The 72,089-nt window shown below is 34.2% G+C and overlaps 4 protein-coding genes and 2 pseudogenes across 4 annotated transcripts; 1 reads left to right on the top strand and 5 right to left on the bottom strand.

Moving 5' to 3' along the window:
* Nucleotides 1–18,793: 18,793 nt before the first annotated feature.
* LOC113725516 (SKP1-like protein 1B) lies at nt 18,794–19,536 on the bottom strand. Its single transcript, XM_027252476.2, has one exon. It carries the CDS (start codon nt 19,351–19,353, stop codon nt 18,874–18,876), a length of 480 nt encoding a protein of 159 aa, XP_027108277.1. The 5' UTR covers nt 19,354–19,536; the 3' UTR covers nt 18,794–18,873.
* A 7,124-nt stretch (nt 19,537–26,660) lies between these two features.
* On the bottom strand, nt 26,661–27,299 carry LOC113733216 (SKP1-like protein 1B). Its single transcript, XM_027262827.2, has one exon. It carries the CDS (start codon nt 27,218–27,220, stop codon nt 26,762–26,764), a length of 459 nt encoding a protein of 152 aa, XP_027118628.1. The 5' UTR covers nt 27,221–27,299; the 3' UTR covers nt 26,661–26,761.
* A 3,059-nt stretch (nt 27,300–30,358) lies between these two features.
* LOC113741191 (SKP1-like protein 1A) lies at nt 30,359–31,100 on the top strand. The gene has a single exon (XM_027204879.2). It carries the CDS (start codon nt 30,419–30,421, stop codon nt 31,010–31,012), a length of 594 nt encoding a protein of 197 aa, XP_027060680.2. The 5' UTR covers nt 30,359–30,418; the 3' UTR covers nt 31,013–31,100.
* Nucleotides 31,101–56,429: 25,329 nt separating this feature from the next.
* Nucleotides 56,430–58,164, bottom strand: LOC113735800 (ribonuclease S-2-like; annotated as a pseudogene).
* Nucleotides 58,165–61,286: 3,122 nt separating this feature from the next.
* LOC113735873 (F-box/kelch-repeat protein At3g06240-like) lies at nt 61,287–62,737 on the bottom strand. The gene has a single exon (XM_027262867.2). It carries the CDS (start codon nt 62,570–62,572, stop codon nt 61,634–61,636), a length of 939 nt encoding a protein of 312 aa, XP_027118668.2. The 5' UTR covers nt 62,573–62,737; the 3' UTR covers nt 61,287–61,633.
* A 6,267-nt stretch (nt 62,738–69,004) lies between these two features.
* Nucleotides 69,005–72,089, bottom strand: part of LOC113735948 (ribonuclease S-2-like) — a 6,338-nt pseudogene continuing 3,253 nt past the window's right edge.

The following is a 72,089-nucleotide window of genomic DNA, read 5'->3' on the forward strand; positions in this document are numbered from 1 at the left end:
ACCATACAAGAATTAATTCCTATAAAACACATAAAAGAAGAATCTTTCCACTTATTGTAATCGTAAACATTTTATAGAATTATTATTCATGTATAGGAATTAAAATTAACTCAAACAATCACAAATTCACATCTTCATGTCATAAAGAATCAATTAAATATTCAACAATATGCAATATTATAACATGAGAGACATGACATTAAAATTGTCAAAAATTTATCAAAAATTATCAAAATCACCAATTTATTAAAATAGACAACAAATATGTTCTAATTAATGAAATTGGCAATAACCAAGTTTATAGCAAATATTAATTAGCAACAATAATTCACATTTAGGTATAAACATGATTAAGCAAAAATTATTTCAAAATCACTAAATTTATCAAAATTACTCTCTATACACAATGTACATGCTAGAATATCATCAAGCAACCATTTTTAGTCATAAATATCAATCAAAATGGCTCAAATAACAATCCAAACTACTTTTTCAATTTTATCCAAATATAGCAAATTTAAAATTTTAACAACTAGTAAAGCATCAAATTGCTACATTTGAACATGTAAACATCCTCAATCAACCTTAATAAGCATATTGGAGGCCAAAAATATCAATAAATATCATCAAAATTTTGAAATTAGAAGATGTCAGAAAACTCAAAAAATTGAAAAATAAAAACTTCTAAAATACAAAGATTTGATCAAGAAACTTACCTCAATCAAGTAGAAGAATGTTTGGTGATGAAGATTATGCAAAAAATCCTATGAAACACCCTCTAATTGACTTCCAATTGAGAAATTTAAGAACTATGAACCCTAACCTTCAATTTCTTTAAAACCAATTTTTTTGGTATGTTTCTTGCATTTCAATCGGTTAAAAAAAACTCTATAAAGGTCAAATGATGTTTGGTTGATGATTTCTTATGACGAAATGGAGTAATATTGATGATTTGTGAAGTGTGCATGTTTTGGTGTGAAAAACGTGGGTTTGAGAAAGGAGGAAGAAGGAGAACAAAGGCTATGTTTTCTATTTTTAAAAGGAGAAGAAAATGCGATGAGAGGGGGTAAAATGTGACCCTGATCGTATTTTAGTAGGTCCGTTTTCTAGTTGTAACTTGCAGAACCGAATACGTAGGTGAAGAAAATGCTGCCCTAGTCGCGTTTTCTAGCCCGCATTTCATTTTTGTTTGCAATTTTTCATCAGGTTTATAATGCGAGACTTGCTGCATTTTAGCGCGTGTTTTATGAAAAATGTTTGAAAAACAAGTAAAACTTGATCCTAAAATGTGGGGGTGGTCCTCATTTTCATGAGTGCATTTTGCAATTCTGCAATTTTAGTGCAGAAATTCTGCGATTTTATAAAAATTACACACTTAACCCCTATTTTCTAGAATACATCTTAGATCATTCCTTTGTTAAAATAACCAATACATGCACATGTAAAATGATCTAAGCATGTATTCTAACCTCCTTTAACACTTCAAAAATCTCAATTACTCAAAATGAGATATTGAGATCATTGATCAAACTTCACCTTTTCACCTTATTTGCCCACCTTTGCTTCTATTTTCCAAACTTACAAAAGAAAAATAACAAAATAACTTAAACATATAATTGAAACATAAAATCACACCAAATTAACATAAATTATCAAAACATTGGGTTGCCTCTCAATTAGTGTTTTTGTTTATAGTCGTTGGCCCGACTATATAACCTCATTTTTCAAGGAGGTTTGTTAATGAATAATCTACCATTAGAAGATGAGGTGGATCAACAAAAGGCGGTTTGATAGTAAAAGCCACATATTCTAATGATATGAGAAATGGAAGAGGCTTACTTATCTCAAGTGATTCATAGATATTACCTTGAATGTGTGTCACTTGATTATTCATCAAAGGAGTGTCCGCATGACTTTCTTGGGTGACTATGACCTTAGAACCTTCACTCTTAACACAGTCCCCAAGAGTGGTTATATATGAAATATTCATGCTTGTCTCTTGAGGTTCAAACTTCATTCCAAAGGCATTATCATGTGAAATGGACTTTTCCTCATTGAAATACACATTATATGCATCATTTGATCAAAATGTAATCCATTTTCACATGCAACATTCCCACCATTCATGCTAGGGTCATTTTGCATATCATTAGAAGAAATAACTTCACACAAAATATGTAATTGTTCTTGTATTCTACCAAAGTGAGAAGTCAATTCATCTAATCTTTCTTCAACCCTATCAAAACGATCGGAGGTTGCATTGGCTAGTTTTTGTATAACTAAATCAAATTGATTAGACGATTTTTCCATGGTTAGCTCCCAAGATGACTTTGATTCAAGTTGGACATACTCGGATTTGTAATCATAAAAACATGGTAAATCATTATATGCACATTGATTATCCGAACTGTAAGTACAAGAATTTTCTCAATTAGTATCATATTGATCAAAATAAGGATTGCAATGCCCAAATTCATCACAATAATCCACTTTTTGTACTTGCATACATATATGAGTAGCTTGATAATCTCCACACAAGTCACAAATCATATGATAAGAATTAAAAACATTAACACTCCTCTTTTACTCAAGTGAATATGTAATGGTGTTCAAATAAACTTTTAATGTTATAAAATCTAATTTAACCTTTAAATTCCTTAAAACATCTTCAGAATACATTTTCGCGGTAAGTTGTTGGTTACCTCTATTCATGGAGCTTTGCATATGGTAATAATCCATTGCTGATTTTCCACTTCTCATGCATTATCCGCCAAAGTTTACTACTCTCCTTGAACCCCTAAACATGCTTTTAAAGTAATTCAAAAACGAGTTTAGCCAAGAAGAATAGGTTAAAAGACACAAACCAAAAACAAACAAATGACTCATACACCAACATCGGATTATTTGTAAAAGTTATTACCATTATAACATACCTCATCGCTAATTTTATCATACACCAACATCTAAATTAAGTTTAAGCTTTGGCATTTATAACATATATACTTCATTGCTCAAGTTTAACTACTATTATACACAAAAGTGAAATTAAGTTGACTAATTTTTACAAAATTTGCCGTAAACTTGACAAGTTTTTCACCATTCAAAAGTTGTGCAAAATTGAAATTAGAACATCTACTTTACAATCAGATAATGTTAGACAGTCATGAAAAACATTACATCAGATTCTCGCCAAAAAAAAAAAAGCAAAAAACACTACATCATAGATCATATTGGACGTTCATCACCTACTTGACCAGCAGTGAGCTAGCCTTGAATAGTAATTTGATTGGCATAACAAAGTATCTATCTGCGATACTTCTTAAGGGTAAAACAAAATGCGCATGGGCAGTCCTAAAAACAGGAACACCAGCTGCCACAACGAGGCAATGCAAAGTTACATATTAGTAGCATGCAGTACATTCTTATAGGTGTCCAAGACAAGTGAAAAGGACACAAGTCTGTTGAGCAGAATACAAAAAGAAAAAGGAAATAATCTTCCTTCGCTCTTCAGTCCAAAAATTCGCCCACTCAGCTTCTCTAACTTAGTAGAAAACCAGTATACTAGCTTATTGACGGGTATTTTATATACGTGCAAGTTAAAAAAACCGAATTACACCCGTTCACTGCAAGTATATAGATCAACTAGTAGTTTAGGGTATATATCGGGTCGATCCCACAGGGAAGAGTGAACAATTACCGGTATTACTAAAGCTTCTCTATTATTTAGACTATCAATGAATTTTAACAAGTAAAACCTACTGAACTTATGCAAGAAATAACAAATGAAAGCTCCTTAGGTTGTGGTATCCCCAACTACTCATGCAAGTGCTATTTTTGGATCATTGAATACTACATCTAGGCTAGTTATGGTGTAATTTCCTTAAACATGTGAAACCTACTTTCGTAGTGAATCAACTATACTCATAACTAATCCATACCTATTTTCATGGTTATGAAATTAGCTACAAGTTCATTTCTTCAATGAAATTACATGAAATGAATCACTAAAAACCACATAAGTGCACTTCTACTTTCGTGAGTGTACTCCCTATGTTTAGCACTTCTTGAACTAGTGTTAAATCTCAATTTTCATTGCAGAAACAACACCTTAGATAATCACAATCAATGGTACCAGATTAATCATGATTTAAGAAGCCAAAGTGCTAAATAACTTGCTCAAATCATAGCAGTCAAATAACCAAATAATAAACACTAACAATCATAGAAAGTTCAACCAAACCCAAGGCTTAAACTTTAAACACATATATTGAACACAAAATCCAGAACTTGTATATTAACTAAACTTGGAATCAAATACAAAAGATAAAGAGTTTGGAAGGAATACAACCCTTGTTACATGAGCTTTCTTCCTTGCCTTCTTCATCCTCCATCTTCATCATAATCTAGATAATAAACAAGAATGGAAAAGCTACACTACTCTATACTAAGCTAAACTAATGCTAGGGAGATGAAAGAGCTACATTTCTGCAGTTTCAAGCTTTCTCCCGTAGCTCACTCTCTATTTTTCTGCTATGGACTCCAATCTCCTCTCTGTTGCAATGAATTTGGCTCTTTAATGATGAAAGGTGGTCAAGAAATGAGGATTACATCTCCCTTTTACAGATGGGAATGTTTCTCACATGTCTAGCATCCCATGTGAGTTGGTGGAGGTGAAATTGAGTTTTCCGCGTAAAAAGCAGACCTCTCTGACCACAATCCGGCCAGAAATCCGGCCACAAATCCGGCCAAATTCCGGCCGGATTGCTACAGTGACCATTTGGTCACTTCTGGTTCAATTTCCAGCTCTGCTCCGATTTTACATCAACTTCCACCGAACTTTTCTTGATGATAAAAGCTGATTTAGCTCTTGACCAAAACATGAAACTTGTAGCTCTTTGAGTTAGCTTTCCAATGCATCAAGAATCACCTCATTTGGATCTGTGTAGGCTGAGAAATGACCGAAATACCCTTACCTGCTCATTGCCCTGTTCCAGTTTCGACCAGTAGAAATTTGCTATTGTAATTCGGCATTTTGACCTGGAAAACCTTCAAACTGGATTTAGATATCTTCACCAAAGTTGTAGATCTATCTCTTATCTTCAAATGGGTTTAAGAATCATCCCAATCCGATCATTGTAACTCAAGTTATAGCCGAAATACGAAAATGTGTCAAAACTGTCAAAATACACAAAATCCAAGTAAAAAGTGATAAAAACCTCATTTAATTGAACAAAAGCATTTTATACCAATTATAGCCAAAATGAATCATTTTCTTCCAATAATATACCCAAAGTGACTAAAAATAATATAAAATATCATACAATTATTACGTAAATTAGTCACTTATCAAACTCCCCCACACTTGAATCATTGCTTGTCCTCAAGCAATCCATACATAATCAACTACAATGATTCAAGAGGTGAAATAATATATGCACTTTGTCCAATTTAATTCCTCAAGACTTGGAAAATAATCATTATACAATTATTCAATTTACACTAAATACTCATAATATCAAGTAAAGGAAAGATAATTATACCCTAAATTCAACAAGTTAAACTTAATCTCTTACCCTAACCTAATTTCACAAATAAGCAAATCACATAGTCAATTTATAGCTTTCCTCCTCCTATAATCATCTTTTTCTCAAAATTCTATAACTAAGAGGGATTTATTCACACAAATCTTACTTAAATAGTGAGAATGCCTTTTTACGCGAAAATCGACACTTTTAGGTGAAGATCCCCGGTTACTCAACATTTCACTTATTCAAGTTGCTATGCATACTCTTAATTCAAGTATCTTTTTACGCGAATGTCGACATTTGTAGATGCCAACCCCCGGTTACTCGGTACGAGAATCATTGGAGTAGAACTCTTTTTATTTACTTTCTTTTCTTTTCTTTTTTTTTCATTTGTTTATTTTTTTCTCTTTTTTTTCTTTATTTTTTTCTCATAAAAAATATATAGAAATAATCAAAGGAGGAGTATAACCTTTATCGACTATATCAATCACTTACTTGGAAAATTAAGTAAAGAGAAGAAATCTCATTAAACATGTAAAATTATAGGCATAATTTTCCTTACTTTACCAAATATACTTTCTAAAATGTAAAAATTCTAATTGCATAATACTATTTCCAAGTTAAATGAGGACTAAACCTTCCAAAATACATATAACATTTCAACAATTGGAAGAATTTAAACATTTAAAGTTGGAACAAATTAGCCCTTTGAAAATGCAAAAATTTGAAAAACTTTTGGGCCATAGTGAAATATTGGAAAATATTTTAGAAAAATTTTGACAGAGTTTCCCCTTATAAATGGACGAAACTCCCTGCCAACAAACCCAATTTCAATAAATTTATCCACATGGCAAATAATTCACACACAATTCCAACATTTCTAAGCATTCATATCCACAATCATCACATGGCAAGTAAATGCAAGTTCAATATTTTCCTCCCCCACACTTAAACTTCACATTGTCCTCAATGTGAGAAAAGGAAAATAAATAAAGAGTAAAAGAAAATACTGCTCAATTGAACTTGCGTAATCAGAATCCATGGCCAAGTGACGAATTTCCAACCATAAGAAGTCTGAAAACATAGATGAAGATCACTTGGATTAGTTCACACAAAAGAAATACTGAAAACCACTAAAAATTAAACATCACAAATACTACAGAAAATAAAAGAAAAACTAGTGGCAATGTCACTAGGTGACGAGCACTCCCTCAAGTAGTCGCTTGGTCAGGTGAAAATGGTGGAGTCGGAGGTGCTTCAATACCCAACTTGGTCTCGATGCGACGAAGACGCTCGGAGTTCCGTTTGTTCTCTTGGCGGCTCTTCTTCACCTCAGCCTCGACGCAAAGCAGCTTGTCCATTATTTTTTTCAGAAACGATCGAGTGTCTTGAGGTGAGGTTGGAGGACGTGAGGAAGATGGCTCAATTGAGACCGGTGGGGTGGTTGTCTCAACCTCTTGACCTTCTTCAATTCGTGCAATTTCTGCTTCCTCCTCCTGCCTAATATCTCCATGAGTGCCCCCTTGAGTTGAAGGACCACCTAAATCTTTACTCTTCAGAATGAACCTGCAAAAATCCAGTGTAAAGATGTCCTTCTTCTTGAGACCTGTAGGGATAGCGTTAGAGAAATCCACTCCAGCCCTTTGGAACTTCAAGGTCAAAAATCGAGGATATGGGAAAGCATGTTTGATGTCGTTACTACGAACCACAGTCCACATGTGGTTGGTGATAATGCTTCCCAATGGAATGCCCTCGATGTTACCTAGACCATGCTCCATTTTATCCAAGAAATAGATGTCGCTTGTGCGCGCCTCATTGGTTCCACTCGCCCTCGGAATAATGTTGGAGGAAAATAGATAAATAAGAAGACGTTGCGACTCCGGAAATGACGAAGTCAATACGGAATATCGCCCAGTCGTCCTAGTAGCTTTATACTCAACCCCCAAGCGTACAAGTGCCTCTAACATGTTCCAAGAATCCAAGTCGTTGGGTTTAAAAGCTTTCTTCAAATCTACCTTACGCCCTACATCCGAAACATGAAGATAGCGCTCCAAATCAGCTCTATGGACTCGAACTTTTCTCCCTCGCACTGTACTGGTAATCACTTCCGTGTCGTGGTGAAAAACCTTCTTGTCCTCCACATTCGCATAGAATTCTCGGACAAGCTCCTCATAATAGAAATTTGGGATGTTAAAGAAGTTTTCCCATCCCAATTTGGCAAAGGAAGCCTTGAGATGGTAGACCTCCTCAACATCCGGAGTGACATCTTTCTCCACCAATACCTTAGCTCCCCTCCTAGCATTGTACCAAACTTCATTTTCGGCGGAGGTAAAGCGCGACTTATCATATGGGACTTCCTCCTCTTGTTCCCCTTGGACCTCTTGTTCCTCTTGTTGTTCTTGTTGTTGATTCTCCTCCTCGGATAATGGCTCGTCTTGAAGCGCAAGGCGTCTACTCGCTTTTCTTTTCAAGCGCGGTGGTCTAGACGTCGAAGCTTCTCCTCTCCTATTAGGAGGTGATTTCACTGCACCTTTCTTAGTGCGAGCCATTGTACCTAATTAAAATTATTAAATGTTAACTTCATTGAATTGGTACATTGTTAAGTAAAGATAATGAAAACTCATTCACTTTTACCTCTTTATCTTTAATTAGCCAATCTTATCAACTTACTCACATAATAATTAGCAATTAACTTCACAAGCAAGACTTTACAATTGATTATCAACAACAAATGCTTCTTTCATTTTTTTTTTCCAAATAAAACACTTAAGCATAAAATGTCCAAGTAAGTAGAGAAAGCAATTAAACAATCACACAACTTACTCCCAACTTAATGACCTAAATAAGCATAATGAAATGCTAAAAAGCACCTTAACCATGAGTTTAGACTTAAAAAGGTCATTAATTCAACTTTAATCACATTTTCTAGAATAAACATGCCAAAAATCAAAGGATAAGCTAATTAAACCTAAATTTAGCATGTAAATATCCTAGAGCAATCCATTACTCTCATACAATTTTCTTCAATCCAATTGCCTCAAGAATTTAGATAATAGTTATCAAATCAAAATAATCCTCAAAATTAGCTTAAAATTGCTAAATTCACCAAATAATCTCAAACCCATGAGTTAAACATCCCCAAATAATCATCAATAAGCTCAATAATCATCATAAAAAGCATCAAACTTCACAAAATGAAAAAAATTCGAAATTGCCCAAAAATAGGAAAAAGTGAAAATTGGCAAAATTCAAATGACAACATTTGGTGAAGATTTGTTACCTCAAACTTGTTGGTAGATGATTAATGATGCAAATGGTGAAGAAACCCCCAAAAATTTCACTCCAATTTGGCCCCAAATGAAGAGTTCAAAAATTTGAAACCCTTGTTCTTCTCAAGCTCAAATCCGAATTAAAACTTGTTTTTGAAGGAATTTAAGCTATGAAATCAACTCACAAGTAAAAGGGAAATGTTTTGGTGTATTTAGTTTGGAGATTGGATGGTGAAAAGTTGGATTTTAGGAGTAGTGTGTGTTTTAGGTGTGAGTGTGTGTGAAGTGTTGAAGAAAGGATGAAGAAGGAAGCTTGGGGAATCCGTGCGCGGATTCCCTTCTATTGCGCAAAACCCGCCAGAATCCGGCCAGTTTTCGGCCGGATATTCGGCCGGATTCTCGGCCGGATACTGGCCAGTAGCCACGAAATTTTTTTTCAATTTTGCCTCTCAATCCGGCCTTTAATCCGGCCTAAAATTGGCCGGATTGTTGGCCGGATTTGCTACAGTGCCTTTTTTTTTTTTTACTCTGCATATCCGGCCAGAAAATGGCCGGATTTCCGGCCGGATATGAGGCAGTAGCTCCGAAAATTTGATTTTTTCTTCCCCTGATAATCCGGCCATGAATCTGGCCAACTTTAGGCCAGATTTGAGACCGGATTTGCTGCAGAAATTTTTTATTTCTGCAGTTTTTCCTTCCGCTTTCCATTTTCAAAAGTTTTTTACTCACCCTATTTTCATCCTTTTCCATTTTCTTCAAGAAAAGCTCACCTTAAACATAAAAATTGTGCTTTCTCAACCAATTGCTCCTTGAAACATGAAATCATGCATCAATATAACTTTAGAATTAAGCACTTCAAATGCATGAATTGGATCAAATGAACAAGAAAACTCCCTTTTTGCCTTAATATAAACACCTTTGCAATTGAGATCATTTGCATGAACTCTTGCCATTGCCACCTCATTTGGTCTTTTTTTGCATCTTTTTCCAAAACCTACAAATGAAAAACAACAAAATTACTCAAACTTATACTTTAAACATAAAATCACTCCAAAGTAACACGAACTTAAACAAGCATTGGGTTGCCTCCCAATAAGCGCTTCTTTAAAGTCAATAGCTTGACTATATCACCTCATTTTTCAAGGAGGTTTAGTTAACGAATAATCCACCATTTTAGGCCTTGGTGGATCATTGTAAGGTGACTTAATAGAAAAAGCCACATGAACTAATGATGTGAGAGATGGAAGTGACTTACATATTCCAAGTGTTTCATAGATATTACCTTGAATATGCACCACTTGAGAACTTACCAAATGAAATGCTATGAGAGTATCTTGGGCAGGAACACCTTTAGAACCTATACTTTCAATGCACTCCTCAAGAGGGGTAAAAAATGAGTCATTAAAACTCACCTCTTGCGGTTCAATGTTAGCTCCAAGGGTACTATCCTGTGAAATGGACATTTCCTCATTGAAACACAAGTTAGATTCATCATTTTGATCAAAATTTAATCCATTGTCACATACAACATTCCCACCATTCATAATAGGGTCATTTTGCCTATCATTAGAGGAAATAACTTCACACAATGCATATAATTGGTCATGTATTCTACCAAAGTGAGAAGCTAATTCATCTATTCTTTCCTCAATCCTATCAAAACGGTCAGAAGTTGCATTAGCTAATTTTTCTAAAGCTAACTCCCAAGATGGCTTAGAATCATTAGCTACCATTTCAATTGCCAACTCCCAAGATGGTTTTGATTCATATTGGACACATGCAGGTTGGTAATCATAAAAATACGGAGAAGCACTATATGCACATTGATTATTCCAACCATAAGCAGGAGGATTGCTCCAATTAGCACTATATTGATCAAAACAAGGATTGTAATGCTCTAATTCATCACAGTAATTCATATTTTGTGCTTGCATGCATGTACTAGTGGCATGATAACCTCCACACAAGTCACAAATCACATGATAAGAGTTAAAAGCATTAAAATTCTTCCCTTGCTCAATTTCATGCTTAATTGTGTCCATTTGAACTTGTAACATCATAACATCAAATTTAGCCTTTAAGCACCTTAAACCATCTTCAAAAGACATACATTCAGTAAATTCTTGGTTACCTCTGTTGAAGGAGCTTTGCACTTGGTAACCATCCATTGCCAATCTTCCACTTCTCAAGCTTTGTCCTCCAAATTGACCTACCCTTCTCATTACCTAAAATTGCTTTTAAACAACCTCAAAAGCAAAATTAGTAAGAAAAATAGGTAATGAAACACATACACATAAAATACAAAAATAACAGAAAATAACATTCACATTATAACTAATATAATGTCTAAACTAATAAAGTTGCTCTTCACACCGATATTGCCAAATCTTCCCCGGCAGCGGCGCCAAAAACTTGACGGGTATTTTATATACGTGCAAGTTAAAAAAATCGAATTACACCCGTTCACTGCAAGTATACAGATCAACTAGTAGTTTAGGGTATATATCGGGTCGATCCCACAGGGAAGAGTGAACAATTACCGGTATTACTAAAGCTTCTCTATTATTTAGACTATCAATGAATTTTAACAAGTAAAACCTACTGAACTTATGCAAGAAATAACAAATGAAAGCTCCTTAGGTTGTGGTATCCCCAACTACTCATGCAAGTGCTATTTTTGGATCATTGAATACTACATCTAGGCTAGTTATGGTGTAATTTCCTTAAACATGTGAAACCTACTTTCGTAGTGAATCAACTATACTCATAACTAATCCATACCTATTTTCATGGTTATGAAATTAGCTACAAGTTCATTTCTTCAATGAAATTACATGAAATGAATCACTAAAAACCACATAAGTGCACTTCTACTTTCGTGAGTGTACTCCCTATGTTTAGCACTTCTTGAACTAGTGTTAAATCTCAATTTTCATTGCAGAAACAACACCTTAGATAATCACAATCAATGGTACCAGATTAATCATGATTTAAGAAGCCAAAGTGCTAAATAACTTGCTCAAATCATAGCAGTCAAATAACCAAATAATAAACACTAACAATCATAGAAAGTTCAACCAAACCCAAGGCTTAAACTTTAAACACATATATTGAACACAAAATCCAGAACTTGTATATTAACTAAACTTGGAATCAAATACAAAAGATAAAGAGTTTGGAAGGAATACAACCCTTGTCACATGAGTTTTCTTCCTTGCCTTCTTCATCCTCCATTTTCATCCTAATCTAGATAATAAACAAGAATGGAAAAGCTACACTACTCTATACTAAGCTAAACTAATACTAGGGAGATGAAAGAGCTACATTTCTGCAGCTTCAAGCTTTCTCCCGTAGCTCACTCTCTATTTTTCTGCTATGGACTCCAATCTCCTCTCTGTTGCAATGAATTTGGCTCTTTAATGATGAAAGGTGGTCAAGAAATGAGGATTACATCTCCCTTTTACAGCTGGGAATGTTTCTCACATGTCTAGCATCCCATGTGAGTTGGTGGAGGTGAAATTGAGTTTTCCGCGTAAAAAGCAGACCTCTCTGACCACAATCCGGCCAGAAATCCGGCCACAAATCCGGCCAAATTCCGGCCGGATTGCTACAGTGACCATTTGGTCACTTCTGGTTCAATTTCCAGCTCTGCTCCGATTTTGCATCAACTTCCACCGAACTTTTCTTGATGATAAAAGCTGATTTAGCTCTTGACCAAAACATGAAACTTGTAGCTCTTTGAGTTAGCTTTCCAATGCATCAAGAATCACCTCATTTGGATCTGTGTAGGCTGAGAAATGACCGAAATACCCTTACCTGCTCATTGCCCTGTTCCAGTTTCGACCAGTAGAAATTTGCTATTGTAATTCGGCATTTTGACCTGGAAAACCTTCAAACTGGATTTAGATGTCTTCACCAAAGTTGTAGATCTATCTCTTATCTTCAAATGGGTTTAAGAATCATCCCAATCCGATCATTGTAACTCAAGTTATAGCCGAAATACGAAAATGTGTCAAAACTGTCAAAATACACAAAATCCAAGTAAAAAGTGATAAAAACCTCATTTAATTGAACAAAAGCATTTTATACCAATTATAGCCAAAATGAATCATTTTCTTCCAATAATATACCCAAAGTGACTAAAAATAATATAAAATATCATACAATTATTACGTAAATTAGTCACTTATCACTTATATTGCATAAGCAAATTGGTGTTCAAGGTATTCCGAATATTTGCGAATAACTAATGCATGCTTTTACCATAAAGCATGGTAAAAGCATGCAAAAATTGAAGACAAGCAACCATTTTAGGAACAATTAACCAGCACTTAATCAGTAAACGTTGCCACTCATACAAAGTATCTTAGTTTATTGCACCAAACTAATAATTGAATAGTTAGTAATTATTCAAGATATATAGTTACTAATTGACATCAAGAATCCCAATCAACAATAGCTCATGCTTATAGAAATAAAGACCATGAAGCAAACATCTCAACATTTTACAAGAGATGATAAATCAACCAGGGAATTGATTAATATTTAAATTAATGCCACAATATACCATTAGACACAGAAAACACCACAATCTTTTTGAAATAAAATTAACTTTTGATGTAGTTGGCTATTAAGCCTTCAGAATTTCTTCTATACAGACTTCACATGATTTCATATTCAACTACAGCTCAGTCAAAACCTATTTGGAAGCAAGCGCCTCCACTAGAACCTAGAGAGCTACTAATGTAAGAGCAGATATCATTAATTCCTGCTTAAGGGGCCTTAAACCCCTCCTTTGTAACCCAAAAAAAGAAAAAAGAGCAGATATCATTGATGTGTAGTGCATTGCAACAGGAAAAAAAGTAGGGAAATGGGCTATCATTTTCATAAGTGGTACCTGCTCACTATTATTGAAATAAAAACTAGAAAACACTACAAACATAAACCCTCTTCCAAGACTACCATCTCCATTCTAAAACACAGAGATAACAGAGGATGATAGTCAATTAGCACTCATCATAAGAAAAAATAGACATGAAAACAGAACAAACCATTGCAATGTGTCCAATGAAACAAAGCTATGTAATAAAGCCCATAACCAATGATTAATTGAAAAAGTTTCAAAGATAAAGTTACCTTTAACAAGCCCTAAATGTGTCTGAAATTTGGAGAAAGTAGAAGAGCTGAAGGAGAGAGCCCAGAATGTCAGGCTAAGAAGAATAATGGTGATTACAGCAGCAATGGAGGAGTGGCAGAGGCAAGTGTAGAGACGGAGTGACAAAAATTGGACGGAGTAGGTCTTGCGATGGCCAAAGTGATGGGCGGAAGGTGGCGGGATTGGCAAAGGATGGAGGGAGTGGCCAGAGAAAAAGAAGGTAGGGGCAAGACAGTGGCAGGAGAGGTTAGTATTGGAGGTGGAAACGATGGTGGAGAAGGAGCAATCGGAATAGAAAGCTATTTCTTGCAACAAATGCTTGAACCGATTTTAATTTTTGACCCATGTAAGATCCGCGTGTAGATCCGATTTAGTTGTGAAATTGGAATTAGAATTCTTTTGGTCCGGTAAAGAATTCAATATATGGAATTGGACCCCATAAAATTCAAATTCAACTCTAATTCTTTAAGTAGAGCAGAATCCAAACGATAGAATTGGAATTGGGGCTCCAATTCCAATTCTAAACCCCAATTCCACGGGAAACCAAACATACCCTTAATGTAATTGTTTTTATTCCTGAGTTGGCAATTGATTTATTCTTTGATTTTACCAATCAATAAGGGTGTTAGGAAGGGGTTTATGTCCGTATGAGGAAAACATTTGTGATAAATTGCAACATAGAATATTGTTTATGATGGTTTAATGCATTTAACCTACAATTAAAATCCGATAAGAGTAGAATTGTGATTCATTAAAAGGAAGATAAAAAATGAATCTGATTTTTTCTAGAGTGAGAAACTATTGGAGTTGGTTAGGTTTGTCTTATCAAAAAGGAGTGTACTTCACTCTTCAAATAGTGGCATAGCTAGAAATTGCTTCAACATGGGCAAGTATACATACACTTCCTTTTTTTGTGTAAAAATACTTGAATCGAAGACCTTTTACTTATAATCCATTCCATCTTATCATTCAATCCAACCCCTCACCCACCCCAAGCATACATACATATCACGCACATGCAACACACACATTTTTGTTGACTTTGACCTTTACTCACTGTTATCTATAGTTAATTTATGGAGTTAAATGATTTAGTACATTTGATAGAAAAATAAAGCATATGATCAATATCTAAGTAATTTGATCACATTATTATCAATGATAAAATATATTTCACTCAGAGACATATATAAAAATAAAACATCAAAGTTTAAAAGAAACACTAGCGTACTTGTTAAACCAATCTTAGACTAATTAACTCAAGGGCTTAGTACCCAAACATTTACATTTATTTTATAAAATAGTGTAATTTAATGTTTATCACGAATATTAGGATGGCAATCAACAATTATTTCCTAAGCCCCAGATCAACTGGCATGTTATCTAAATTAAAAATGATCATTTTTTGCCACTATCGGTATCATTGACTTATCTTGAATTGCACGACTTTTCATTTTTGGGTAACATTACTCTTAATTAAAAAGATTACACAATTTAATGGGAGAATATATATTTTTATTGTATACAGTTGAAGCTTTTGAATTACTCAACCACGAAAATAGATATTTTATAATGGATTTCGTTAATAATATATTCTACAAATGAAAACTGTGAATATTCTTAGTGGGCCAAAATTTTCTGCTATATGAACATCACCAGTATATGACATATTTTTAAGCCACCCTTGCTTCAAATTCTCGATTAAATTCAAGTGCTCATGTTTTCAACCCAACAACAGTCAAATTTTGGTTTGTTCATCAAATTGGCAATAGTGATTTCATCTGGTAACCAAGTATTTTCTTCACCGCTGTCTTTGTCACTTTTTGAACTAAATAATTGTTTCATCTTCATGCACATAGTTTTATACTACTTCTAGTAGTAGTAGGAATAAAAATGATCCTAAATGGTCTCCCACCAAAACTCATCTTCATACACATAGTTTTCCATCTCTTGGCATTCCAGAAAAAGAGGAAAAGAAAAAAAAAATTCAGATTTTGTTTCAAGAAAGATGGCTTTATTTATTTACTCTCATTATTCATTTCAAGAAAGATGGCTCCTTTTGCGAAGCAAGGGATGTACGAAAGCTCCCCATTGATGATGGTGTCATTGCTGATTGGTTGATGATAAATTTGGGGTTTTGGGCCGGTATTAAGGTTTGCATGCAACTATCTCATTATTGTACATTTTACATGATTAGTGTGTACAAATATTATTTTGTTGTAGGTCTGAATTTTGTTCGTATATATTAATTTAATATATTTATACAATCACGTCTATAAACATATTAATTTCTGAAAAAAGTACAACAATTGCACCAACTGTACTAAAGTTTAATCGTAATTGCCACAATCCCGTAAAATTGATAGTATCAATGCCCTTCTGGATGAACGTCTCTGCTAAATTCGATCTTTTCTAGCCCTAAAACATGCTATGATCATCTCAGTTTTATCCACACATTTGCTTCCAAAATTTATATCTACATGGATTTTTCTAGCAAATGTCCAGGAGTACTAGTTAAGACACCCAAATTACACATATCTTAGTATGTGAATACACACACCCATATTTATTTCCCTCCTTCATTTAGATAGTTTCTCGAATTAGTTTTGCTCTTACCGAAAAATTAACACTTGCCTATCTCAATGGGGCACTTGTTAGCCAACTCCTATCTTTGTTTCTGTTCCTGGTGATCGTATGCTATTGCACCCACAAAAAATTTCAAGCACTTAGGTGGCTTAAGATAACGTGCTCTCAGTGTTTATGTTTAGATTGATTGTAAGAAGAATGGAGCTCCTATAAGAGAATTTCACTTTCAATTGTCACGGCTACCTGAGGGAGCTCTGATGGCAATTGATGCATTTATATCTGTTGGACATTCATCTCATGTACAAGACTTGCGTATCATTGTGGCGCGAGAAGAAACTACCTGCAAGTCTAGTAGATTTGACACATGCAGTTTGGAGAACTGGATTTGCAGCTCCTCAATTCAGTTTGTTGACCAAATTTTAGAAAACAGTTCTTAAACAGATTAAGATTGGTGGATAAAGCTTATTCAGGGTTGTCCTTCGCTTGAAGAACTGATGTTACTTTTGGCAGATCTAGATGATATCGTTAACAATTTTAAGGCTCAACTTCATGAAATTTCGAGTCCTTCAGTGAAAAAAGTTGACTGTATTTTGCAGTGAACATGAATATTGTGGATGCGGCCAATCTGAAGACTTTGAAGTATTCTGTTTATGCGGACCATGAAGTTACAGTTAATGCTGCGAATCTTGAAATTTTGGATTTTGACAGTGATTCATGTTCTAAATTTGAGATATCAAGTGCCTATGATCTTAAATTTTGAGATCATGAGCCTGGATTTTACTTTTGTCACAATCTGAAGTCTCTTGTTAAAGCCAAGATACCAGTGGACTAAAATTTCCAGCTGAGTGCAGAGTAAAATACAGTCAAGCTTCTGAGCTTATGCATGTATTGCAGAGTGTAAAATCACTCTGTCGATCAAAGAAATTTTTGGAGGTAAATTTCTTAAAAAAATTCTTCAATGTAAAATGACTTCTAAAATATACTATTTTGACATTTTAGAACTAAAAATACGATGATAGTCAATTTAATTAGGGTAAATTCCACTTTACCCCCCTGTGGTTTAGCGTTTTTTCACATAATCCCCCTATGGTTTCAAAAGCTATACATAACCCCCTCATGGTTTGGATTAAAGTGTCAAAGTAACAGAAATAGTCACTCGTAACGGAACTTCTAAAAATGTCGAAATTACCCTTATAAATACATGACACATTAACCCCCTATGATTTTTATATTTTACCATATAACCCCCTTATGGTTTAATACTTTACCATATAACCCCCTTATGCTTTTCAAAATATACACATAACCCCCCTTAGTTAATACATAAATTTCAACCTTACATAAGGGTATTTTTGACATTTTAGGTGACGCCGTTACGAGTGACCATTTCCGTTACTTTGACACTTTAATCCAAACCATGAGGGGGTTATGTATAGCTTTTGAAACCACAGGGGGGTTATGTGAAAAACGCTAAACCACAGGGGGGTAAAGTGGAGTTTGCCCATTTAATTATAAGAAAAGAAGGGGAAAATTCAACGAATGATTGAATGCACACACTCTGCATGTCATATGACTTTGAGGGAACTATGTGTGCTTTTTATCAATTAGTTATGTTGTCTGTACTTGCTGTCATTAGGTTTTGCAGCTTCTTCTATTTCACTTTTCCTTTATAGTTGTAGATTAGTTGATTTTCTACTTAAAGGTGTTTTATTTTCTTCTAATCTTGTATGAAGTCTCTCTTATTTCCAATCTGTGTTGTCAACTTTTGCAAATCTGATCAGTTTAGAGCTTGAAGCTGGCTTTTGTTGTGAAGCTGGCTCCGTCTGTTTGTGTAAGAGCTTAGAAAGATAACTTGAAAGTTCCCCTAATCTTGAAATCGTGAAATCTTAGTTAAATTTTTAAACCCATTAGGGACTACTAATCCTCTTAGATTCTTGCGGTGAAGATTTCATCTTCAAATTTTGCAACCCAAACTCACCAATTTAACAAGGAAAAAGAGAATAACTTAGAAAAAAGCTCCAAACTTTCATATACATAGAAATCAGAATGCTTGTAAATTGGCGTTTTGGGTGTCAGCAGGTTGTGATTTGTGAATCGAACTGGAGCAATATGGCGAGCTGACTCAAAATCTCAGCAATTAAACTGACAGATCCATCAAAAATCTATACGTAACATGAAAATTAATCAGACCTCCTTAAAAGCTAATTCATGCTATTTGGCATTATAATTCAAAAGACCTCCATTAATCATAAGTAGCTCTTAAGAAACAAAAACCATAACTTATCTAATAGCAGTTTCAAAACAAAATTATATGCCTGCTAATTTATTATCTAAAAATTCACTCGAAAGCCCAGGAATTTTCCCTGCGAACCTCTTCTTCTTCCTCGGGAGTGTAGTCATTCTTGATGTGGAATGTCTTGCGAATTTCTTCCGGAGTCTTTCCCTTCATCATATCCGCCACAGTTTGACAAGTGAGGACAAGCAAGCCCTTGATGTCGAGATAATTAGCGGCCAAGATGATGTCGAACAGCGTCTTCTGATCAACTTTCACGAACTCGGCATCGAACGATTTCAGACTTTCTGCCTCATCCTTGGACGATTCTTCGCCGTCGTTCGGCTTCACATGTTGCTTACAGTACTCGAGTACCTTAGCCAATATTGTGCCGGTGACGTTGGGGAGCGGAATTGCCGAGTTGGCGCAGTCGTCTTCGATCATGTGCTTGATGGTTTGTGACTGCAAAATCACCGATTCCTCCACCTCGAAAGTCTCGCCATCGGAACTGTTCAACACAATCATCTTTGCTGGTGGTGAAGACATTGTCACCGGAGACGATGATTCAAAAAAAATTTGGTGTTGAGAAAAAGAAGAAGCTGTAAACCTAGAGAAGAAAAGGATGTGGAAATTTGGCTGTTTTCCTCTGGTATATATAGAGATGAATTAGGGTAAAATTCTTTTCTAGAAAAGATTAGGATTCGGTTTCATCTTATGGAAATAACATTAACTAGTACGGACTCTGACAAATTGTTTTCCAGGAGGTATTTAGGACAGGTTTTGTTAATTGGATATTAATTACTTCCGGATAGCAATTTATGAAAAATAAAAAACATTGACTAGTGTGGACTATGGTAAATTCTTTTCCAGAAGGGATTAGACTATGGTTTTGTTAATTGGATTCTCAATACTTGCAATTAACAATTTATGGCAAATTCTTTTCTAGAACGGATTAGACTTTGGTTTTGCTAACTGGATAATAATACTTGCATTAACAATTTATGAAAAAAAAAATGACTACTATCAACTATGGTAATAATCAATACATAAGCATTTTTTTTTTGTGTTAGTAAGTCCAAAAGTTAGAAATTTGGCAGTATTAAAATGGAAAATTCTGGAAAGGGGATTGCTAGATATAAGTTTCAAACATTGAACTTGAAAATTCCGGTTCTTAGGAGTCCTCCCACAATGATTTTGTTTTTTTTTTTTTGGTTTACTAAGATTTACCAATTGATTTTACTTTAGGAAGATAAAATTATTCTAGAGTTTAATTATAGAATGCAATTAAGGGAAATTTAGATTGATTTTGAATTTTTTAGCTTTTTTTTAATTAGCATGTTAATATTCGACCTATTTTCTAATTTAAGGGAAACTCTAAACCTTACATGGGTGAAGAACAAAAAAAAAAAAGCAAGAGGTTGAGAACAAAACCAAAAGCATCAAGGAAACGTAACAAATATCTTTACCAGCAAGGTTGAATTTTAGGAACCATTACAGATATTTACCACCAAAAAAGCTGAAATTGTGAATAATACTCAAAATCATTGAATCATAAATGACTATAGGATTGTACAATTATCTACCTTTAACAAAACAAAAAAGGATAAAAAGCATGTAAAACAAATTAAGGAGAGGAAATCAAACTTTGCCCTCAACTATGCATTTAAATCGAAGTTTAACTCCAAGCTTGGGTTTATGAAGCTCTACCTCTGATTAGTCACCAATGAATATTTAACAAGCTGCTAGCTATGAAAGAGAAACTAATTAAATGAATTATAACCCTTTTTATACTGTGGTTCAATTTAATTGCAATTATGAATCACTTGAAAAATCGACTGATAGGTTGCGATTTTATCATTTATTTTATTATTAATTTCTCCTATTACCTGACCCAATCTGGATTAATTGTTAGATTCTACTCACTTTTAGTATTTTACATATATTTCAGGGAGTAGAACGAAAATACCATAATAAGTGCCGATTTGACAGTTATCAGAAAAGACCCAAGCTATGAAAGAGAAGCTAATTAAATGAATTATAAACCTTTTTATACTATGGTTCAATTTAATTGCAATTATGAATCACTTGAAAAACCGACAAGGGAAGGAATTGGATTGGCAATTCATTCTTATTCAGATCATTGAAATTTCGAGTACAATATTGAACAACATGATTAGCGCATATAAACAATATCGAATCAGTATTTTTGACATAGAAATATTTAGTAAAGTAGTCAGAATATTTTTTCACTAAATAAAACTAAAGTTCTGAGTCAATTGATTCTAAAGCTTTTTCTTTTTGAGCCAATTGATTCAAAAGTTAATAGGACATAACAAGAAATGAAACCACAACGTGATATTTGAACATTTTTGGCACATAAGTACTTAGAAAAATTGTGGGAATTGACACGATCAATAATTTTAAAATGAACAAACTTTTCGAAAGAAGCTTTTGGTGTTACTTGAATCGTTCCTAACAGGAGTTATCAGTCACTGCACATGTCACTATCCATAAGAAGGATTTGGGCTAATTTCTCAGAATATATCCCAAAAATAAAAAAAGTCCATCAAATGTATGTCTGACAAATTGATTGTACAAAACTATACTTGCCGTGCCCAGTCAGCATGACAGCCTGTGACAAATTTTTTTTTTTTTTTTAAATCGAGTCTGCTACCGTGCACAGCAGCAAGGCAGCAGGCATTCGGTCAAAAAAAAATGCGACAGAGATTTAAGTTGTGCTGTAGTTTTAAGTAGGTGCACAAATTGATATACGGAATTATATGGTTATGGGATGGAGCTAACTATCTACTTATTTATGTTATGTACTGGTCCTATTTCTTTTGTCTGTTCTGTGTAAAGTTCATATTCAAAGTGGAAAAAAAAAAGGCACTTTTACTGTCATCGACTTAGAGGCTGATAAGCTTTTTACATGCTCTTTTGGTGTCAGCGTATGTGATACAGCTATAGTGTATAAGGAACTCAAAAGTCAACAATTGTGATTGGCTTTTGTTTGGATTATAGATTTGATCAACCTCCCGTAGCTTATTCTTTTTCTTTTTCTGCTTCTGCTCCTTCTTAGACCATACTTTGTTGTTTTGGATGTCTTACCTCCTTCATGTCTTCTGAATCCAGTCTGACTACTTCTATTCCTTCCTGCCAAGAAGAGGAAAACTGTAATAATAGTTCTCTTTGCTAAAAGTCATATTTTCTTTTTCTGGGTTTCCTGTCACATTTTTTTTGAGTCAGCACGGTAGCAGGCTCGATTTTTTAAAAAATATATATATTTTGCCGCAATCTGTGCTGACTAAGCACGATAGGTATAATTTTGTACAACGCGTTTGTTAAACATACATTTGACGAACTTTTTTTTTTGGGTATAATCTGAGAAATTAGCTGAAGGACTTGTATTGTACTAACTTTATTTTTTTTCTTTTTTAACTAGGAATAGTGGGATTTTTCTTTTTTAACTAAGAATAGTGGGATTTAAGAAGTGAGGATGAGGCAGAAGATTAGAATCTATAACACTAATAAAGTTCCTGACAATCTCGAATACAATTTAAGTTCATCAGATTAAATTTTGGGGAGCGATCAAAAAACATTGAGAATACAATTAGAAAGTTGTGAATTGGGATTTAGGAGTGAACTTTCATTTGAATTCGGCACTTGAGTTCTAGAGCTCTTTCATAATGATATTTTCTACTTTAACACGTATTTTAATTAGTCGAAGAAAAGAAAATGAATATAAAAAGATTAAAACTACAGGAGTTTTAAAAATTGATGGATTTTATACTCTTTGAATTCTGAAAAAAAGCAAAGCAAGGAACTTCAAAAATATATTCACTGTATATCATTTAAATGTGAAAAAAAAAACACACAAAAGGTCAATGACTATTGTTAAGTGAGTGAACTCCTTCCGAAGTTAAAGGAGTAACTGTAGGTCAATACCAAAAGGTGCAATATCATGGTATCCAAATTTTTATTTCAATGCACAAATAACTTCAGTTGCAGAGATGATATTTCCTGAAAATTTTCTTTGAGCCAATTATATTTTCTGACTAATCTCTCCTAAGCTTTTACTGAAGAACAATTTCCATCGAAGCAATCTGTTATTATGATTAGAATATGTATAAAAACCTAAAAAGTGTTAGAAAAGTACTAAGGAAAAAGTTAATTATTGAAACCGAATTGATAAATTCATATTTTCCATCTTACATAGACCTCATATTGCTTCATAGAAAAATGGACTTATAATAGTTGCACAAAAGCAATGCAGAAACACAGAGCTTGAAAGAAGCAAACAAAATTTACATATATAATTTCACAAATCAGAATCTCAAATAATCAGAATTTCAAAGCCCAATCGAATAATTAAGATGCATGTACATCAAAGAACAAGAAATCAAACTAGTTTATGCAGAAGGAGAACTATGGCTTAGCCCTGAAAAAATAGTCTCCAGTTCTTGAATGGATTCAAGACTTGTTAATTTCACAGCAAATCAAATCTTCCCCTGTTCTTTCCTATTAAAACCCTAACTGCTTCCTGCAAATCTCTCGCGAAATCAGGATTACGTCTTTCCTGATCATGGTAATACAAATTCCAGTTCTTCAATTCTTCATCCCTTACCGTTACCTCCTTCACAATCTCCAGCTTCACAGGCAAGATATTCTTGCCTTCATTATGCTCTTGGAACTTCATCGAGAGGAGAAAATCCCGAATTTTTTCAAGAAGACTTCTTTTTTCAAACAAACTGCAGCAGCTTTTCGCCTCGTCATGGATCGTTCCGTTTAGATGTCTTTCTCTCCACATCGATCGATCAATGTTGAACGGGATAAAGTTGCCTTCGTAGAGCATGTCTCCTACGAGCTCCAGAGAAACCCTTGATTTCCAATTCACTTCATAGCCCATCAAGAACGACTCATCCTCCATGCACGGAAGTTCAAAGCTCTTTGCTGGGCTATTTTTATCATCTGAGACGAACTTTACAGAAACCTGGCGTTTGATCAAGAAGAAGGCAAAGTCCTCTGATTCATCGTATTCAGCAGGGCCCGATTGCGACGCTTTCACGTAGATTTTGTCTTCACCGACGGGATTCAAGATTGGTGGAGACATGGATTAACCAATTTCCTAAGGCAATTAAACTGAAAGATGAATGAATTTCACTAAACGATTTCAGAAAAACTGAACCCTAGGAAAATTTTTACGCTGGTTGGCTTTCTTGAGTGATAAATATAGCTGGCAATTATGCCCAAAACCCAACAACCTACCCAACCCACACACTAATTTGAGAGATTGGGTTGGGTAATTTGGATGTTGGGTCAATTTTGGATTGGGTAATAAAAATTCAAATATATTTTGGGCGGTTTGGACATTTGTGTTGGGCACCCATTACCCAACTTAAATTTAAAACAAAAAAAGAAATTAAATTCAAGTAATACAACTCTCGTTTCCTTCCGGCAACTTCAACTAGCCCAAAACTTCTTGTCTTGTTTGGCAGCAAATAATATCAAAACAGCTCCTGGTATTATCCCCTTATCACATATCGATATCAATCAAGAACCATGGATTCACTAAAAACAGTTCCTGATGTAATAATCCCTTTGTCACATAACAATACTTTGGTTTTTTTGAAAAAACAACACTGGTAAAGAACAACGGATTCCATTATATGTTATGATTTAATATGTACCAATATCAATATTGCTATATTGAATGAAATATCAATACCAAATCCTAAAGTTAAAATCCAAAGCTGAGTACTCGAAAAATAGAGAATGGTTATAAAATGGATCATAGATTAACTTTTCCTCTATAACTATAAAGTAGGACATCTTCTCCTTTATTTTATCATTTTTTAAAATTTTTATCACTTAAAATTTTTAGAAAAATGTAGGACCAAAGGCATTAGAATGTGCTTTATTGGTGACTGGTGAATGATTGAGTTGTCATTGGACCTGTTTTAATGTTGTGTTAATTTTTCCAAAAATTTTCAAATGAATTGGATAGTGATATTTGAACTAATTTGTTGAGAATTAATCTCTCTCATCAAAATTTCAGTTAAATTAAGGTGTGATTGGATCTTTTATGATATTAGAAATATGTTTGGTATGACAAATGCTAAATCAAGTAACAAGACTTGGAAATTGTATATTGATATACCATTTTTTCATGCTATATCCAACTTGGACCAAAATTATTTTAGTGTGTGAAAATGTGTTTATGTGTGCGAAATTTTTTTTTTTTACATAAAAATGTATTTGAGAGAATTTATATATCAAAATCTATTAATTAATTTATTGGGTCATATTTGGGTTATGGGTTTGAGATGACTCAATATGACCCAACCCAAAATTAACCCAATTTAAAGTTGGACGGGTTGGGTATAACCCATTTAAATAAAAGCCCAATATCAACCCGCCCAACCTGCCCAATTGCCAAGTATAGTGATAAATATATAGGACAATTTAGTATCTTTTCCGGATGGGATTTGGATTTGGATTTATTGGTTTCTTGGAAGGAAAGAGAACGTTTGAATCAAATCCTAGATGAAATTGGAACGATCAATTGTTAATTAAAATTATCAGCTATTGATTTTCTTTTTGGATATTTCATCACTTAAAAAAAATAAATCTCTCTTATCCTCTATTATAACTTATAAGACACGGACAATGAGGGATTTCAAATAAGTTCAATCATTCTTTGTTTGGGGAACAAATTCAGATTCCTTTTTTTTTCTTAACTTCAAGGCCCGAATTCAGAATTTTGGCTACGTTAGAGAACCTAATTTAGACTTGAAGAGCACTGCAAAGTACGAAATTGAGAATTCCCAAATGGATGTACAAAATTGATATTTTCAAGTATTGTGGAGAATCCACATGAAATCTACTGCAATTTTTATTTTACTTTTCATTTTAAGAGCAAAAAATACATTAACTCATATAGATGTTTTTTTCCAGAATCACATAAGTCGGATGCACATATATACATGCCTAGCATAACGTATGAGTGCCTCATAAGAGTCTAGGTCATGAATTGTTATAGGTTTGGGTGTGAATATGGTTTAGACATGAAACTAAGACCAAGACGCGCTAGGAGTACGCCAGCAGGATAAGTTAGGGGTTGACCGAAAGATCTTGGATGTGAATTTTCCTTTGAAGCACGTCTCTATCAGGACAAGTTAATTGATCTGGGCTATTCCGAAACTTGCACTAGGAGGTGATTGGATAGTTTTCCTTGACTTGGATGAACATTAGTCTAATATCATTTTTTTTTTGTCTTGTTTGAATCATAAATTGCTTTGTGGATTGCAAGAGGAATTGAGTAATTTCTCAACATGACCCTTTATTTGATTACAACTTGAAACTCTTTAAGTTCTGCAATCTTTCAAGTTTCTCTTTGAACGATTCAACTGATTCGAGCTAGGATGGTATGGAAAAATGAATAGTCACTAATTCTTAAAGAAACCAACTTTTTTGCTCTTTTTGAGCAAAAAAAAAAAAAAATTAAACCAATGTTACAAGCATGAGCAGCAAAGATAATAGGATTAAGTGAAAAAAGTGAAGGTTCAATCAATCTATAGTTACACATCAAAAAAAATGTCAAAAGCAACAATATTGAAATCAATAGGCCAATTTATAAAAGCCCCTCGGGGTCAGCTCAGCCGGTGAGGCCATGGGGTAATCCTCATGGTGGCACAGGTTCGAGTCTGGCCTCACATACTGCTTGGGTGCTCTTGGGTGGCGGGGTACTTCAGGCGCAGGGGATTAGTCAGGCTCCGTAAGGATTGACCCGAATACCCCTGCGTTGACAAAAAAAAAAAAACAAAAAAAAAATAGGCCAATTTATAAACTGCCATATTAAATACTCTACATAATACTACGTAGCAAGCTGATGGGTACTACTAAAAACAAAATATGCATGAAATATTTTGATGTTTAAAATTAAGCCCGGAGTCATTCAGTCAAAAACCCAGGGACTCTCCTTGCGAATCTCCTCTTCCTCCTCAGGGGAGAAATCATTCTTGATCCCGAACTCCTTACGGATCTCTTCAGGATTCTTACCCTTGATCTTGTCTGCCACAGTTTGACAACCGAGATCAAGCAGAGACTTGATGTCGAGATAATTAGAGGCCATGAGAAGATCGTAGAGGGTATCTTTGTCGATCTTCATGAATTCAGCATCAAAAGATTTGAGCCCTTCTTCGTCGTTCTTTGCCTCGACATGTTTCTTGCAGTACTCGATAACCTTAGTTAAGGTATTGCTGGTAACGTTTGGGATAGGGATGCTGCTGTTCGCGCAATCGTCCTCGATCATGTGCTTGATCGTCCGCGATTCCATGGCCACGGCTTCCTCCACCTCGAAGGTTTCTCCGTCTGAACTCTGCAACGTGATCATCTTTGGCGATGATGAAGACATGATCGCTGCTGGACTTGATGATTTTCTGCTACTCAATAAAAATAAATAAATAAAGCCTTGGGACAGAAAAAAAGAGATTGAGAAAGGAAACAGTAATGATTTCTGGAAAAGGTAAGAGAAGCCCTTCCTTCTATTAAATAGACTCAGATTCCTAAGTTCCAATTCTCTCTGGAGAAAGGTTTGGACACCGAAAATAGCGTATAACACCTTTTCCTGGTGGGATTAGGATTTGAGTGTATATAGTGGAAAATTAATTACTATGGAATAGAATCAGAGTTGTTTGCTTCTTGGAGAACTCTGTTTGGATGGGAGTATTTTTCAAAAACTAGTTTTTCAATATAAAAATTTTTAAAAAGTACTCTAAAAGGTAATCTAAAAATTAGTTTAAATTTTTTTAAAATTTTAAAAAATATCTCAAAATATATTTTAGAAACTTTTCTACACTTAAATATTCCAAAATTTAAGTCTATTATTATTTTTGCTTAAAATCTAAACCTACTTGAATCTCATCCTTAATTTTTCTTATTGCATGTAAAAATTCTAGACTTAAATTCTCATGTTATAATAAGAAATTATAAAGAGTTATTGATGTTTTGAGTTTTTTCATCGGCATATATAGCAGGCTTCAAAGCTACTGTATCATCATCAACTTCATCATTAGCAAGATTTTCAATGATGCTAACAACAATTTCTTGAGACCTTTGAACTTGTATCAGTTTCACCTAGGATTATTAATCCTATAGGTAATTCACATCCATTTTATTACACTGGCCCAAATCATTGATTAGTTTTTTAAGTTCATCAATATCTTTTTCATCTAAAGGATCATTTAAGTTCTCTAAAGCCATTTGTTCCACAAAACGAATTTTGCAAAAGGATATCGGTTATGTACATACATTGAAGATATTAATAGAGTTCATATTCCTTAGACTCTTAGCCTCCTTCATTAATAGAATAATCCATATTTTTATGAAATAAAAAAAATTTAGTTGATTAAATGAGTATATCTTTGAATTATAAATAAACTCAATAAATGACTAAATTATTAATTTATCGATTAATTAATACCTCTTTAAATTAATAAAATTTGTATGGTCCGAGGTTGTTAATTTAAAGAGGTTTTACTGTATTTTGTCTTACATTGATAAGAGACATTTGTTATGTTCCCAAATATCATTCATATATGCTCAATCTATAATTCTTAACTAATACTATACTCAATGAAATAAGCTGCAAATTAGGAATTCAAAATTGTCATCCTATTTTACTATCTGTTTATCAATCGAAGTCTCTCAATATTTAATTAATACAAATGCTCAACAATAGTTAGCGCATTATGTTTTCTTTAATGTTTATACGGCACGGTACAATTGAATGGGCCTTTGATCCTATGTTGTCAATAGAGGCCCATTATTTTTCTTTACTGTTTATACAGCACGGTCCAATTGGACAGGCCTTTGATCCTATGACACTAGAGGCCTATTTTGTGGTTTTTGACTAGTTCTTTACTTCATTAACTATGAACTCATAATCGAATGGCATATATAGTATAAGATTTTTTTCGTAAGTGGGAAGTCTTGATGACTTAGGACATCGTATTTATAATTCTTTCTATCTTATCACCTAATCTAACCCTTTTCCCATACATTATATGAGATCAATAGAGTTAAATTGCATTGGCTGTCTCCATTTATTTTGTTGCCAATTTGTATTTTCACTCATTAAATTTCAATTGAACAATTATTTCATGAGGGCAAATGGAAATTATTTAATGCCAAGTTTCACATGAATTTGTATCTGAAAAAATCAATAATTGCATAAATGCAATTCCAATCATCTACGTACTAATGAAGAAATACCAAAAGAAAGGAAAAATTTTAATGTCATACAAACAATATTGCTCATTCTACTTGCATATTTTTTTTTAAAAAAAAAGGAAAAGAGAAAAACAACTATATTTAATTGTACAATCTTCAGCTAAGATAAAGTCCAAGAAAATAATGGTCAAAAAAGAAATTTTTTTAAGTGTCGCATTGTCTTTTATTTTATTTTATTTTGTGTTAAGTGAGTACATAATTTCATCCAAAAAATATAAAGTTACATCAATTGCCGAGAATTTAGTAAACAACCAATAATGAAGTGGTAGACTTACATTAACATAAACTAGAAAAATTCGCGAGGGCATACCATTGCTAGATTTTAGGCATGTCAATGGGATAGGATCTAAGTTGGATTCCTTAAATTAGATACAAATCCATTAAATTTAGTTAGATCTAAACCCAAATCTTTATGGGTTGAAAAAAGTAAACCCATACACCGATGCTCATGGGCTTGGATATCCAAAAGATATCCATGGGCATTTTTCTGAACATACGGTAAAGAATTAAAGTAAAAATATTCTAAAAATATATAAAATTCAAAAATAAAAAAACTACCATCCAATTTCTATTTTCAAATAATAAAATTAACATTAAAAATGTTGAATGCAGTATTACGAACTCAAAGCAAAAACTATTGCCAACTACTGCTATTTATTTTCAAAACTTTATTTGTATCCACGTCCAATCTTTTATTTATTTGTCTTTATTTTTTCTCAATTTTTTTTTGAAAAAGTTTGCACCAATTACAAATGGCAACTAGGATTATTTTATAAATTTACTGATATATATTTTGTCATACACGGGTCTAGATACGATTTGGCATAGATTTGGATTCGAGTATAGATAATATAAAGCCAGATCTTATCCAAACTTGTTGCTCTTTTAAAGAATCATTGATCTAGGTAAGGTCTAGGTTTGAGAAATTAAACCCAAATCCTACCCAAATATATTGGATTTGGGTTGGATTTAGCTAAAACCAGACCCATTGACACGTTTAATATATTTGTTAGGTTTCCAACAAAGAAATCACAAGTAAATATATTTCAATTCCAACAAGATATTTTTTTTTTTGTCTTTCTTGTTTTTTTCCTTTTCGGGAACCTAGGCAAGATTACCTTTTCCTTTTATAATTAAGATTAGGAAAGAATCCAAAAGTAAATATATATCCCTCCGGACAAGACTTTTTTTTTTTTCTTCCCCTTTTTCTTCCCAGTTTCCAAACAAAATTCTACATTACCTTTGTTGCCAAATAGTTACGTGTCAATTAGTAACACCGAATTCTCTAGAAAAGAATTCGCATCCCACTCAACTTATATATATGCATCAACCCATCCGCTGCTATCTATATTTTCCTCATCGTTTTTCTTTAGGGTTAAGAGTTTCTTCGTTTTTCTTACATCTTTTAGCAGCAGCAAAATCATCAGCTACGGCAACCATGGCTTCATCATCACCATCATCATCATCATCATCAAAGACGATCGTATTGAATAGTTCTGATGGCGCGACCTTCGAGGTGGAGGAATCAGTGGCTGTGCAGTCGCAAACGATCAAGCACATGATCGAGGACAACTGCGCCGATACCAGCATCCCACTCCCCAATGTTAACGGCGTTACCTTGGCTAGGGTACTCGAGTACATCAAGAAACACGCTGAGGCAAAGGACGACGAAGAAGGGCTCAAATCGTTCGATGCCGAGTTTGTGAAAGTCGACCAGGCGTCCCTTTTCGAAATCATCCTGGCCGCTAATTATCTCGACATCAAGGGCTTGCTAGACCTCACCTGTCAAACCGTTGCAGACCAGATTAAGGACCTCACCGTCGAAGGGGTTCGCGCTATCTTCAACATCGTGAATGACTTCACTCCTGAGGAAGAAGCTAAGCTTCGCAACGACCATGCCTGGGCCTTCGAGTGATCAATTTCTTGTTTTCTATTGCTATTTTTACACAAGTTTGTCATAGCAGTAGGCTTGGTTTTCTGTTCTTTTTAAATTGTTTCCAAAATATTATGAATGTTTCGTTTCGATCTGCTTATTTAGTTTATGCAGTTCATATATATGATATTAGTAACACTTGTTATCGCCAACTGCTTGTTTTGGACCTTTACTTGTCATTTAATCTAATAACACGCCGCCGCTGTGTTTTACTTGCAAAGAGGGGGGAAAAATTTTCAAGAAGTGCATAAATTTCATACTCGACCAATAATGTCAAGTGTCTATACAAAACACCTAAAACGCCCCCACCTTCTGCCGTCTGCCACCAGTAATTTCCGCCACACAAAACGGCTACCCACCTGTGCCACCGCCTTCCACCAGTGCTGTCCTATTTAACGCCTTTCGCCACTGCTCCTTTATTTACTGATACTCTGTTTAATATTTATAATTGAGAATTTTGGTTCTGTATACATTTACTCTAACCTATTCCAGAGGTGGACTCCATACTGAGCCAAAGGAGGGCCTGTAGGGAGAGGATCCCACCTTAGGGATTCAAACCTCTGCACCTACAGCCCGTTGTGCACCTTATGCTTTATCTTTGGTCAGGCCTTATGCTTCACTTGGTGGTTAACTCGTCTAAGAGGAGCGGTGGTTGTGCATTTAGGCGCAACGGATCTTCTGTTCTACCTTCTGTGATATTCTCTGTCCCATTTTTTATTATATTGCTATTTCTCTTACGTAAGCATCATATTTTAGTTTTTTTTGTTTTTTTTTTTCAGGCATTTGGGAGTCAAATACCTAATTTTGGGGTTATATATTCTTTACACGGTACAAGATGGTCATTTAAAGGTTTGTAGGAAAAAGTTGTGAATGATGCTTTAATCAAAGCCTCAAATACACAGCAGTCGGATGGTCGATAAAGCAAGGACCTTAAGTTATACTCTACTCATCTCTAATGATTTGTTTTGTAGTAACGCCGAGTACCACACAGTTTATACTGGTAAAACTTTGTGAGATATCTAATGCAAAAAATAAATTAGGCAGATGTGATTCATTCGATTCTGATGGAGATACTGCATCTCGTGGTTGCTAGAGGAAGTGAATTTTTTTATCTCCTATGCAACTAGTAGTTAATTACCCCGTGCAAATTTGCACGGAATGATACACTAATATATGTGCATGTTGCTTTTTAATATGCATACACATCATTTAGCCTAACTTTTTTATACAAGAGTTCAAGATCCTATACGAGGCGAAGGGGGAGAAGGAGATGAGGATAGACCCAACTAAAGTATTGAGAATTCGAAGGCAACTAAACCCACAAGACTACAACCAAGAAGCGACTTTTGTCCCTGTACATCACACGAGAGAAAAAAATTGATGTACAATGTGTGCCCCATTGTTTTACTTTGGATTTAGACGGTAGATGGTTTAATTGCGATCAAACTTCTGTAGATTAGTCGAATCAAACTGAAACTGTTAGGGGTGAAGTAGGAGTTTCCGTGATGAAAAATAGATTATATGTTTATAGGTTATACAATAGATATCCAATCATCTCCTCTCTCCATATTTAATACGTCTAAAAGCAAAACTTATGAAAACATAGGAAAATACTTGCAGTGTAGCCAGATTTCTATACCTAAGGCAAAATTGCAAACATGTTTTCGAGAGAAATGTTGAACAAGATATAATATTGCTGAAAAGTTGGATATGTTAGGGACTGGGTTTCTTGTCTTACAATTTTTTTTAACCGAAATTAATGCCTAACATTTTTTTTTTTGGCAACAAACACTTTTTCTTTCTGCAAATTAGCTATTTTATACCATATCCTAAGTTGCATTTTTTTTTTTTGCTTCATTATGCGTACTCCAATCAACTTTCTAGTGTTACCAAATGCGAAAAGAGCAAACGAGATGTCAGGAAAAGGAAAAATTAGAAAAAAAAATGAGAATAAAGTGAAAGTAGAGGCGAGATGAAGCCTTTAAATCTAATTTTTGCATAAAATTAAAAACAAAAAATAATCAAATCTCATATTAAGCGTAGAAAAACATTTGATTGGTCATTGGTCTAATCAATTTCTACCATAATTGCACGGATAAGGACTAAATTTCATTTGATTAAAAGAAGTGAAAGTGGATTTCTTTTTCATTAATTGTATGTAGCCAAATCTAAGATTGAATGCGTGTCATGCAAAAAATTAAAAAATAAAATATAGGAAAGAAGAACAAGTACAAGAATGAAAGAAATCTTTAATTTGTTTAGAAAGTAAGTTAATCAGCACCTTAGTGTCCAAAAAAAAAAAAAGATTAGAAAAACTTGTAATTAACCATGCAACTTCCCAAACGACAATTATAAAGAGACACGGAAACAAATATGTACATTTCTTGGTATAATCTTGTATGGAATAGGGGCCCATTCCAAGATTCTCTTTTATTCTTTGATTGTTATGTAAGAACAGGCTATATACTAAGGATAGAACGAGGAGGGTGTTTAAATGGTAACTCTGAATGAGTGTTGTGCGGTGGTGTGGATGAATGGATGAATCATATATCTTTTTTATCTGCAATTTGGCAGAAAATTCTAAATATGGTTTCAGCTTTCAAAAATCCCTTGCCATGGTCAATGGAATTGTCCTATGTGTCGCGGCCCATTTTTTGAAATAAAATTATAATTTTTTAAAAAATAAAATATAAGTATTTAGGTGCTAGAAAAATGAATTTTTGATTTGAAATATATGCTTTTTATTTTAGAGAATGAACAAAAGAAAAAGGGTTTAAAATAGGATTTAAAAGTGCGACAATTTTGGCCCAAAATAATAGTCTAAAAAAGATTTTTAGGAAAAAATGGAGTTGCCACTTGATATTGAGTTAAGGTGTACCAAATCACCCAAAAATATTTTTTTAATAAAAAAATAGATAAAACCCTTTTTAGACGACTCTAGGTCTTTGAAAACAAGATAAAAAAGTTCGGGAGTCACGGTTGAAGAAAAGGAAGACAAAGATTTGATAGAGTCAAACCTTAGGCACCCTTTCAACCTAACCAAAACTAGTTGCGAAATTTAGTTGAAAATTTTCTTAATCTAACCCATAAAACTTATCGAAAGGATCGAAAATATCTCTTCAAAGTTTAATTAGTGCAAATCACATTAATTGTGATGGCCAAAAATGATTCTTAGAAGAGGTCACGAATATGCAAAAATGAGACTCAAAGGAAAGAAAATTATAATATATAAATATACGTGACCTAAAAGAGAGGAATGCAACGTAACAGGTATGAGGACTAAGATTCGTGATTCAATTTTCCTTTTAATAGAGAGGATGAAAGCATACTAAGGTTAAGAAGCTTTATTCGTTCATTTCCCATATTTGAAGGGTGACTCTCCTAATTTAGTCAAACAAATGAACAAACCTATATCTAATCTCCTAGATGAAATCCAAGTCTAAATGTCATATTTTGCATGCATAGGAATAAGAGAGATAATATAAAGGAAATGTCATGTCAAATGAGAAAAAGGATCCTAAAAGTGAAAAGTATGCATGAAATGCAATAAATGTCAAGCAAAGTATGAATTCTAGTTCGAAAACGGGTAAAAGGGTCTAGCATTGGACTAACCTATTTTTACAAGTCTTTACTAGCGTTGGGCTAGTGAAAAATTAGGGAGAAAGTTCACAACTAGTTTTGGATTAGTGTAGTGACGTCATGCATTTATTATAACTAAATAAATCATATAAAACATAATTAAAGCAAATAAATACATAATGCACATAGAACACATAACACATAAGCATAATTTCTAGATGCAAAACCCTAATGAAAGCGAATAAACACGTAAACACACAAGCATGCAATCACACAAGCAAATAAAATGCAAATAAAAATCTAACTATTACATTCGAGACTCTAATTACAATCTAAGGGGGAATTTTAAAAATAATACCCTAACTATTACATTTATCTAACTAAATACATTTTTAGCAAAAATTAAAACCTATCTATTACATAGGCTAGTTAAATACATGTCTTGAACACCTATCTATTACAACTTGGCATTTAAATGCCTCACAAATAATTACTAAAATTAAATAAAACAGACAAATTTTAAAATGAATAAAATGAGCAATTAAAGGAAAAAGCACTCAAAACATGCAATTACACATAAGAAAACATATTGGAGCACATAAAAGGATTTAAAATATAAAAGAAGATACCTCCTTTGAAGTGGTGATTAGATGGGGTGAAATTTGTCTTATTTATACTCCAAAGATCAACAAAATGGTTAAAACACTAATTTAATATAAATAAATGAAAATAATCATGAAATCTACCAATCAAAGTACTTAAATGAAGTATAATTAACAATTAAAGAAGAAAGTAAATTATATTTAAGAAATCAAAACTGTTAGGGATCTAATTACAAAAATTAAGAAAGTTTTTGGATCAAATTATAGTTATTAAAAAATAGGGTCAAAATAAAAGAAAAATAAAGTTTAGAGACCAAATTATAATTAAATTAGAGACCTAATTGAAAGAAAATTAAAGTTTTTATAGTCGTAGTACAATTAATCAAAAGTACAGGGAACAGATGCAAATTTGTTCACCAGATTGCTTGGGTCATTTCTTTTAATTTCTTTGGGCAAAAGCTTCCCAAGCCCAATTGTAAGTCCAAAGTAAAATACACAGCCAACCCATAGTTTTATCCAAACAAACCCAACCAAAAAGAGTGGGTTTCAAACTCCGAAGCCCAGATTAAAACCCAAAAATATTAAACAAAAGCCTTTTATCAAAATCCAAACAGAAATAACCTTTAACGCAAACTAACATATTTTATTAAAACCAAATAAAGTAATAAATCTACAAAAAAATTGCTAAGCCTTAATTATGCATTAAATCCCAGAATTAATCTACCCAAAAAGTCACATAAAGCATGCAAAAGAAGATTAAAGTTTAAAAGGGGCAAAATTGATTAAATTCACAAGTTTTTGAGCCACAGTGAGATTATTTAAACAATCAGGGACCAAAACGCAGTTTCAAAAATTTCCGTGCATCTGGGTCGAAGCTTTCTCTCTTTTGCAGCTTTTCTTGGTTCATTCATGCGTGAAAACATATCTACTGCTTGACAAGATTTCTGGCTCAAATACGCTCAACATCTCAACTTCCAAGTGCATGAAATCAACACCAACTCATGTAAAGAGGATTCAAGGTAAGAATAAAGGGAAGAAACAGCAGGAAGAGGAAGAACAAGGGAATGGATACAGCAGCAAGATTTCAACATTTCTGAATCAAATCTGATGACATATGAACGGAAAAGACGAAGAAAGTTTACCTTCAGCCTTTTAAAAGGCAAAACACAGCGTGAGACGGTCGAAGAAATAGATCCTTGCGTGAGAAATTGCGGGTAAAGTTCAATTCTTTGCTGCAAAATTGCTTCGCGGGCTGATGATCTCACAAATTCGGACTCAAATTTGATGAATTTGAAAACTTTTTCTCTGAAAATTTTCAACAGACAAGTTATTTTCTTAGATCTATAGAGTATCCAGAAGTCAAGAATCAATCAAAATACATCGAAACAAAGAAGAAATGGCCTCTGAACAGGGTCTCCTGCTCAACCCTGGCTCAAGAATTTCTTCGGAAAACTCTTTCAAGAGAGCAGATTCGAGCCTCGATTTGAGGGGATTCTAGACATTTTTTGCAGGAGGTCTCTAAATGAAATTTCCTCTCCTCAAACTCCCTGATCGGCCAACCCTGTTTTTCCAAAAAATTCGCTGCAATATTCTTCTTCTTCTTTTCTTTTTCTCCTTTTCTCTCTCTCCCTCTGTTTTTTCCTTTTTCCGCCACCTCCCTCTCTTTTTCCCCTTTCATTTTAGGGCTGCATTTTATCCTTTTTATAGAGAAATCCAACCTCCAAACCCTCATCTCAAGGGTTGTTATGAAAGCTGATTTTATTGGAGATTTTGGAGCGATTGATGGCTTTGGATTCTAGATTTTTCTTGATAGATTCCAACTAGGATGAGTTGGCATTGTACTGAAGGGCTTGGAGGGAAAAAAATGTAATAGAAACGAGTGGAAATGGAAGAAATGGCCAGATGCAATTCTGATACTATTCATCAATGACTTCTGGTGCGAAGCCATGGGAAGGATTGGTGCACCTGCGTTGCCCTTTTTATTTTATTTTTTTTTGTAAAATTGCATGCAATTTTCATTTTTTTTGTTTCTTTTCTGCTTTTCTTTTTCCGATTTTCAAAAAATGATTTTTCTCAAGAAAATAGAAATGAAAAAATAAATTAAAATATAATAAAATTTAACTAAAAATGAACCAAAAAAAATAGTAAAATTTTGGTGCCTACACTAGGTTTGTGGGTATTGGATGTCTACATCCTTTATTAATAAATTTTGAAGGGTTGCTCTAGTTGTCTCTGTGTACTTCATCAAGAAGGTTAGGAACCGGGTGCTATTCCAAAATGAAAATGTATCTACTACGGCTATAGTAGGTCAGATTATTGATATCATCCAGTATGTTGGAGACATGGAGAGATGTGCCAAAAATTCAGAAGAATTGGTTGCTGATTGTTGAGTGGCATATTTCTCATAAGTGCTTTGATAGAGTTTGATGAGTTGTATAGAAATTTGGGTTGTGAATAGTTGTATAGCGTGTATATGTTACTTTGTATATGCTTCAACTCTCTATCAATAAAATTTAGCAATTGTACTTTAAAGGAATTATATATATGTGTGTGTGTGGATGGACGTACATTTCTAACTTAAGACTATTTACCTCCTAATCCAACCTAAAACGTAACAGCTTGTGAAGTATTGCTGCAGATGTAAGACACTATCAACTAGCATCCGACAAACCCAGTCGTCAGATTCTACATCTTGGATCATCTTGATAATCTTTGGTGAATCATCTTCCAGAAATTTGTTATGTTATTCTTTGAATTTGGACAGTAGATGGTTCAATTGTGATCAATCTTCTGTAAGATTAGCCACATTACAAGTGAAATTGTTAGGGATGAAAAGTAGGATTTTTCCTCATAAAGGATGGATTATATATTATGGGCAATACAACGCCACTCCGATCATTCTTTCTCCATATTCACTTTTTTTTTTTTGTTTTTTTTTTGTTTTCCATATTCACTTATTTTAAACCAAAACTTAATGAAACATCCAATTCGCTTAATATCTCGTAAATAACTTTCTTATTTTTATATTTTCAGAAAAATATACTTAATTTTTCTTTCACAAGAACATACGCAACTTGCCAGATTTCTATGTCTAAGCCACACTTTTAAACATGTTTTTCAGAGAGAAGTTGGAGAAGATATAATATTGCTAAAGTTGGACAAATAAACGGACTGGATTCCCTTCATTTTTATGACAACATTGGTTTTGCAACATTTTTTTTTTTTTGAAAATTAGCCATTTTGTACCATCTCCTACTAAATTGCAGTTTCATTTTTCTTGGCTATGTGGATTGCAATTACCTTTCAAGTGTTGAAAACGAGAAAAGAGAAAAAGAGAATTCACAAACTAGAAAAACGGAAAGAGAAAATGAGAACAAAGTAAAAGGGGAGGCAAAATAAAGCCTTATCAGTAGAGGTGGTAAAATGGGCGGGATTGGTGGGATTTGCTTGGATTCGAAATAGAACCGAATTACATGGGTTTGGGTTTAATCTTACCCATATGTGCTTTGGGACTAACTTGCGCGGGATCACTTTGGAATGAGTTTAGATTGATCCCGCCTAATACTCAAATCTATTTTTAATATTTTTTTCTTTAATTTTTTTTATTTTTTATATAACTTTAATATTTTTATTTGTTAAATTTCTTTTGATCTTATTATGAAATTATATTTTCCTGAATTTATTTACACTCTAAAACGATCAACAGTTACTTTAAAAAGACATAACATTTTGGTAAGAATGAACATATCTTCTTCCTGGATTAAACGAAAAATGGGATTAACAAATAAAAGAAAAGATAGATGTACAACCATATTCCAACCTTACCCATAATGTTTGACAGGCATTTTACATACATGCAAGTTTAAAAAAAAATCGAATTACACCCGTTCACTGCAAGTATACAGATCAACTAGTAGTTTAGGGTATATATCGGGTCGATCCCACAGGGAAGAGTGAACAATTACCGGTATTACTAAAGCTTCTCTATTATTTAGACTATCAATGAATTATAACAAATTTAACCTACTGAAATTATACAAAATAACAAATAAAAGCTCCTTAGGTTGTGGTATCCCTAACTACTCATGCAAGTGTTATATTTGGATCATTGAGTACTACATCTAGGCTAGTTATGGTGTAATTTCCTTAAACATGTGAAACCTACTTTCGTAGTGAATCAACCATACTCATAACTAATCCATACCTATTTTCATGGTTATGAAATTAGCTACAAGTTAATTTTTTAAGTGAAATTACATGAAATGAATCACTAAAAACCACATAAGTGCACCTCTACTTTCGTGAGTGTACTCCCTATGTTTAGCACTTCTTGAACTAGTGTTGAATCTCAATTTTCATTACAGAAACAACACCTTAGATAATCACAATCAATGGTACCAGATTAATCATGATTTAAAGAGCCAAAGTGCTAAATAACTTGTTCAAATCATAGCAATCAAATAACCAAATAATAAACACTAACAATTATACAAAGTTCAACCAAACCCAAGGCATAAACTTCAAAGACACATATTAAACACAAAATCCAGAACTTGTATATTAACCAAACTTTGAATCAAGTACAAAAGATAAAGAGTTTGGAAGGAATACAACCCTTGTCACATGAGCTTTCTTCCTTGCCTTCTTCATCCTTTATCTTCTTCTTTATCTAGCTAATAACAAGAATGGATGAACTATCCTACTCTATACTAAGCTAAACTAACTAACACTAGGAAGATGAAAGAGCTACATTTCTGCAACTTCAAGCTTCTCCCGTATGTCTCTCTGTCCCTTATGTTTTGCAATGAATTTGGCTATTTGAAGATGAAAGTTGGTCAAGAAATGAGGTCTACACTTCCCTTTTACAGTTGGAAAAGTTTCTCACATGTCTAGCATCACATGTGAGTTTGTGGAGGTGAAATTGAGTTTTACGCGTACAAAGCAGCCTTTTCTGACCACAATCTGGCTAGAAATCCGGCCAAATTCCGGCCGGATTGCTATAGTGACCATTTGGTCACTTCTGGTTCAATTTCCAGCTCTGCTCCGATTTTTCATCAACTTCCACTGAACTTTTCTTGATGATAAAAGCTGATTTAGCTCTTTACCAAAACATTAAACTTGTAGCTTTTTGAGTTAGTTTTCCAATGCATCAAGAATCACCTCATTTGGATCTGTGTAGGCTGAGAAATGATTGAAATACCCTTGCCTGCTTATTGCCCTGTTTCAGCTTCGACCAGTAGAAATTTGCTACTATAATTCAGCTTTTTGACTTTGAAAACCTTCAAACTGAATTCAGATGTCTTCACCAAAGTTGTAGATCTATCTCTTATCTTCAAATTGATTCAAGAATCATCTCAATCCAATCACTGTAAGTCAAGTTATAGCCGAAATACGAAAATATGTCAAAACTGTCAAAATACACAAAATCCCACTAAAAAGTGATAAAAACCTCATTTAATCACTTAAAAGCATTTTTCACCAATTATAGCCAAAATGATTCATATTCTTCCAATAATATAACCAAAGTGACTAAAAATAATATAAAATGTCATACAATTATTACGTAAATTAGTCACTTATCAATGTTGTCTGACACAAGGACTAGAAACAAGATTTTTTAACACCAAATTCATTCTTACTGACATTCTTAAAATTTTCAAAATTTAATACAAAATAAATTCACATTAAATGCCGAATAAAGCTAGCACAGAAACGAAGAAACTGATTAAAAATTGATAATAGGGTTGCATATAGAAATCTATGTAGATAGTTCAACAATTAGCATAAAATCAACATAAGGAGTGCCAACAGTTGTTAGTAAAGCATTGATTCTTGTAGACACCAAAATTTTATCAATTCATTTTATTTTTATTGTTACCTTTATTTTTTTAAGTTGTTTAAATGAAATCATTTTTACTTAATTGGTTTTCTTTTGTAGGAAAGTGAAGAAAGGAAAAGAAAGAAAATGGAAATGAAAAAAAATCAGATTTTTGGAAAAAAAAAAATTAGAGATGAATTTTAGGATAAATAAAATTTTTTAGGAAGATATTTGATGGGTACCCAAGTATTTTCCAACATTTCCCATCAAATAATGAGTATACTTGGGATGTATCCTATTTTAAACCTAATATCAAATTACAATACCCATTCCGCTCAAAGTCCTTTTGGGCATGGGTAGCCCATTGGGACTTGGGACAAATTGCCACCTCTACTTATGAGGAACTTGATAAATAAAATTCTGTCAAATTAATTATGGAGAAAATAAAAAATAAGAAATATATAAATCTCTGATTTTGACATTAAAAAAAGCATTTGATTAGTCTACTTATTTCTATTGTACTGAGAATAGAGATTAAGTTCGTTTGACTAAAAAGACGTGAATCTTTTTCATCAATTGTTTTTAACCAAAATCAAAGATTGAATGTCTGTCATGAAAAGGAAAAGGAAAGACGAGAATCAAAAGAATTATAGGACCCTTGAATTTATTTTGAAAGTAAATTAAAATATGGACATTAGTTTAAAAAAAAACAATAATAAAGATTTGAAAATCTTATAATTAACCATGCAACTTCCAATATTATAATTAAAAAGGGACACGGAAACAAACATGCAAGTTTTCTACTCATAATAATAAGCCAACCTTAATATTGGAAATCCTTGTCTCATTCGAACATGGTTTTCTTAACCGACCTTAAATTTCTCCTCCTTCAAGAAAGAAACAAATTAATCAAGAAGCAAATTTCTCCCCTTTTGAAGTATTACGACTACCCTATCATATAAGTTATAAATCCATCCACAAAGTTATTGGCGAAATTAACCAATTCCAAGAAGCACCCCCTTTCTTTCTTTTGGAATTTCAAGAAGATGGCATCCACACCATGGTTGCCGCCACTGAATTCCCACGACCATTACAGTGTATCAGAAGTTCTTACACCAGATAATCCAAGATATGAACGATTAACTTCCCACAGTTTTGCCTTCGTAATCAAGACTATCGTTTCCGTTAAATTCAAGTCTGAGGAGAATAATTCTAACCAGAGGACTTTTGAAGGCTTAAGGTGTGAGGAAGAATTCTATTGTGCCGGTTGTTTAGTGAACTCACCATCACTGTTCTCTGCAAGGACCGACAAAAATATGTTCCCTGATATGTTTATTCCCTTTGAATTAGATAGAAAAAATTTAATAAAAAAAAATCGGAATTTCGCATGTTGCATAAGGAAAAAAACACCTAGATGTTACAATGTTTTGCCCTTCAGGTTAGAGGTCACAAAGGAGGTTAAGATACCTGAGCACGAGCTCGAGGCATGGAATTCTTGGTACGATGAGAAGATATTGGTTGATCCCGGCTTCGAGGATGAATTTAAGGAAGCAATTAGCAGACCAAGAACATACGAAGAATTGTCCTATCCAACAACTCTTGCCTTTAAACCAACACAAATTGGATCATGTATTGATCAGTTGAAGAAGGTAAGCCTAGAAGATCAGGACTAGTATGATTGTAGTTTAAAGAACCCTTGTGCAATTTGCTTTGAAGAGCTGAAGTCCCATGCAAGGGGGTCGACCACGCCTATTATTTTGCCTTGCTCTCATGTCTTCCATGGAGATTGCATTGTCAAGTGGTTGGAAGTTAGTCATCTGTGTCCCTTGTGTCGCTTTGAATTGCCCTCTGGTTAGTTAAGATAGGATTATTGGGATTGCTATGAATTTAGCTGGTAAGTTTAAACAAAATTTTTTTTTATGTACCTATGCCCAGATGAAAAATCGTGCACAGACATACTTCCGAATAATGAATGTAAACTAGGAAAATTCTATGATTAATTAGGGTCTATTCGCTCAACTTATATCTCTCAATACAGATAATAGTTTTAGTTTTAAATCTTTAAAATTGTTACAAACTAAAGACCAATAACATTTTTTTTCATCACATCATCTAGCGGTGAATTTAATTTAGGAGTATGATATCAAAACAGACTGTAGAATCACCCATAAATGTATGTTTGTTGCCTTTGAAGATTTTTTCTTCTCAATTCTTGTGCTCAATTTGTGGATGGCTTAATTCATACCCGATTTCAAATTCAATTTAGTAATTTGGTACATAATTGGTATTTACCAAATTCAACGAATTCTAATGTGGTATGAAATAGGTAATGGGATTATCGATTTGGTAATAACCGATTTCGAATTCAAATTCGGTAAAACGAAATAGAGTACCCTATTACCGCATTCAAATACCAAATTAGTTTATAAATTTATATATCATATATATATATAATAAAGTCGTATTCTCATTCTTATCCCTTCATGTTTTCTCTTTCCTACGTGGCTTAACGAGACGGCAAGTAGTTTCCTACGTGGCTTGCTCCTTTTTTGTTTGGATATATATCCATTGTTATTTTCTATAAGAATTCTTCATATTATATGATTCTTATTTCCTACCCAAAAAAGAAATTGAAAAGTAATGCGATATAAATAAAAGAGACATAAATATCTCTATTAGATATATCTCCAAATTCATGCCAATAATTTGTGTACTGCATAGGGAACCGAAGTAAATAAGAATTGTTATCACTATAAGAAGTAGAAAAGTAACTAATTACCGAAGTAAATTATTAGATGTTCAAATTTATATTATAAGAATACTTTATATTACAATGCGCATATAGTAATATACTTAAGAAATGTTATAATAAAATAGACATTAAGTTTGTATTTCATATCGATATTTTTATAAAATTGACTAAATAGTTTATTATTTTTTGAAGATTCCCGTTCAACGAATGGGTACAAAACTAGTTATATAGATAAAAGCTACATACTATTAATACATTAAATAGATAAGGCTATTAATAATAGATAATATATAGTATTATCATGTACCTATAATAATAAAAATATATAATGATGTAAAATATACTATTTTAGTATTTGTTATATGATTATAATAATACAAATATACAATAATACATAACTATAATATTTACCCCTTTATACATAACTAGAATTAGATAATAAGTATAAGTATAGTACTAAATATTAAACATAATTAGTAATTAGAATTTAGATATTGGTTCATCATTCATGTTTGGATTATTAAATATTTGAATGTGTAATGTTTAACTTGCAAGTATTAGTATACATTAAATTTATATTACATACACAATATGTGAATTTATATTCTTTAATCACTATTATTGTTTAAACGAAGACAACTAAGCAGTTTAAGCGAATGTATATGAATTGCATATCAACATATTAGTGTATTAGCATTCACAGTTGAAAGCAATCAAATTATTTGCAAATTAAACATTTAAATTATATACAAAATAAAAATAAATGTAAGTGTAATGCAATACATCATTAGTAAATTATAAGTGACTAAATGTATACAACTACACAAGTAAGTCCCATTTAATTATGTGAAAATTACTATCCAATTTGGTTATAACCTATTTCATAACCGTTTTCGAATTTAATTCAGTAACCGAATAAATTCGGTTGTTTCCAATTCGAAATTGAAAGTAGTTTAGAGTTTTACAAGTGAAATAACCGAAAAAATCAAATTCAAATAACCAAATTACCGAATTTGTATCGAATGCACACCCCTAGTGTAAAATGGGTAGTAAAAAAGTTACTATTACTGTAGAATAAAAAGCAGCAGAAAAAGAGTGGATGAGTATCAATTGGGAAAAAAAAAAAAGAAAACAAAGGTAGCAGTAAACTCCTCTCGATCCATTTTAAGTAAACTTTTTGACTAGAGGATATGGATGTCACGGTTGCTAAGGGATTTGAACTTTTAACTGTTTCAAGTCTAATTATCAAATATCAAGTCGATTGAACAAGTACAATCCTCTATTATCCAAAAAAATCCAAAAAATAAAATATTAAGTCTGGCTTTTGGCCCAATTATCAAATACCAAGTTGCTTTAATATGTATTGTTTTCTATTATCAAAAAAATCCCAAAAAATCGAATGCCAAGTCTGGATGTTTAAAATAGGTGGTAGAAAAGTTAAGATTTATAAAAAAAAAAGTAGCAGTAAAAAAATGGATAAGTAGTAGTAGGAAAAAACAGGGTAGCAGTAAAGTCCTCTTAATTCTACTTGTATTTCTTTGATAATTATTTCATTCTCAATTCCTTTTGTCGCTTCTATCTATATCAAATATTGTAAACACAAAGGATATAGCCAATTGTAGTAAGAATTCTTTTTATTTTAAAACATAATATTGACATATTATCAACTAACAACTCACAACATCATAACAAATGCACAAATAATAGTTGCAATCATACCAATACTAATACACTGGATCTCTAAGGTGGATGACTGACTACCTAGTCCTCGTGTTGTAACCCTCCATTCAAAAGAAGAAAAAACTGCACAAATAGTGGCATAAAAACTCTCGTAATTGTTCTTTCATAATCGTGACACATAAATCAAGATCTCTTACTCTTGGCTCCTCAAATTTTGTAAATTAGCATCAGATTATGGCCTAATTCGCAGCTTATGTAGCAATTAACTTAAGATACATATGAAGTCTATTCATTTGTAAAGTGTTTAATTTTGACAAATCCATAATGAAGTTGTACTAGATTTTGAAATGTTCTAAAATGTGTTTCTTACATTCGCACATCATGGTGAAGCAAGTTGGATTTGGACTTTTAACTGCTTCAGGCCCAATTATCAAATACCAAGTTGCTTTAATATGTATAGTAATATGCATAGTCTTCTATTACCCAAAAAGTAAAATATTGATTCTGGATTTAGGCCCAATTATCAAATACCACATTACTCTAATATGTATCGTCTTCTACTATAAAAAAAAAAAAAACATACGCCAAAAGATCAAATACTGTAAAACTAATAAACTATTATAGTATAAATGAAAATATTAGAGAAAGAAGTAGAGCAATGGAAAATGATATTCTTATATTCTAACAAAATATAAAAGTCATTCCAAAGGGTGTCAATGTACCTTCATCTATAGGTACTACAAGATTAAAGAAACATCAATCCTATTAAACATCCACTATTACAAAAATATGAAAAAATTTATGAAAGGGTTTCTCCACTACATGAATAGATTTATAGATTGTAATTTCTATATATAATGTAGCCATAATTTTTTTTTTTATAAAAATTTCGGCAGAGCTTCCCCGTAAAAAAGGATGAAACTTTGCCATCAATCCACAATTTGACAATAAATTTACAACCTAGTGAAAATTTAAGCATTTAAAACTGAAACTAAGATTAAATCTTCTGTTTTCCATATCAGTATGTCTTCCAGTAAATCTGAAGGATGATCTTTGAAGATCAGCGGTCAATCTTCCCCCCTTGATGTCCTTTTAACAGCCATTTTCACCTCCATTGGCCTTTTCTGCTTCTTATTCCCATTCATGCCAGACACCGTGTACGAAACGTAGGAAATCCTAATCGATCTAATCTAATAGCCCCCCTGACCAATTGCGGCAATTCTGAGAATGTATTAAACACATGACCTGCGCTGGAGTCAGCACCAAAATTCGCTAGACGATCTGCCGGTGCGTTTGCTTCCCTGTAACAGTGTGTGATCGATTTGAAATACTGCTTGAACATCATCAACTCATCCAGATCTCTCTGTAGACGCCAAGGACAAGCACTAGTACCTTGAACAATCTGAATCAGGTTGAGAGAGTCCGCCTCTAAGTATAACTCCAAGCACCCTTGAATCACACAATGTCTAACGCCCCATAGCAACGCTTGAAGTTTCGCCTGCAAGCTGGTTATCACCCCGAAGGGCTCTGCATAGGCGAATACAAAATTTCCTCGACTATCCCGCACAATCCCACCCCCCATTCCTTCCTGGGTTCTCTCGAGAACATCCATCTGAATTCAACTTATAGCCTCCACGCGGAGTTACCCAGTAAACTGGCCTAATAACCATCTGCCTTTGATGACTACCCAACTTGAGAAGCAATCCTTCCCATGTAGGGGCAGAACACTGCACCCCCGGAAACCGTGACTGAAGGAAATCATGCAGAAACTGAACAATCCGAGTCACCGTAGCCTCGATCCTCAACTTCCGATCTTCAAACACCCCTTCATTCCTAGCCTTCGACAAAACCCAGCATACCACTGAAGGAAGTATATTCTGCAAAAACTTTACACGGTCATTAGTCCCCCTCCTTACCTAGCAAGACCACACCATGTGACGCACCATATGCACCCCACTAAACTCACCAGCAGTACTCTCGAAGTGACGCCAGACCAATCGTGCCCCTTTTCCTGAGCAAAACACATGATTCAAGTCCTCCTCTTGGGGATTTTGACAACACAAGCATCTAGATAGGCCACAAACCCCAAACCTCTTTAGGCGATCCATCAGAGGGAGCCTCCCCCTGTAGTAATCGCAGCATAAAGAAAGAAAGCTTGACTGGAAGACCCTGCTGCCATATACGGCCAAAAAGCCAAGAGCTATCATTGGATTGACGGATCAATGAGTAAGCCGATGCAGTGGAAAAAACACCCTAGTTCGTCAATGCCCATACCATTATATCATTGCCCCTATCGGTAGGAGGGTCAATCTCCAAAACCTGCCTAACCAATTCTCTATCCAAGAATTGATGGAGCATGTTCACATTCCAGGCCTACCGATCTACAAAATCAACCACCGAATGATCATGGAAAACCTCCACCTTGTCGTAAAGCGCACCTGACCCCATCCAATTGTCATGTCAAAAATCCAAAGCGCCCTCCCGAACTACCCAACTAATATTCTCCGTCCCAAAATGCTGCATTGTGACGATCCTCTGCCAAGCTTGGGATCCCCGAAGCCCAATATCAGCAAGACAAGGGTGCTGGCCTGCGCAATACTTCTGGGACATAAACTTTGCCCATAATAATTGTTGTTGCCGAAATTTCCACCAGAGTTTAATGGAAAATGAGTCGTAGACCTACTTCAACCCCCGCAGGCCTACACCCCCTTCATCCTTCGGCCGACATAGATCTGCCCAACATATCCAATGGAACTTGTCCCCGGAATTCGAAGATCTCCACAAGAACTTGGCGAACAATTTCTCTATGACCATCAACATCTTTTTTGGAGGAGACGCGGCTGCCATCAAGTGAATTGGCATAGAGGCTAACACGCTCTAAATCAACACCATCTTGCCCCCTGGCGATAAAATCTGATTCTTCCAACTCAAAATCCGATTCGCCACCGCATTGTATGTATCCGTATAGTAAACCTTCTTGCTCCTTCCGGTATACAAGGGACAACCAAGGTACCGTATCAGAAAGGCTCGTTTATTATACCCCAGTATTTGGTTAACAACCGCTGCCCTTTGAAATGGTGCCTGTGGATGAGTAAGGAAACAACTCTTCTGATGGTTGATTCGCTGACCTGATGCCTCACTATAATCATTCAGAACCCGTTTAATCAGACGTAGGGATGATTTGCCTCCACTGGAAAAGATAATCACGTCATCAGCCAATGCCAAATACGTAATTATAGGACAATAAGGAGGTACTTTAAACGGAGTAAATCCCCTTTATGTGGGTAGCGTGTTGAGGGCTCTAGACAACACCTCAGCTCCAATAACGAATAAGACTAGTGAAATGGGATCCCCTTACCGTAAACCCCGTGAAGATCTAAAAAAGCCGTGCGAACCGCCATTAACAAGTACCGAGAACCACACATTCGATATTAAACGCTAGATCATGTCTATCCAGGTCTCACTGAATCCGAAATACCGTAGCACCTGTAGGAGAAAGGGACATGAGACTTTATCATAAGCCTTTATCATATCTAATTTGATGACCACGTTGCCACCCCGATTTGATTTCCCGATATCGGCTACTAACTCCTAAGGTAACAAGAAATTATCTGTAATCTGCCTCTCTTGGACAAATCCGCTTTGCTATGGAGATATAATCCGGGGTAATGTCATCGCCAACCTTGCCGATAACAGTTTGGAGATGATTTTGTTAGTAAAGTTGCACAAACTGATTGGCCGAAAATGGTTAAAATCTTGGGGGTTCTCCACTTTGGGCAGCAACATAATTGAGGTAGCCGTGATACTCCTAGGTAGTTCAGCACCGCAGAAAAAATTGACAACCGCCCGATATATATCCGATGCCACCACCTCCCAAGTAAAGATAAAGAATTTCCCTGTAAACCCGTCTGGGCCTGCTGCGCTCTCTCCATCCATAGCAAAGACTATGTCTTTAATTTCTGTAAAAGATGGAATGTCTGTTAATCGTGAGTTTTCCTGGTCCGTTATCAGTTTAGGTATGATCTCCAGACCGGTAAGGGAGGGAAAATCCCCCTCTGTTGTGAAAAACTCCTTAAAGAAACCCACCGCTGCCTCCCCAATTTGGCATTCCCCCTCGATCCATTTTCCAGCGGTACCTCTAACTCGATGAATTACTGCCCTACGCCTCCTTTCTGTAACCAAGGAGTGAAAATATTTGGTGTTCCTATCTCCGTCCGAAAGCCACTTAACCCGCGCCTTTTGTCTCCAAAAACCCTCTTGAACTATAAGCGCTCGGCGCAACCGAGCCCGAGCATGATGTAACTCGCTCCGTCGCTGCTCAGTAGGATCCAAGTCGTATGCTGTCTCAGCCTCGGTTACCACATGCTCTGCACTACATGCCCCTTAAAAAATATCTCCGAATGTCGTCCTAGACCATTTCTTGAGGGCATTTTTAACATTTCTCAACTTCGAGGCCAATACTTGCAAAGGAGAGCCATTGACTGGATGAGTCCAACAATCCTTGATAACCCCCAGCAAACTAGGATGAGTGGTCCAGATGTTTTAAAAACGAAACGGCCTGGGTTTGTTGTCTAGTCTCGTATCCACCGATAGCAACAAAGGAGCATGATCCGACGGGTCATGGCCTAAATGTTGCACCATGAATTGGTACGGAAGTTTCAATGCACGCCCGCACAGTAGTAAGCGATCCAGACGCTTCCAGATCTGCACCGTTCCAAAACGATTATTACACCAGGTATACCTTGACCCAGAGAATCCCGCATCACTGACACCGGCTAGCGCCATAAAATTAAGAAAGTCTGATCCCTCCGACGGTCTAAATGGCAATCCACCCCTCTGATATTCCAAAAAAGTAACTTAATCACCAGAAATGACAGAAAAAGAATTTGTTGAAGAACTAACCATGGAGCGTAGTGTTCTATCTGATGGGAGACCAGCCCGGAGACCACGCGACCTTGCAGCCATTCGCTTCTTACGAACCACCTCTTCCTATTCCAGGATACCAGAAACCGACCCCATGTCTATATGCCCGGTCTCTAGTGATGACTCCTCCTGTCGGACAAGATCCTTGCCTCTAGGGGATAGGGTACCGACCCTTCGTTGAGTATCCTGTATGACATAATGTAGTCATAAATCATGAATTAATTCTCTTGGAAATATAAAGGGACATCCACACTTTTAGTTGTTTCATAACACTCCCTCTTGGATGTCCATTACACAGAGAATATGCCTCATTAAAACTTTACTAGGAAAAAATTCATCAGGACAAAAATCCTAGTGAAGGAAAAAGAGTACATTATTCCTGTGTATTAATTTCTTCCCCTGATACAAACATCATTTGAGATCTCTTAATCGTTACATTCCAATACTCTTCACCAATTTCTCAAATGATGCAGTTGACAATGCCTTAGTAAATAAATCCGCTAAATTATTATCTGATCGGATTTGTTGCACATCAATTTCACCATTCTTTTGCAAATCATGAGTAAAAAAGAATTTTGGTGAAATATACTTTGTTCTATCTCCTTTAATATATCCTCCTTTCAATTGGGTTATACGAGCTGCATTATCTTCATATAATATAGTTGGAGAATTTTCTTTTTCGGAGGATAACCCACAACTCTTCCGAATAAAGTGGATCATTGATTTTAACCAAACACATTCTCGACTGGTTTCATGCATTGCTATTATTTCAGCATGATTCGATAAATTGGCAGTTAATGATTGTTTTGTAGATTGCCAAGAAATAGCTGTACCTCCATATGTAAATAGGTAACCAGTTTGAGATCTTGCTTTATGCGGGTCAGATAAATACCCAGCATCAGCATAGCCAACCAATTCAGATTTGAATTTATTTGAATAAAATAAACCAAGATCAATTGTTCCTTGGAGATAGCGAAAAATATGTTTAATACCATTCCAATGTCGTCTTGTGGGCGAGGAACTAAATCTTGCTAATAAATTTACTACAAATAATATATCAGGTCTTGTACAATTAGCAAGATACATTAGTGCACCAATTGCATGAGATATGGTATTTCAGGATTAAGTATCTCTTCATTTTCCTCGCGTGGTCTAAAAAGATCCTTATTAGGATCTAATGATCTGACGACCATTGGGGTATTTAATGTATGTGTTTTATCCATATAAAATCGCTTTAATACCTTCTCAGTATAAGCAGTTTTGTGGACAAAAATTATACCTTTCAAATGCTCAATTTGTAAACCAAGACAAAATTTTGTCTTTCCAAAATCTTTGATCTCAAATTCTTTCTTCAAATATTCAACACTATTTTGAATCTCTTCAGGAGTTCCAATCAAATTTAGATCATCAACATATATAGCAATTATCACAAAATTTGATCCATTTTTCTTGATAAAAATACATGGACATATTGGATCATTGGTATAATCTTCTTTAGTTAGACATTCATTGAGGCGGTTATACCACATACGTCCAGATTGTTTGAACCCATACAAAAATCTTTGTAATTTAATAGAATAAATATCTTTAGGATTTGATTTGCATGCTTCAGGCATGTTGAATCTTTCGGGGATTCTCATATAAATATTATTTTCAAGATTTCCATATAAATATGCAGTAATGACGTCCATTAGACGCATATCTAGTTTTTCATATAATGCAAAACTCACAAGATATCTAAATGTATAGCATCCACTACAGATGAATACGTTTCATCACAATTAAATCCAAGCTTTTGTGAAAATCCTTGGGTTACAAGTCTTGCTTTATACCTTACAATTTCATTTTTCTCATTTCTTTTTCTCACAAATATCCATTTATATCCTACTGGCTTTACACCTTCAGGTGTTTGGACTACAGGTCCAAAAACTTTTCTTTTAACCAATGAGTCCAATTAGGCCGACAAGTTATCATACTTATTCTCCCCTACAAGTAATTTTTGGTTATGAGCCAAATATTTTTCATTTACAAATATTTGGTTGTGCGGTGTATGTCCCAATTGCACTGCCCCAACGTCGTAAATTGGGCTCCCAAAGAAGATTGGGGATATATGTCGGTTATGAATCACCTTCAATTATTAAGTATATAGAACCATTAATAGGTGATTTATTTACTGCGAGATTTGTAGATTGTCATTTTGATGAATCACATTTTTCGATTAGGAGGAGATAAAAATCAACCGAAAAAAGAAATCACTTGGAAAATATCATTGAATCTCATTGATTCTCGTTGCAAAAAATTGCAAATCAATTACCGGATGCATTTAATGACTCCAGAAGAGTTACTAAATCACATATTCCTGCTGAAAATGCTCCGATTAAAATCGATGTCCCTGAAGGACAAATTACAAGTGCTAATGAGTCTAAAGTTGTGTCAATGTGAAATGGTTTGAAGAATTTTTATAGAGATTTTAGAACATATTTGCTATGCATTTAATTTTAGTTCACATTTTGTTTCATTTGAAAATTTTAAATATAACTATTTAAAACATAAAGGACCATGTTGCTCAAAAGTTAAAAAATTATGGACCAAAATTATAAAATTAAAACTTTTGACTAATCCCAATTTGTTTTTCACCATTAAATATTGTAATATTTAGTTGTTCTAAATATGCCTAAAATTAAAAACTTTGGGCATTGCATTTGTATTGGTTGAAATATTAGGGTCTAGTTTTGCACATCAACTAAACATTGGGATAAAAAATGTAGTTCTCTCTTATATTTAGGCCAAGTAGATGAATAGAATATCATAAAGAGTTGAGCCTTGATTTTTTTCTCCTTTTTTTTTCTTCTCAAAAGAAGCCAATAGTAAACACGGGTTTTATGCTAAATTGTAATAGTTTTAATCTTAAATGTAAAGGCTGAAAAGCAAATTGGTATTTGAGTAATTTCTTTTAGATCAATTATCTTTTTTTTTATAAAAAAATCTCTTATCTATGTTTGTTGATAAATGAATCGGTATTTTAGTGAATATTTTTATTGATATTTGGATAGATTATCTTTAACATGAAAACTACTTTATATGCAATACCACTTTTTGTTTTTTATGGCAAACCGAAGCAACAAAATATAAACAATGGTTACTACTCCCTTCCAAGCTGATTGAGGATTACAAAACCAAGGGATTCTATCTAAATTTAGCATGCCTAACCAACTTTGTAAATTGAGAAGATTGTACGTTTTACTTGTCTGGATAGAGCTAGTTAGATTTGCCAAAGCATCTGCCACAGAATTTGTTAATCTTAATGTGCGAGTTGACGGGTATTTTACATACGTACAAGTTAAAAAAAAATCGAATTACACCCGTTCACTGCAAGTATACAGGTCAACTAGTAGTTTAGGGTATATATCGGGTCGATCCCAAAGGGAAGAGTGAACAATTACCGGTATTACTAAAGTTTCTCTATTATTTAGACTATCAATGAATTATAACAAATTTAACCTACTGAAATTATACAAAATAACAAATAAAAGCTCCTTAAGTTGTGGTATCCCTAACTACTCATACAAGTGCTATATTTGGATAATTGAATACTACATCTAGGCTAGTTATGGTGTAATTTCCTTAAACATGTGAAACCTACTTTCGTAGTGAATCAACTATACCCATAACTAATCCATACCTATTTTCATGGTTATGAAATTAGGTACAAGTTCATTTCTTCAATGAAATTACATGAAATGAATCACTAAAAACCACATAAGTGCACCTCTACTTTCGTGAGTGTACTCCCTATGTTTAGCACTTCTTGAACTAGTGTTAAATCTCAATTTTCATTGCAGAAACAACACCTTAGATAATCACAATTAATGGTACCAGATTAATCATGATTTAAAGAGCCAAAGTGCTAAATAACTTGCTCAAATCATAGCAATCAAATAACCAAATAATAAACACTAACAATTATAGAAAGTTCAACCAAACCCAAGGCATAAACTTTAGAGACACATATTGAACACAAAATTCAGAACTTGTATATTAACTAAACTTGGAATCAAGTACAAAAGATAAAGAGTTTGGAATGAATGTAACCCTTGTCACATGAGTTCATCTCCTTGCCTTCTTCATCCTCCATTTTCTTCTTCATCTAGCTAATAAACAAGAATGGATAACACTCTATTCTATACTAACCTACTGCTACTACTCAGAAAATGCAAGAGCTACATCTCTGCACTCCAAACTTCTCCCGTATGTCTCTCATCTCTTTCTCTATCATCTCTCTCTTACTTCTTGCAATGAATTTAGCTATTTAATGATGAAAGGTGGTCAAGAAATGAAGCTTTACACTTTCTCCTTATAGCTGGTAATGTTTCTCACATGTCTAGCATCGCATGTGAGTTGGTGGAGGTGAAATTGAGTTTTACGCGTACATAGCAGCCTTTTCTGACCACAATCCGGCCATGAATCCGGCCACAAATCCGGCCAAATTCCGGCCGGATTGCTACAGTAAATCTGGGCTGCTACAGTGATCCGAGCTGCTACAGTACCTCGGATCCGTATGGATCCGAGCTCAGTTCCACTAACCTAGAAACATCCGAGGGTTCGGATGAATAGTGGATCCGAGTGTGGATCACTTGCTCTGTTTTTGGCCCAAATTGAACCGATCTTTCCTTGATGTTAGAGGCTGAACCAGCTCATGTCTAAAACATGAAAGTTATAGTCTTTTGAGTTATCTTTCCAATGCATCAAGAATCACCTCATTTGGATCTGTGTAGGCTGAGATATGACTGAAATACCCTTGCCTGCTCCATGCCTTGTTTCAGTTTCGACCAATAGCAATTGACTCTGTACTTCGGCTTTTTGACCTGGAAAACCTTCAAACTGGATTCAGATGTCTTCACCAAAGTTGTAGATCTATCTCTTATCTTCAAATGGGTTCAAGAATCATCCCAATCCGATCATTATAGCTCAAGTTTTAGTCGAAATACGAAAATGTGTCAAAACTGTCAAAATACACAAAATCCTACTAAAAAGTGATAAAAACCTCATTTAATCACTTAAAAGCATTTTTCACCAGTTATAGCCAAAATGATTCATATTCTTCCAATAATATAACTAAAGTGACTAAAAATAATATAAAATATTATACAATTATTACGTAAATTAGTCACTTATCACGAGTAAAAGTGAAATTTCTTTCCTTGAATCATACTCTTAATTTGGTGGAGAATGGTAATGACCTTCTAGGGAACTATTGTCTTGCCCTATCATTTGCACCAAAATCTTGGAACCTATGTCCACCTCCACCTGATAGTAACCTTGAATGAGGCAAAAGCTGCATACACCATCTAAAAGCGCTAGACATTCAGCCTCCGTATTAGTTTTAAGGCTGAAGAAAATTGAAAACCCCAATAATTTATTACCAAAATTGTCGCGTATAATCCTCACTCCTTCTGAAGGTCCTGGATTACCCAAAAAAGATCCATCTACATTCAGCTTTAGAGCGTGAACTATTTCTTGTGCATATTATTTCCAGCACGATCTAAATTGGTTAACAAGGAGGAATAGTTGAGGTGCATAAGTGCTCCATTGAGTTCAATCTAAACACAGTGTAAACTGACTACATCTCATAGAACTATAAAAATCTCCCCTTTTTTTTAACAACTTTTGGGTGCAATTAGTTTGCACACATTGTTTGTCACCCTAAACCTTAAAATTTGTTTCAAGGCATGGTCATATAGATGAATGTCAGCAGAAACTTATACTTAAGCAACGAAAACAAACTAAATTTAATGATTGAATTCAGTTTGATGCTTCAGTTTGAAATGTAAAATCTGACAAATGAATGAAATCCGACAGCGAGTCAATAATACCATAATAGCTCTCTTGTAATGTTGTAACTTTTACTTGTCTTCATTATCCTTGTTTCACACACTTCATCTCAGAATTCATTTGATTTATTACATGATCTTCCATCACAATAACGATGTTCAATGCCATTTTTAAATCAGAAGTACTAAAGTGTGGTGGAAATGGTGAGATGATTTATGTAGGGAAACTTATCGTGCCACAACTCCCAGTTCGCAGAAATTGTGAAGGACAATCAATAATCGTTGTCATAGTAGCAGTGAAACAAATGCCAATTTCTACCAAGGCTGGAGTTTGACGGGGAGGAGTTTGACGGGGAGGAGTCACACACATCAAATCTGGCACATGGTTACTGATAGCTCTGTAAATTGTAGAATTTACAGAACTTACGGTAGGATTGCTGCCGGGACATATATTGCCTGTGGCGAGATAGTTCAAAATATTATGTATTTGACTAAGGCTCCGTTTGATAACACTGAATCTGAATTTTGAATTCTGAATTCTGAATTATGAATACTGAAATAATTAATTTGCTGAATTTTAAGCACTGAAAAGAGATATATGAATGTCTGAATCTTAATACTGAATCTATTTATATTGTAATATTCATAACTTAATGCTTAATAAGCTAAATTGTACAATTTTGTCCTTCTATCTTTTAATCCAAAAAGGAAATAGAACTTATGATTTAATTAACTTAAAATTGTTAGGTATGAAAATGACAATGATTGTGAAGAGCAATGCATATAATGACAATGTTTCTTTGTGTGGGAAAAGGGTATGGTTTCATCGTTTTGAGAATGAGAAAACGAGCTTGTAATACTCCAAAAGCACGTTCAATTACATTTCTCAATCTTGCATGTGCTTGGTTAAAGCGTTCTTCTTTTGATCTTGGATGAGAAGCATTTCGAAAATCAGACAACCAATATCTAATATTTCGATATGGTGTCATAAAGCCACGTGTGTGTGGATAAGCTGCATCACATAAATATTATTTATTTGCACAAAAAAAATATATCAAAATATAAATATTTGTGAATGATAATTACTGCAAAAAAACACTATTGTTAAAAAAAATTTTGAATAGAAAATATCAGGTTGTTTTGTTTAATTAGATAAGGATTTTGAATAGGGAGTATGAGGTTGTTTAATTAGATAAGGATTTTGAATGTAATTAACAAACAGGGATATATTTGTTAGATAAGATAAAGTAGTTGAAGTAAATCTCTTGATTCTTATCAAATTAAGCATTCAGCTACGATTCTTGTGCTGAAAAAAATACATACAAATTCAGCACCACTTAATAAGTTCAACAGGTGAATTTTTATTTATCAAACACCCACAACATCTGAATGTCTGAATGAATTCAGTTTCAGCACTTTTTATGTTATCAAACAGGCACTAAGCTGAATAGTCCTGCTGAAGTATGTAGCTTCGGGATACATGTTTTCCGAGCACGTCCCATGCTCTTTCCATTCATGTTCCCAAAATGATTGAAACCTTGGCTCTTGAAAATTTTGCAAAGTTGGCGATGGTTTGGCCACCGTAAGTTTCTATTGTTCCAATCCTGGAAATTCTGCTTACAAGAATGATAATTACATTAGTGAATCTGTGTAAGTGCATATTTCATGTTCAAGACATAAGAAAGCCCTGTAGAAATTACCTGTAGTTTAGTATATGAAGTCTTTGTGCAATTTTGCAAAATTTTGGTGAAGTTGCCCGACCAAAGACCATGGATTGTGAAAACGGTTGGTAGAGGGTTTCTTCGACGTCTGCTTGGATTAGCTGGATTAACAGTACAATAGCCTTTCGGCCATTGTTGCACAAAAGTAAGGTACTGAAAGCTTGAGTTGAATGTTAGGGGGCAAAGCATGAGAATCAGAAGGACAAGTTTAAACACTATGCCCATCATCCCAACAACAGTATAGCAATTGGCACATAAAATTTTTGGTTGTGGAGAGTGGAAGATTATACTTCTATTAGGGATAACTGAGCCTATTTATAGAACTGTTGATTAAATTTTACTCCCTATGTCCCACTTTGTTAGGTTTATTTTACTTTTTCATTCTTCTAAATTATAATCCACTATTCAATTGAAGAATGTAATTAACTTATAATTTCTCTAAAATACTTTATTTTTAATGTAAGTTGTTATTGAGTATAACCAAACTTATTTAATGTAAAGCTAATTAGTTATACTCCATTTAATGTAAGGGAATTTTAGAAAGATAATACGCTAGATTTATTCTTCCAACAAAATTAATTAACTTTTCTTAAATTGTGTGGAAGAACAAACCAAACCTATAAAGTTCAAAAGCAGTACTACATCTATTAATGTTATTGGTCCATAGGGTCATATTATTTGGGAGGGATTTCTATGGCATAAATCGACACGAGAAAGGAAAAAATATGAAAAAGAAAAGCCATTAAACCATATATCAACTATTTGCAACAAGAAATTTTAATGACTAATCTGCCATTCCATAAGACTGGAAAAATTGGAGATAGTTTGATAAACTGATTTCTATTGTTAAGTTGGGAAAGTAAAAGGTGTAATAGCATTAGTATTTTATTTAATTTTAAACAAGCAACATTTTATGGTCAACATGTTTTCTTTTTCTGTGGTCAAGTATACAACATGTGACTTGTTTGATTAAAACAAAAAGGGAAAAAATGGTACCATACATGAGCCATGTTGCTCATGTGCTAAGTTGCAATGTTTGCTTTAGCGCCCAAGAACTTATAGGCTAGAGAATCAAACAATTTACAACTCCTGTAAATCATTCATATTCCTGCTGAAGTTTAGGCAATCTATTGCTAAATGTTTGACACAATTAGGACCATTAACCAAATATGAGTAGAATTCATCAATTAATACAATATTTGGCTAAGGTCAAGGGACAAATAATTATAAATTTAGCAACAAATTGCAACCTATCAAAATTCGTTCTCCATAATTTCACAAAAGAAAAAACAAAATCCACACTCCAAAAGGAAACGGCCTGCTTAGTTTTGCCCAAAAAAATGAAAAGAAAAGAAACGCATGAGCCTTGGATTGAAAAATAAAAGGCTCCGTGCCTCACATCTGTTTAATGCGAGGTATGAAGTAATTTCCTTTTTTTTTTTCTTTTGCAGATTGGAAATTCAATGGGGCACTGCATTGGTGGAATTCTACACTTAAAACACCCCTTTTGCAGAAATTTTTTAAAATTCATCATCAACTTGGAAATTCTCTCATATTCAGTTAAGAAATAGGATGAACAGCGACATGTTTAGTGTTTAATAGCATTGTGTATTTGTATTTGGGTTGGTATTTTCATAAGAACCACTGTCATTTGTAGCAATTTGATATTTTTGTGACTCATGTAAAGTTCAAAAATATTACTGAATCTGTTGATATTATTGGTCCACAAGGTAATATTATATGGGAGAGATTTCTATGGCATGAATTGATAGGAGAAAGGAAAAAATGAAAAAGAAAAACAATTAAATCATATATCAACTATATGCAGACATGCAATTGATAGTCAAGAAATTTTAATGGCTAATCCGCCATTCCGTAAGACCGGCAAAATTGGTGATAGTTTGATAAATTGGTTTGGGTAAATAGCCAATTTCGTTTATAAACTTTTGTACTAGTGCCAATGTAGTTCCTAAATTTTATTTCTAACTAATTTGATATGTGAATCTATTTTGTGGTTCCAAATAAGGACCTCTGTGGCAATGTTTGCGGCAGACATAGGCACATGTTGGAAAAGAACTTGGTCCATGGTTTCCAAATCCCCTCGACAGAATCATAAAGAAGCAGAAGTTGAAAGTTTTCACTCTTCGAAAAACTGAAGTCCAGCGAGACTCATATTGTGACTCCAAATGCTGAAAACCATGGTTAAATATCAGTACGCAAAATCCCTTTTTCGTTGTCCACACAATTTACTAAAGTTAGTTAATTTTTTTTAAAGTGTTTGAACCCTCTCACTTATACTCCCATGTTCTCAACCATCCAACCCATTTCTCTATTAAATCAATGGACCGCTTGGTTCAGAGGTTTTGGTATTTGAAATTACAATAATTTTAATACTGTGCATTTGATCCAATACAATGAGAATTGAAATATTGAAATCATATCTTAAAATTTAGCCATTCATGATTCCCGACTAAATTGGGAGAAATTGACCAAAATCCTCATTAATGGGCCCTCTATCCAGCATTCCATTTCCCTTTCCAATTCCAAAGCAAGAACCAAGAGCCTCCTAAGCTACTTGATTCTCCATTCTGGTTCATTTTGCCAGTTGCAAATTCTGGTTACTAAAGTACTCCAAAGCACATGTAAGGGATAAATATCTCATTCCAATGCTACAACTCCCATCTCTTTCAAAAACCAAAGGGGTCACCAGCAATAAAGACAGAGTAATTGTATTGGGGTTGAATTTTCTAGTATTCGATTACACTTTCTAGGACAAATTACACTTTACACCCTGTGATTTAGTAATTTTTTATATAACCCCCCTATAGTTTCAAAAACTATACTTAATCCCATAATAGTTTGGATTAAAGTGTCAAAGTGATGAAAATGATCATTTGTAACTAAACCTTTAAAAATGTCAAAATTACCCTTATACGTACATGACACACTAATCCCGTATGATTTTGTGTTTTACCATATGACCCATTTATGATTTAATACTTTATCATACAACCCCCTTATGATTTTCAAAATATACACATAATCCCCCTTGGTTAATAAATAATTTTCAACTTTACATAAGAGTATTTTTGATATTTTAAGTGACTCCGTTACGAATGATAATTTTCGTCACTTTGACACTTTAATTCAAATCATGAGAGGGTTATGTATGGATTTTGAAACTATAAGGGATTATATAGAAAAACACTAAATCACATGAGGGTAAAGTGTAATTTGTCCAACTTTCTAGGCAACGGGAAGCCTTGGGGAACTCATTCTTCTCCTCTTTAACTTTGATATAACAAGAACAAAGAAGGTTCAGAGAACAAACAGGCACCAAGTAACAATCATAAAGTTCAAATTTCTAACATATGATTCAAATGAAAAGACTTATTGTAAAAGCTAAGGCATCAAACCAAAAAAATACGACCAATATTAAACTCATCTAACGAGCATGATTTTTCCAATTCCCCATTTGATCTCCAGTTCAGTTCATTCGACGACCGCATAGTTCACCGAGAGCAACCAAACTTTCATGATAAATATCAGCTTGCAGGGTGGTTGGAAACCCATGAATGTTATATTTTGTAAGACTTCCTCGATTATCACCTAGGACAGCACATGAAGCCAACTGTCCATTGCTCATTTCCCAAAGCAGTTTATTACTGTTCCACGAAGATAACGGGCAGTCGATTCCTCAGAGTGGTCCTATGGAAAACTTTTTAACCCAAGACTCCTGCACGCCGTACTCCATCATCACCCATATGTCGAAATGCTGATCCGAAATTTGACTCCCTGTAATGTCATACCATATCATGGCAAGTGAATTGTCCAAGACAATGAGTTTCTGAATGCCATATTCTCCTTCAGTGTCTGGTGCTCCATCAGGAAATTGAAATTCTCGAAATTGCTCAGTGCTCAATTCAAAAGAAAGGATCTGGAGGGCAAAAGAATCAGTAATTAATGGTGTGCACCAATGGAAGCATCCATTAAATAAAACAGAGAAGCGCGGGTTATACACCCCTTCCGGCAGTTTGACGTCTGGATCGAGTTCTCTCCAAGAATTAGTACTGAGACTGTATATTTCAACCTTGCAGGAATTAAGATCATAATTGTATTCCTTAGGAGTAATTCCTGTAAAAGTGATGATCTTGAAATCGTCACTGATTGCATCAAACCCAAACCCCATTTCAGCCACCTGGCAAAAATACCCTTGTGGGCAATGAAAGGGAGGATCAGGGAGTGCAAGAAACTCTCGAGTTGCAGGATTGCACAAATAAATACCACCCGATTCATTACTTTTAAGACAAATTATGCCATAGCATGTGCCGACCAAAATCATATTGACGTATGTTGAGTACGGCACCTCAAAATCAGGGGCCACAACCTGGAGAGATAAAGATTCATCCTTTGAATGGAATGATAAAACAATTTTTCTCTCATCCTTGATGAAGCGCTTCACCAGGATGGCACCTTCCTGATCGCCGTTCTTGGCTCGAGTGACATGCAAATGCGTGAAACGGGGGCTTTTGATCAAAGAGCACCAAGATTTGTTAACGCATTTGAATTGGAACAAACATTTCACGGGTAATCTCACCAAGATCTCCATCAGGATGTCCTCCGGAAGAACATCCATTTCTGTGAGTTGTTTGGTCAATAGATTGATAGCAGAGGAGCAGAAAAATAAAAATAAGGTTGCGAAGATAAGGGTTCATCAAGAGGTCTCCTCATTTGCAGCTTTCATCAAGGCTCTCCTTTCTTCAGTGGGATCATTTCCTCGCGAGTAGTGAGAAGATTTATTGAGTGGATCGCTACTTGCTGACTTTATGATTAATTGGGAATAGAGTGAACGGCCGGAATGATCGCTCAACTACTCAAAATAGCATCCTTTGGTTATCAAACTTTTTTTGTGACCAAAAAGATCATTAAACTCCTTAGTGATGAATTTTAGTGAACGGCAGAGTCATTTTACCGAATTTTAGTGATAAATCATCTGCTTACAAGGCATTCACTCATGCAGGAATATTTTTTAGGGGGCAAAAAAGTCCAACAAAAGGATTGCTATTCATTTCACGTATTCATTTCATATATTAATTTTTCCCTTTTTCTGCTTTACTTCGATATAGAACTCATGATTTTCTTGTTCTCATAACTGTTTGCTTGCATCAAACATTTGGGCTTGGCTCCGCATATATAAGGCCTAAGAGGACACAGTTAAAAGAAGATGATGAAAAATCTTAATTAACTAAATTTATCTCTTGGTGCTCCCTCTTATAGCACTTGAATGAGCTAAGGATTTCATTTTTTTAAATGTTTTATTTTAAGTGTAAGTGGAAGGGTTCAAACTCAATATTTCTCACTTATACTATTTCCTTCGAACCATCCAATCCACCACTCCCTCCCCTAGTTAAGGCTTTCATTTGATTCAAAAAAATAAAAAAAAGGGGTGGGTTGTCCTTGAACTTAATTAGAAATTGCAAGTAAAATAGAAGTTCATTAGTCAAACAAAATTTTCACTTGGCAATTCGTATCTGTGTTTTTTAATTATTTTTTAAACTATTTTTGAAAAAATACGGAAAAAAAAACCATCCAGAGCCGGCAATATTTTTTGGTAAAAACATATAACTCTCCTTGGAAAAAAAACAAATAAAGATTGATTATAACTCATTGGCCGATAAACAACAATTACGTGGTGTTTCTGTAACTCATTAGCCGAATTAGTATGCATTCTTAATTGCCATTAATACTTTGAAAGCAAGTGGCAGGTCAAATCAATTGTCTCTCTTTATTCAATGCAGATGATAACAAATAAAGATTGTGAAAAAGAAATTGTGAAAGAAAGTCAATTCTTGTGGTAAAATTTAAGTTTGGTCAAAGAAGTCGCTTCTTTATGAATATGGATTCTCTAATGGATAAGATAAGGCTAAGACGAAAAGTTGGGGCAGAGTTTATTGCCAATCAGCAAATTAATTAGGTTTTTAAGAGTTCACTCTTTTATGACAAAAAGCATTACACATGGAGGAGGGATGTCATTTCTTTATTTCATCGATCTAAGTTAAAAGTTTGAAAAGAAATTCAAACAATTATGTAAGTGCAGTAATCTGGTATGGTAGTTGCAGAACTGACTTTCTTCTTCTAAATTAACTTTCTCTAAATGGTGCCTAGTTTTTTTTTTTTTATTGGTACATCCCAAGTGGAGAAGAGAACTAAAATCTTACAATTTGCGCGACTCTATAAATAGAGGGATTAATCGCTTTAAACTATCATCTTCCACTCACACACAACACTATTTCATCAATTGGGCAAACTGATACTTGAATTTCTAGAGATTTTGGCATGGTCTTTTAGGTCAACACGTATTTGTCAATCCTTGAGAGAGTCCTTTAATTTCTCTCTAGTATTTTTGTTAACGATGGGATATCAGGAAAGAATTATTTTGTGGTATTAGAAAATACGACAATAAAAATACTTATGACTTGGGGACCATAACCCTATTTATAAATAATATTTCTGTTATGACTTGGGGACCATAACGCCTCATAATAAGTTATAAACTCTGCGGCCATAGTTGAAGATATTCTAAGAGACTGTTTAGCACTCTTCTAGGATATGACACTTTCAGCCAACAAGAAGATATATCCTGACATTTAGTTCATAGCATCTTGGCATCCTGTATAATCGGAATCAGTATATCCAATGATCTCGAGTTTATCTGACTTCCGATACGTGAGCATATAGTCTTTTGTTTTCTACAAATACCGCAAGACCTGTTTGGTTGCTTTCCAATAATTTAATCCAAAATTACTTAAATATCTACCCAATATCCCGGTAATATATGCAATATCCGAACGCGTACAATTTGAGCATACATTAAACTCCCCACTGTTGACGCATAGGGAATCTTTTACATCTCTTTTCCTCAAAACCATTCTTAGGACACCACTAAAGACTAAACTTGTCTCCTTTAATCACAGAGGTATCACTTGATTTATAATTTTGTATAACATATCTTTTAAGAACCTTTTCGATATAGCCTTTGTGTGATAGTTCCAAAATACCCTGAGAGTGATCCCGATGTATTTGTATGCTTAACACAAAAGATGCATCACCAAAATTTTTTATCTCAAAATTCTTAGTTAGAAATCTCTTGGTTTCATGTATCATATGAGTCCAATTAAATCTATGCTTTGAGGTAGGATTGATCTTGGAAAAAGTGAGCTTGTTGAGATTACAAAATTTGATTATACATTTGGAAACTGGGGAGATGAGAATGATATTCTGCTAGTAATTATTCTTAGTTTTGAGTCTCAATTTATCGACCACTCTGTCAACTGTTGCTGTATTTTACCCAAGCATCATGAAACGAATGGCAATATGGAACTGTAGATCAGAATTGCTTTAAAATTTCAAAGAGGAGAAAATGTTGGACTGAATACTGTGCTGGCGAAAATGTTGGACAAAAGAAAAGAAAAGAAGCTACTGATGATTTAAGAGCCATCTCAATCAAATTCAAGATTCTAGCTGCTTTGCACTTCCCTCAACCACTTACAAGATGCACTTCCCTAGCAGTTATATAAATGTTTTTAGGGTAAATTACATTTTACCCCCCTGTGGTTTACTCTTTTTTTACATAACCCCCTATGGTTTCAAAAGCTATACATAACCCCCTCATGGTTTAGATTAAAGTGTCAAAGTAACAGAAATAGTCACTTGTAACGGAACTTTTAAAAATGTCGAAATTACCCTTATAAATACATGACACATTAACCCCCTATAATTTTTATATTTTACCATATAACCCCCTTATAGTTTAATACTTTACCATATAACCCCCTTATGATTTTCAAAATATACACATAACCCCCCTTGGTTAATACATAAATTTCAACCTTACATAAGGGTATTTTTGACATTTTAGGTGACGCCGTTACGAGTGATTATTTCCGTTACTTTGACACTTTAATCCAAACCATAAGGGGGTTATGTATAGCTTTTGAAATCATAGGGGGGTTATGTAAAAAAATGCTAAACCATAGGGAGGTAAAGTGGAATTTGCCCATGTTTTTATTTAGTTTTTTCAATTCTCAAATGTCAATGAGAGAATATATTCACCAGAAAAATAAAAATCTCAGTCAGGAAGAAATGAAAAGGGGTGATCGAGTATGTCCATGTTTTGGAAATATTGGACAACTAGAGTAGGAGAAAAAGAATTGGGAAAATTCGGATATTATGGCGAGAAATTTGAAATAATTTCTAGTGTCTTTAACTGAGAAAATTCGGTAACCTTAATTCATGGCTAACAATTGACGTTCAAATTTTTTGTTAATGGCACTCTATTTTTTCCATGTTCTATTTGCTAAAATTATAATAAAATGTCATTAATAATAATTGAAGTGTCGATTGGTGAATGAAGACCACCAGGGTTTGCCCCTTCACTTTGCATTCTTCCAAAATTTGAAAGAGTATATACCACTTTTATATTATGCTTTTCCTTTATTAATTATTTCATGCATATTTTCCAGTAGTCATCTTACAAAATTTTTTAGGAGGTACATAGCAAAATTTCTATCAATACTTTCTTCAATTTTACATATAAAAAATCCATCCTCTGGCCAACAAAGATCATAATCAGAATTTTGCATAAAGACCACACCCTATTTTCTTTTGCTATATTTAAATAATTTTATTAGTGAAAAGCATCAAATAATGGAAAATATTTTTAAAGAATATGCTATATGTGGGGCCCTAGTCATCGGCCCCGTATCCCTTTCTTGAGTCTTTAGCCGAAGCCTAGCTAGATCTTGGCTTTGCCGAACTAGTGCCTGCTAATATTGTGGTTGACGTATGAATTTGACACCCAACAACATGCCTATAGTAGGCGTGTAGAACTCTCTGCTTTAGAATAATGATAGTAATTAATGTTGATCATCCTCTGTCTTTTATGGATAGTAATTAATGTTGATGAATTGACGGACATAAGGTGTTCAAATGATATGTCACAATATTTCAGAGATGAAGGGATTTAACGTACCAAAATAGTGGAATCTGGGAATTCAAATTTATTCGCTCCATTTGGATTAACTACTTTTAAAAATATTTTTTGAATATTATACTATAGTAGTGTATATGAAAAATTTTTATTATCAATGTTTTTTGTGATGTTTTTAGAGGGGTTTTTGAAATATATTTTGGAATACTTTTTAAAATTAAAAATTTTTTTAAGTACTTTTTAAAAATTAAAACTACCACTCACACCCATCCCTACCCACAGCCACCACCCTCTCCCTTCTTCTTTTTTCTCCCCTCCCTTTTTCCTTTGCTCCTACTCTCTCTTCCTTCTCCTTCCCTCTTCTTCTTTCCTTCTCCTAGATATTCCTCCTTCCCTCTTCTGCTTTCCTTTTCCTCCTCCCCACCCTTTCCCCGCCACCCTTTGCCCCTTCCTTTTCCCCTTCCTCTTCCTCCCTCTTCCTTCTCCTAGATATTCCTCCTTTCCTCTTCTCCTTTCTTTTTCTTCCTCTCCACCCTTTCCCCGCCACCCTTTGCCCCTCCCTTCCCCTTTAGTAATCATCTTACAAAACTTTTCAAGAGGTACATAGCAAAATTTCTATCAATACTTTCTTTCAATTTTACATGTAAAAAATCCATCCTCTGGCTAACAAAGATCATAATCAGAATTTTGCATAAGGACCACACCCTATTTTCTTTTGCGATATTTAAATAATTTTATAAATGAAAAGCATCAAATAACGGAAAATATTTTTAAAGAATATGTTATATGTAGGGCTCTAGATTTTTTTTTTTTTTGTCAGCAACGATACATTTGTATAACCTACTCTATCCTAATATAGAGGGGAGTCTAAGGAGGCTGTGATAGGAGTTAGTGTGCATACAGACCCAACTAGATCAAGGGAGTGCTATGCCACAATTCTTAGATTTTTTTTCGCTGTGGTGAGATTTGAACCCTCACCAATAGTTCAAGGAAGGACTTAAATCCCTCCCTGGTGGCCACTGAGTCATTGGCCCAGTGGTTGTGAGGCTATAGTCATCGCCTCAATTTCCTAAATCTTTAGCCAAAGCCTAACTAGATCTTGGCTTTGCCGAACTATTGCCTGCTAATATTGTGGCTGACCCGTAAGTCTGACACATGACATATGCTACATGCCTATAGTAGGCATGTAGAACTCTGCTTTAGAATAATGACAGTAATTAATGTTGATCAATCTCTATCCGTTGTGGATAATAATTAATGTTGATCAATTGATGGATATAATGTGTTCAAATGATATGTCACAATACTTCTGAGATGAAGGGATTTAAAGTACCAAAATAGTGGAATTTGGGAATTCAAATTTATTCACTTCATTTGGATTATTTATTTTCAAAGGTGTTTTTTTTGAATATTTTACGGTAGCAGTGCATATGAAAAACTTTTACTGTTAATGTCTTTTGCTGTGTTTTTGGAGAGGCTTTTGAAATATATTTTGGAATGCTTTTTAAATTTAAAATATTTTTTAGAGTACTTTTTAAAAATTAACACTACCACTCACAAACACCCCCATCCCCAGCCACCACACCTATCATCCTTTCCCTCCTTCTTTTTCCTACCCCTCTCTCTTCTCTTTCCTCCTCCCCTCCCTTTCCCTGCCATCCCCCGCCCCTCCTTTCGCCTCCTACTCGATCTAGCCCATCCCCTCCTCTCTTTCCCCGATCTAGAACTCTGCTTCAGGATAATGATAGTAATTAATGTTGATCAACCTCTGTCCTTTATGGATAGTAATTAATGTTGATCAATTGACAGACATAAGGTGTTCAAATGATATGTCACAATATTTTTGAGATGAAGGGATTTAAAGTACCAAAATAGCGGAATCTGGGATTTCAAATTTATTCACTCTGTTTGGATTAGCTATTTTTACAGGTGTTTTTTTCAATATTTTACTGTAGCAGTGTATATGAAAACTTTTACTCTCGATGTTTTTTGTGGTGCTTTTGGAGGGGTTTTTTTAAATATATTTTGAAATAATTTTTAAAGTTAAAAATTTTTTAGAGTACTTTTTAAAAATTAAGACTACCACTCACAAACACCCCCAACCCCAGCCACCACACCACCACCCTCTTCCTCCTTCTTTTTCCTCCTCCTCCCTCTTCCCCTTCCTCCTTCTCCCTTTTCCTTCTCCCAGAGATTCCTCCGTCCCTCTTCCTCCTCCCCTCCTTTTCCCTGCCACCAGATTATTATTTTTTGCTACATAACACAAAGATTTTGTACCAAATTTGGACTATTAGTTTTAAAATGATATTAAGGTAGAGAAAATCATATATACTCATGACCACTAGATACCAAAGAATGAAAGGGAAAATGATTGAAAAAATCTTCTCATTTGTCAGAATTGTTGCATTCAAAAGGCACTAAAATCTTCTGTGCCTTCAATTTCTCAAGTTCTGATATTAAATAAGTGCATCCTTAATACAATGTCAACCTCCTAATGTTCCACATGGCCATTTGATCTTTCTTTTCAAATTCAACCCAAACCCTTCCAATTAAACTACCCTGCAGGCCACAGATCTAAGTTCATGATAGAAAATGTTGTAATTTGAAGGTAAGACATAACATTTCGATCAGGGCCTTTTCTAACATCTCAGAATTTCTAGAGAAATTGGGAAAAATGAAAAAGGGAAAAAAAAGGATCACAGAGATTGTACATCTGCAAAGAAAATATTCAATTAAGTAGCTCAAAAAAAAATTAAAGAGGCGAGTTTAACCAACCTGAATAGATTTTAGGTGCAAAAGCAAGAAATGCAGGATTGTGAAGTCCAAATCCATTTTTATAGATTAATGTAGCAACTGTGGAGGGAAGTATATAATTTTGTACAAAGGAGAAGGAGCAACAGAGCAAGAGAGGGTCAATTTTCTTCTGGTGTGATAAAATATTATCAGTTGTCAATGGGACTACAGGTGCAAAGACTACAGGTTTTCCTTATGGCATCCTGAAAAATGTTTTTTCAATTTTTCTATATTCATTTTTTTGTGAGAATAAATACAAGTTCTATTTTTCTCTCTTTTCTTCAAATAAATATATAGCTATACTTAGCTTGTTAGGCCCCATCGAGTGCAACAATTCCAAGAATAATCTCACACAAAATTTTTGTGCTACTATCAATTAACTTCTCCTTTTCTTGTCTAACTAAGTGGCTTTGTCTAGGCATTTAGGGCAGAACATTTAACATGCTCCTCATTAACAAAGTTTGGATTGTGGTTAATTGCTATGAGAATTGGTCTTTGGTTGTAGGTTGAACAAATAAAGAAATTAAGGGGAAATACTGTCCGAACTTTGAGAGTGTTTGATTGCTTTGAGTTTGTGATCTAGGGTTTGGACTTGGGTAAGGCAATGATATATGATGGATGGTTCCTGAGCCATGGTTGGTGAGTGACCCCAAACTATTTTCAAAGCTACTTATGAACTGTTTTCTTGCATTATTTACTCGATCGCATATCATGTGTGCTTGCATATGAGTTCATGGCATGATTTGGCTTCAATGAGTTCTTGGGAGGTCTTGTGCTTAGAACTAACGTCTCCACCACTGTGTTATTGTTCATTTGGAGCACCAAAGGACTCCCTATCACTGTTTCGCTGTTAACTGATCTATTTGAAACAACTCAAGTTTGATCACAGTCTCGAACTTGTTTAAATAAACAAACAAGTTTGATTACTAATGTGTTAGATTTTATTGGATAGAACATGTATACTATATGATATGTTATGTAATGCACTAATATTAACAACTTATCAACAAATAATTGAATAAAAATGGTGGGCTATCCAAATATCATATAAGAAATGGCTCATTATGATACTCAGTGACCTTTAATTGATTCTTATACATTATCATATGATCCATATAATGCAACTAATATTTTTTTGATTTATTTAACTTGATTATATTCATTTACACTTTGTATGTTTTATTGTATCTACCTTGCTAATTCGAAAACTATTTCGTATTGTATACTTGTGGTACCTAACAACAAATACATTTGAACAAAAAAAAAAGAAAAAAAAAAAGAGAAAAGAGTGTTAAGCCAAGAGGAGCACGAAGTGTCATTCGGTTCCCGCCCTTTTTTGGCACCTAGACCTTTGACAAACTGACACAGGAAAACTGCACCTCATTTTTCCTTTTGGTGCTCCTTAGTCTTAAGCAAGTTGTCAGGAGCAGGGACGTAATTGCAATTGGAGCAAAAGTTTTAGGGGTGTTAGTGTAATTAGCTTAAGGAGCCAAAAGCTGTTAAAAGTTAGTTGTAACTGAATTTGTATTCGGGAAATTAGTATTGTTTTATCTCTTGAGGTTTTAGTTTGTAGTGCAATTAAATTTGTGGAACATGTGATGTATATTTGAGATTTATCTTGTAATTTATTTGAGAACTGTAGTGACTGATTGAGTCCCAACGAGAGCTCGGCAGGCGGTCCGCCGAACCCTTTGGTTCGCCTTAAGGTGAGGTGGGGCTGTCACAAGTGCACCAATTGTACTGAGATATGGTACTTCAGGACCAAATATTTCTTTATTTTCCTCTCATGGTCTAAAAGGATCCTTATTAGGATCTAATGTTCTGACGACCATTGGGGTACTTAATGTATGTGTTTTATCCATATAAAATCGCTTTAATACCTTCTGGGTATAAGCAGTTTGGTGGACAAAAATTCCATCTTTCAAATGCTCAATTTGTAAACCAAGGCAAAATTTTGCCTTTCCAAAATCTTTGATCTCAAATTCTTTCTTCAAATATTCAGCATTATTTTGAATCTCTTTAGGAGTTCCAATCAAATTTAGATCATCAACATATACAACAATTATCACAAAATTTGACCTATTTTTCTTGATTAAAACACATGGACATATTGGATCATTGGTATAACCTTCTTTAGTTAGACATTCGTTGAGGCAGTTATACCACATACGTCCAGATTGTTTGACCCCATACAAAGACCTTTGTAATTTAATAGAATAAATATCTTTAAGATTTGATTTTCATGATTCAGGCATGTTGAATCCTTCGGGGATTCTCATATAAATATCATTTTCAAGATTTCCATATAAATATGCAATAACAACGTCCATTAGACGCATATCTAGTTTTTCATGTACTGCAAAACTTACAA

This window comes from Coffea arabica, chromosome 1c (genome assembly GCF_036785885.1).
Source record: "Coffea arabica cultivar ET-39 chromosome 1c, Coffea Arabica ET-39 HiFi, whole genome shotgun sequence".
In the NCBI taxonomy this organism is placed as follows: Eukaryota; Viridiplantae; Streptophyta; class Magnoliopsida; order Gentianales; family Rubiaceae; genus Coffea; species Coffea arabica.

Coding starts and splice junctions, on each gene's coding strand:
- LOC113735873 (XM_027262867.2), bottom strand. CDS start 62,572: ATGGATGTTCTTCCGGAGGACATCCTGATGGAGATCTTGGTGAGATTA.
- LOC113741191 (XM_027204879.2), top strand. CDS start 30,419: ATGCATCAACCCATCCGCTGCTATCTATATTTTCCTCATCGTTTTTCT.
- LOC113725516 (XM_027252476.2), bottom strand. CDS start 19,353: ATGTCTTCACCACCAGCAAAGATGATTGTGTTGAACAGTTCCGATGGC.
- LOC113733216 (XM_027262827.2), bottom strand. CDS start 27,220: ATGTCTTCATCATCGCCAAAGATGATCACGTTGCAGAGTTCAGACGGA.